The following is a 72089-nucleotide window of genomic DNA, read 5'->3' on the forward strand; positions in this document are numbered from 1 at the left end:
TGATGCTTTGGCACAAAATATTAGTGTGAAACTCCCTCTTTCCAGTCTGTTGAGCACTGGGGGTACTGTCTGTAAAGTGGGATTGTTTTGTTGTACTACTGAAGTAATAACATTTGAACAAAGAACAGTAACAGGATAGCTTAGCTTTCTCAAAGTTTCCCATATTGTGGAAGATTTCTCAAAGATCTGCTCTTCAAAAATCTCCGTAATTTTAAAAAAAATTAATTTGATGAGTTATTTTTTATAACTAAGTCTGTTGCTACTCAATTTGCAACATTATTTCACTGTCTGTTTATCCATCTATCCATCCATCCATCCATCCATCCATCCATCCATCCATCCATCCATCCATCCATCCATCCATCTCTTTGTATCTATATAAAGTAGCCATAGAATCTGGTGACTGTTGATAGATCATAAATCAATGTCAGCTCTCAGCAATTTGTGAATGCAAATGTGATTAAGCTTGATACTGTGCCCATTTCTCATTTATCAGATTTCCACATACAGTTTTTCAACTTCTGTTATTCTTTCACAATTAATACCTTAACTTCTTGTGAATCTGCTTTCTAAAAGTGAAAGAAAGAAAGAAAGAAAGAAAGAAAGAAAGAAAGAAAGAAAGAAAGAAAGAAAGAAAGAAAGAAAGAAAGAAAGAAAGAAAGAAAGAAAGAAAGAAAGAAAGAAAGAAAGAAAGAAAGAAAGAAAGAACTGTTAAAAATTCTGAAAAAAAAAATGAAAAAGAAAAATCTGAGGGAGAATAGAACATTTCAAATCTTGTTGAAATGCTTTCAGGCTATGAGCCTGTGTCTGTATCTGTAGATAAAACAGACAAAATAAGTATAATTCTCTTTCATTAATAGGGAATTGCCTTTGATAGTGCCATGGCAAGTTAGGCTGTGGATGTGGATATTCACCATCCACCTTGATTCACCTGAAACTGTATACATAACCTCCCTTATAGACTGAAAGTGGCACAAGGAAACTCACAGTGAAAAAATGGGGGAAAAAAAAAAAAAAATATTTTTTTAAAAATGCCCCAAATAATCTGTACATCTTTTTCCCCTTTGTGCATTGTCAGATCCAATCTTTAAATTCATGCTACTTTTTAAGATTTATGAACTTTTGCCTCATTTTAAAAACAGATTTCATCATTTATAATATGCCTCAGCTGTTAAAAGAAGAGTATTTGAACTACTCAACACTCTCCCTTCACTCATTTGCTGGTCATTGTTTAGCTTTCAAGAGAGAATTAAAAGTGGATAGCCTGGACTTTTTTTTTTAATCTTCCTTTGGTTCTCAATTCCTTTGTGCATTTATCATGTAGGTTTTTGTGTTAATATATTTTATTTTATTCATTTTTATGAGAAATAGAAAACAAGTGAGATCAAGAGGAAAATGGCATGGTTCTGAGCACCTGCAGAGGCAGAGGAGTGGAAATTTACTGGTTAAAGGTGCCCTGCCAAGAATCTGAATTCTAGAAACAGCAAGAGCTTTTATCCTGCTATCTATTTTGTTCCTCTGTTTAGGATTCTCCCTAGCTGGTACTTCAGAGGATTACAGAAAGGTAATACCTAAATATTTCACACATGCAAATGTATTTTATGCTTCCATAACCCTAGAGAAATAAGAAGACGCTTCTACCTTACACATGTGGGTAACTGGATGGTTACTAGATTATGGAATGGTGATAACTTGGGTGGCTATCAAAGACTGGGGCACAGGTCACTTATTGGCCCACAAATCCAAAGACAGAGTCTTCTGAAATATTGATATTAATATTTATTAATATTAACTGAGCCTGCTGAATAAAGCTTCCCTATTCCACTTAAATTTCCATCTTCATAGTCTTGCTTTCTAGACCAGAAAGAGAACAGAAGGCCTAGTACTCTCAAAGCACTCCTCACAGCTTTGGTTTTCCATTAAAACCATGACTCTAAGCAATCCTCCAGATTTAGATCCTAAGCCTGCCAAGAAGAGTGGCAGAGAAAGATTTCCATTCCTCTAAGTTCAACACCAGTGCGAGCTGGTCAAGCATGTTCGGAGTAGCTTGTTTGCTTCTTTCTTTGGAGAATTAAAGATTGGCCAAAGCATTTGGACAAGCTGCCCCATTGCTTTAGGAGCAGAAAATGGTTTAAAAGCCTGAGGACACTTCTTGCTTACAAACTCACAGTCATTTTCTCATGTTTGGGAACTGGCAGGGACACTGTGTGTCTGTGCCAGCCTGCACAACAAGCAATGCCTACCTCCAGCTGCGATGGAGGGCATGTCTCACCTGATCAGCATCCTGTAACATACCCACTGCTGTTGGCAGCACTGTTGCTCTTACTCTGCCAGAGGCTCAGAGTTTTAAAGACTGGTTTTATTTCTTGTAACTACAGTAACTGGGATGAGTGCAGAATCAGTGGGGTTGATCTGTGATGATCATGTATTGGAAAACAGAGTGGATGACCTGCTCAGCCTTTTCTTGTTAGATGTTAGGTGAGTTGGTCACCTGATCTTGAACCCAAATTCATTAAAGACATATTTTTGGGACACAGTCTCAAGGTGAGGCCCAAGATTTTGATAAGAATTAGAGAAAGAAGTTTAGTCTTGAGTTTGGCACATGCACCCTCCTAAATTTACCATGTCAGTGATTCAGACTCTACTAAGGATGTGTCTGATGGGCTTGAATCTGATTTTTTGTAACGGTAGAAGACTAAAATAATAAGACAAGACCTTGCTCTTGTCTGCAATACATTAACTTTTAGGATGCCTGATCTCATTCAGAGCTCACACTGTGAATAATAACAGACAAAACATACCAAAGCCCAGACAAACTAGAGCAGCAATGGGGACACTTCCAGGTAGCCACAGAGCATGTCAGCTTTAGTTCATTATTGGGGGCTGCTCCTCTGGGCCCCATCTTATTCACTTATACAGATCATGGTACATTTTAGAGAAATTAATCTCTGCCTCATGTATACAAAATGCTGGAGAATTTTTTCACTAGGTATGAAACTTCACTTAACTCATGTAGATGTAATAACATCTTTGTAGATGTAATAACATCTGTAATAACAACTTAGAACTTCATACTGCATTCATGTTTGAAATCTATAGAGTAAAATAAAAAACAGTCTGTTATTTTAAATCAGGAAAATGCACACACAACACAAGTTTACAAATTCTTGAAACTCACCCAGGTCAGAAGAGAATTTCAGCAATGCATCAACTGAAAGTCACAGCATTATCTTCAGACTGTCCAGTTTAGGTGCCAATGCAACTATTGCAATTATTTCTCCCAACTGATATTTATAGAACAGACATATATATGGTCTGGCTGTGCAGTACCGAAAGAGAAGAAGGAAAAATAACTTCTAAGACATCAGAGTCATACAGCTTAAGTTAGGCATCTACAGGGAGAACAGAGTGCATGTTGCATTATGTCATCAATGCAGTAGGTTATTTAGAGCAGTGTGTATGCATGTGTAGTTTGGGCATATATGTGAAACAACAACAGGATTTCAACACAGCTAAGTGGTTTTCTGAATATGTGTAGGATAAAATGTTTTGCTGAACTGGTGTTTATGCACTTGTCAGATTTCAAGTTTCCAAAGATTGCCTAAGAAATAATATTGTGTAAAGATAAATAAAGAAAAACTCACCAGCTGTAATGGAAAAAATGCTTTCTCAGCTACTTTCTTATTTTACCAGTGGCTGAAGTGTTTTCTTGATATTTCCCACAGTTATTCTTTTTCAGTTGTTTTGGTTTATTTTTTCCAGTTTACTTCAGATATGCCAAAATTCAAGCTGAAAGATGATCATTTGGGAAAAAGTAGAAACTGCTCAAAAGAACTCAAAGAATGAAAAGGAAATCTTAGCCTGTCTTTCTGTGCAGTTTAATCCCAGCATTTATTTGTAAGCACTCATTTTGCTGGCCATTTGTCTAACAGTTAACTGCTTCTGGCAAGGAGTTTTTAATGTCGTGTATACAAAGAGATGCAGGGGGTTAATAGCATGAATCCTAAATTACTATCCAAAGAAAGCTGTGATTATCCAAACAGCAATTTCAATTCCTAGCCAGCCTCCAAACACAAAAGACTTATAACCAAAGATATGCAACAAGAAGACATTTCTGTGCTTTTAAACATTAAATTTATAGTACAAGAATCTTTTAGCAGTGTATGGCCTTTTTCTTCCAAGAAGACAGCACCTGCTGGCAGGGATTTAACTTTGCTCTGTTATCTCAAGTGTGGCTGTATTTATGTGTTAAGGAAAACACACAAAGCTGCAAATTAGTTGCTTGGTCACTCACATAGACAATAAAATGTACACGTACTTGCATTAACAACCTACAGTTTTCTGCTCACTGCACACTGGCTCAAAAAAGCTTGTCCCCATATGTCACAATTATTGGTTTACTGTTAAGCTCCAGATGATCTGTTAAATCAGAAAAAATAGTGTGGGAGGACGTCTGATGGGCTAACATTTCTTGTTATCCTATACCTTTTGTTCCTTATAAATCTTTTGCCTTTGTTTGCAGTGGTTAATACGGAGAAATAATCCCAATCCCTGTTTTTGATGAGAAGAACCAAGTGGACATTTCCTCTGACTTGTAAATCACTTTCTAATTGCTTTCTTCCCCATAAAGTGAATACAGCTTGGGCTATTTGTGTCAGTCTAAGGATAAGAATTAAAATTCCCATCTTCTTTCTGTTTGTCTTACTCTGTTTTATACAAATGCACAAAAAGGCATAGATGTTCCTTGGTCTGACATTCCCATTCCCACAACATTTTGGGAAGGGATGGGTGTTGGGAACACAAAATACCCTGACCTGCCTTTTCTAGTAAAAGAACAAAACAAAAACCAAGCACAAAAGCACTGAACCAGTAGAGAGCAGGACATGGAGAAACCAGTGTGCAGGTTCTGTCTTTGTCTCACCTTCCCTCCCTTATCACAGCAAGCCCAACTTGTCCCTTGAGGTAAATAACTCTGCAGCTACAGGATTACATTCAGAAGGTATGGGAGATCTGGGAGGAGCAGCAGAGATGGCCAATGCCCTCATGAAACCCTGGATCCAGTGAGAAGTACAGACAGGCGATGAATTTGTTCAAAAACATGGAAGGAACATTCCACTAACACAGAAGATGCAGAAGTTTCACTTTGAGCCTAAACCTGTCTTCTTCCTTGACTGTGAAACCCCAACATGTTAGAATGTACTTTTGAACAGTGTGGGCATCTGAGCCTTTGGAGCAAGTCACAGCTAGCTAGGCCTGCAAGACCCATTTACATAATCTGCACCAGTAGGACAATTAGCTACTATGGGAAAAAGGACACTGGCTGAAATGCATCCTTGGATTTGACTGATGTAGCCATCTTTATGTTTTGACCTCACTAGAAGTAGGCGTATGGATCACTCCAACCTGGGAACACATTTTGCCAAGTCAGTTTCTGTAGTATACTTTTGTTATCTGTACAAGAATATTAATTATTGAAATTTGAGTATTAAAAAATACAGATTATTGAATTTAGTGAGAGGGGCAATATTTAATCATTATACAGAAAGACTTTAATATGGTATGAAGACCTGGTTTCTGGTCTTCTTTTTAAGAAATATTTTGTGTTTTTCTTAGGTCAATATTTGTTATAAATATGCTAGTCTATCTGTAATGAGAAATGTACTGAGTGTGATGTAGACATTCTTAACCTAATGCAGATCCAACCTCATAGCTTTCAGTGGTGGAGAAAAGAACCATTCAGATAAATCAGTTTGAACCCAGGATCAGGATAGCCTTGTGCTGTCAACTCTGCCAAAAGCAGATTAGCTTGGGCACTGCATCAACCTACACTGCTTCCTGGTTCAGGCTGGCTCACGCAGTATCAGCCGTAAGAGGGAAATGCTGAATTTCTGTTTATGGCATCAATATGGCTTAGTCTCATAATATCTGCCTTTTTAAACAACTTTTGCTTAATGTAGCTCTTTCCAAGTGCCAAGAGATTGCATTTTGCTCACAATACGAAATAAGCTGGCAAGGAAGCCTCAGGAAGTAATTTACAGCAGGGCTAACAAACTCTTTCTGCCATCAGCAGTTGTAGTAATTGCAGGTACTTTCATCAGCAGCAGTGTTAAATGTGAATGCCATCATCAGCACTGATGGGTAGCAGCAGTTAAGAATACCACCAGGCAGCACCCGGCACTGCTGGCTCGCTGCCACGCAGTTTCACATAACTGGGAGCACATTAATGATGCACACAGTAGTTTGGAAACCTTTGACTCGCAGTGCCATCATCAGAACTTAACTCCAGCTTCACAGCTTCTATAAAAACAGCTTTTTCATGCACAGTGGTTAACAGATCGAAGTCCAGTAAGGAGGAAAGATGAAAGTATACCTCATGTAGAGAATTCCACTCTTATAATCATTAACAGTTAAACCAACTAGGCATTATATTCTTCCTCAGTTTAGCAAAAATTAAGTATTTCATGTAAAGTCTGCATTCTTGCTAGGAAGGGTTTTTTGAATCGCTGTTGTTCAGTATCCAAATGTTCAGGGGGAAAAATTTATCATCGTATTGAAATATGAAAAATCAGCACTCTACCCTGAATTGTGAGGCTAAAACTCTAAGGCAGGCACATCAATCTGTCATAGACATCCACCTGTCACATTTCAGGAGGGAAAGAGCTGATACATGGCTAGTGATAGGGCCTCTGCCTGGCCCTCTGGCTCATGGTGTAGCACAGCTCTGCTCTGATTCCTAAAAGTAACACACAAACAAATTAACCTCAAGTGACCAGATCCCCAAATCTCCTAATAAGTTCCCAGCTGCATGTTCATGCACGACAGTGTGAAATAAAGGCTGTGCACTTTTTTACTGGATACTTGGTGCACTACTGATTTACTTTCAATTTTATACCAGAGCTGGGACTGGAAGGTCAGATTTTCAACCTTTCTAATGTAGAGAAGAGAGGTAAGGATAAAAAGCTGAATTCTGAGTGCTGCATCCCAACGTGAGTCTTTTTTTTTTTCTCTCAGAGGAAAAAAAAAATCTCTGCTTGGCCAAAATAAAAAAAAGGAACTGGGTGTGGGAGGTGGGGAATACATAGACAGCTGCCAAAAAAGTAGGGGAAACATTAGGATTCAATTAAAATAACATTGGTTCAAATAAAGAGGTCAGTCAGCTTCCAGCTGCTCCTCTTAAGTGCTCCAGAAGAATTGTGGAGAGGCAGCAGGAGCAAGATGAAGGCCTAGATCCATGTTAGGCCTGCCATAACAGTACTCTTGAGTCAATCCTTTAGGATCTGCAAAATGCTGTATAATAAGGCTATTCTTGTCACCTGGTAAGGTATAAGACTTGCAGCCTTCCATCCTTTTTTTTTTTTCTCTCTCTCCTTCACGCCTTTTTACCAACAGAGTACCTGGTAGAGTGAGGGAGCCCTGGTGCTCTGAATCCTGGCCCTTCTCTCTACAACCTGTCTCAGACTATTCTCTCTCATTTGTCCTCCACTTCTACAGAAATCATCCACGGAAGATATATTTACAACCTATTCAGATGAGAAAGTCTGTTGTCTCCACTTGTAAGCTGTTCCAGCATTTTATTATCCCTTTACAAAGGCAATTTAAAAACAAACAAACAAACAAACAAAAACACTCAAATTTGCATTGCTGCAGTTATATATTTTTTACCCATTAGCTGACATAATTATCTGACCAACATTTTAAGCATTACAAAATTGTAAACATGTTCTGCCATAGTCTTTTGCTTTATGTATTAAGTAAACCCAGTTCATTCAACATTTCTTTATAGGCCACGTTTTAAAATGTCCTACAGTGTTTGCTTTCTTTTGCTCATATCTCTTACATCACTTTTTCAATATGGTGGTTTAGCGCACTGGTGGACTCCAACAGACAACTGATCAGTGCTGAGCAGATGGCTGGTTGCCTCCTATATCTTGCATTTAATATTCCTGTTAATTTGCTCTGAGTGACATTTGCCTTTGTTGGTTTTGGAAGGATACCCCTCTGTCAAGTCAGAGTTCACCTTCTGATCCATCATGATCTCTTTCACAAGCCCTCTGCTTTCAACTTTAGCCTTGCAACACATTTCTGCACACCACAGAACGTCTCTCACTGCATGAATTCTCAGCCTTTGCACTGCTCCTTCTGCAGAAAATGGCAGTCTGGCACGGGTAGATGTAGCAACATTTCAACTCTTCACTCCAACTAGATCAAATTCAGACAATGGAATTTTTGAAAAGCCTGAAAGATTCATCTCCTAATAGACCAAAAATCTTCCACAATTTTTTTCCCAATCCTTGTAGGAGCAAAAGAGTTTGATTTTAGACCTGACACTTGGTTTGATTGGACTGATGTTTTCATTAGAAAATAACATTGTTATAATGAAAATACTCTAAAGTTGATCATAAAACAGAGTAGTTGTAGTAGTTGATCATAAAAAACAGAGATCACTTCAAGATCATCTTCATGTCAGTAACTGACAAAGTACAACATGAAGCTTGATTTAGGTCTTAGAAATTACTTTAGTTTTCACTCTTTCCAGTCCAACATTAAGACACAAAAGTGCACACTACTATACAGTGGAGAAAGCTGCATATGCACATTTCTGGATATCTCATAGCACACTGAAAAAAATCCAACAGCAAGTTTTACCTTGGACTTTGCTTTTTTTCAAAAAAGCAAAACTTTCTAGGAACAACTTCCTGTTTCAATGACTCTTGAGCCTTGTTTTCATGAGGCAGGTTTGAAAGTTTTGCAATTGACTTTTCAGATCCTTGATTATGCAGTGGAAGTTATGTATCTAAGCTGGGGCCCCAGGACACTCAAGACCCAGAGCTACTGTGAAAACCATCTGAGATGATTAATTCCAGCACCTCTTAGTGTCCAGGACAACCAGCTCTCCTGGTGGTGGGCCAGGCCTGGGGAGACCTGGTGGCCTCCATCCTGACATCCCAAAGGCTGAACAGCTTTGACATCATACATACAGCAGATCCTTCAAGTTAGGACAGTTTTTCCAATATTATTTAAAGGTATATAGCAGTGCAAGTTTCAGAAAATATGATCATTTCATCCAGAGATTGTTACTGGGAAGAACAGTTTGTATCAAGTCTGAAAACATCAAGTCAGACTTGGCTTTATAAACGCTCTGGGCACAGCTTTCCATCAGAACTATTAATATTTTTTTTCCCCTCTTCAATACTATACATATTACAGCAAAGCAGATTTCCTGTATGGCTCATCTGATTATAACAGTGAAAGTAATTTAGAGAGGAGCCACCAAAACTGTGCTGTACAAAACTGTACAAACTCCTCACTTCTGTGTCTTGGTCACTAGAGAATCACATCTGCAGAGAACTGGAGATGCTCTAGGTAAAGGAGTGAAAAATACTCTCTCTAGGAAATCAAATATCTCCTGCATCTCCCTGTATCTCAGCTTTGCCCATCCAAAGCTGCTCTTGGTCTGGGATCCCTGAAGATTTTTTGGTTCTCTGTATTCCTTTGGGTTTATTTCTAGTGCTGAAGTTGCTAAACAGAAAACATTCCTGCAGCAAAGACAGACTGAATGATGGGAGTTTATTATACAAATAAAAGAACTAAACATTTCTTACTCCTTGGCCAAAAAATGAAGAGGAGCAGTTATTGAAGAGGAATTATACAGAAGGGAGTCTGAGTAGAGGTAATGAGTCTTTTTATTGCCATTATTATGTTGGTAAAAATTGAGAAATATACGACAAATATTAGAAAGAAGAATTGAAGAAAAGGAGGAAAGAAACAACTATTGGGATACTGCAAATAAGCACAAAATATTCAAAAAAAATCAATCTTGTTGCAGAAAAACTCTTGACTAGAGAATCGACCACTGTGTGCATTGTAAACAGCTCTGAGCATCTGTGCTGTGTTTATTATAACAATGTCTTTATTGTTGGGCTGGGGCCTCTTGGGGCTGCTGGTTATGACTATGACTCTATGGCACAGAAGTAACACCAAGAAGTCAACTCAACTATAATATGCTTGTAATACTCTTTTTTTCGCAGACCCAGAAATTTCTATCAGCAAACTCCTAATAATGTTGCACAGGCTGAGTAACACATCACCCCTGACAATACCTGAGTGAGTTTGGCATACTCTGTAATGGGGAGAAGCATTTGTCCAACTAAGATTTCCATGTATTCCATAATTACTCATTTCCTAAAGATTCAGTTTCCCATTTGTAAATAAAATAATTTTTGCAGATGCCAGACTTCTGGGCAACCATCTGATACTTGCATCCCACCATACGGTTACCCATATGTAACCATGTTAATGGCAACAAAAATAAAGATGAAAACAAAAAAGTGAAACAGACATTTGAGCTGTTTGACACTAAGGTAATTCAGTTTCCTCTTCAAAGGCAAATGAAATAGAGAGCCATACACTTCCCATGAAAATCACAGGAAAAGCATAAACAACTCTTAAGCTAAAAAAATTGAACCTGTCACAGAGTCTCTAATGACTGCTTTCTATGAAAAGATCTTGTAGACTATTAACTCCACTTAAACAGGCAGTTTCCAGAACAAAGACAAACAGGGAAACAAACTCTCCCAACCTATCGTGCTTAAAATATTTCAGCATCTGGTGCAAAATTATTAAAAGCAGCTGAATAAGGTCACAGCAACTGCCACTTATGGAGACTTCCACAGCTCTCAGCCCCACTATTGTGTAAAAAGCACTTTGGGGTATTTGTTCTTACTCTCCTCTTTTTTCTTTTTTTTTTTTTTTTTTTTTAAATCCTGTGAAGATGTGCCAGGAAGACAGCAGTGACCTGGGGAGTCAGCAGGACTGTCCATCTGCAGCCATTCACCACTAATACAAAAATGTTGCTAGAAAAAGGAGTGTAACTTGATAGATGTGGAGAGTCTGTACCTCATACCCCAAACCATACCCATCCCAAAGGGTTCCAGGGGTGTGCTGCAAAAAGCTTGGACTGGTTATCTCAGCCCCAGCATTGATAAAAAGCAAATGCTCCTTCAGTTCAGTGGCCATAGCCATGAGGTGGGAATGAAAATGGTAACAACCCCAGGAAACTATCAGGCAATATCCAGTACAGCAAGGAGGTACAAGGTGGAAACAGAAGCACTTTGTACAGCTCAGGTCTTATTTTGTTCCTAGAGTAAAACTGCTTCAATAAGTCCTGCATAATGTGTTCCACCACACATGGATTTCAACTGCATCTCTACATCTAATGAAACTCAGCTTGCAATGCTAACATTTTGCCACTCCATTTGGTCACTCCTGGCAGTGTCGATATGAGTCTCCTTTACTCTCTGAGATTCTTCTGTTTCATACACATCTGTTGCATATGAATAAATAGCATCCTTCTGAAAGACTGTCCTCTAACATCCTGACTTCTGTAAAGGTCTGTTGGATTTTCCAGGGTTTATTGACCACGGAAAGACCTAGACACTGAGATTTGTGGATGAAGATAAGTGCTAGTGCTGTATATTTAAACTGTCTCTTGTAAATAAGTTACCAAAAGCAAATTGCTACAAATAAATAATATTACAACTAGAAATAACAGTAAAGAGGAATAATTTCAGTATGCACTACATGGTTGCATTTTCATATTGACTAGACTAGTTTATGAGCTACATGTCAATTGTTTACAAGTAGGGCTGCTTCTGTATTTAAGTGGTGTACACAACAAAATTCAAGGAATTAAAATGCTATCTGTGTTCTGTCTCATGTACAGGGTGATAGACACCCTTAATTTGTAAGCATTAGCAAAATGAGATGCAGTTGCAGAAAATGTAATGGGATCATTTTTGTATTTTATGTCAGCATGTCTAAGTGCTATTAAAAGATGCGCAATGCATACAACGCAATCTGACAACAAATAGAGTAGCTGTTGTAGGCATGACAAATAATAGTAGACATCACTTTTCATTGTCACTTGTATATAGGCAATAACCAATAAACAAGGAAGCTATAACACTGCCTAGAAATTATTGATTTTAAAACCTTTTCTATGTTATGTCCATAATCACAGCTCCATTTGGGAAACATGGAAGGCTGTGTCTGCTTCCAAGCAGAGAAATTCTATTTTAAACACCATCTCTTCACTTATAATTACCTTGAAACTTGGGAATGTGGATCGTGAAATGATGTGAAAGACTCAGAGTGTGTTATATTTTGGAACTCAATATTAGTGCATCAATAACACAAGCTAATCATTGCATGAGCTGCTATCTACATTTTTAAGGAGCTCATTAGTGTCATCTCTAGACACAGTTGTATAATTTGAAGATTACTTCAGTTTTTCTTCTGGCAACAGCATGAGATTTCATCCCTTCATTCATGTTGTCTGCTTGCTTCAAAATTATTGACTCGAGGCAAATCAGTCCTGGGAAGATATTCCGAAGGATCACGTTTCCAGATAAGCTGTTAAAGAATAGACTGACTCCTCAGGAGAATGATGAGTTTTGTGTCACAAGCTGCACAGGTGAGAAATCCTTCAAGGTCCAAGGATGAGGCTGCTTTGCAAAAATGTGAGGAGCTGCTACTGACTGTTGAGTGTGACAACCAAATTCCCAGACCACTCTCTCCTTTCATAGGAACAAGAAAAAGAAAAAATGAAGGTGTTCTAATTACACTGATGTATCTCATTACCTACTAGGACATACAAGTATCAGTGGAAGGCACTGAAAGAGATTATAGTGTTGGCAATGGTTGCATTAAGATGTAAAGAAGTGCCTTCAAGGAAACCTCTTTTATTAGAACTCTGTTCTAGCACATAGCTTCAAGTTTACCATTTCCAGTAGGTTCAATTGATTTTTGTTTTAATTTACTTTGTCCTTAATAAATATATTTTTAAAAGAAACAAAAGAAAATGTTGTCTACTCTTTTTTCTCAGCAAAAGGATGTAAAATTCACATGGACTAGGTTTGGGTGGACTTTGGGTTCCCTTTTCATGTCATTACAGTATTTCCTTCCTCTAAAATATGAAGCAAATTAAAGTCATTACTTTGTAGAGAATAAGGGCTGGGATTTAGAAAAAGAAGAGGGAACAAGAAATTAGTAAGTTAGAAAGAGAACAGACAGATGAAAACTGAAGTTAATTTTGTTATTTTAGCACCTGCTTTTTTAAATCAAGGATGGCCTCCCTCAAAGCGCACAACACAACTGAAGTCCTAAATTTTCCAGCTGATTCATGAATGCAAACGTGGCTTAAGACTTACGCAAGATATATATGACATTTGCAGGTCCAGTGGAAATACGTGCAAAACCATTCCTCCCGAGGTCACCAAAGACTAAGGATCCTATTTGCTGTGTGTAATGCGCACACAGATGTTTGTTGTTCCAAAGTAGCAAGGAACAGTCTCATAGCAGAGGATATCTGTGCAGAGAGCTGGCTGTAGAGCAACTATTAAAATATAAAAAAAAAATTTTAAAAGTGCTTAATTTATCGTATTTAGTTTATGAACCTACAAATCAGATGAACACTCAAAGCAATTTGGGAGTGTACTTCACTTTTGAGGAGGTACATGCAAATTACACTAATTAAAACACTTGTTCTACCATATTTCTATGAGATCTTTAATGAAAAACAGAAAAGCAAGCAGGTAAGGAAAAAAGACAAAGCATTTTATTGGTATACTTTTCAAGTGCACCATGCTTTTAGCAGGCAAATTTAATTTCTGGATGCCCTTGGGGATACAAAGACTTCTGAGCCTTGCAGAAGTGAGGCAGTGGTTATAAACTGGCTAGTGAAAGGCAGATCCTGAAACGCCAGGCAGCTGCTTTTTATTTCAGATGTCACCAAAACCCAGACCTTTTTCATTCTGTTGATAAGTAACTAAACATTTATATATAAGGACTTAGAGCAGGAATTTCAATCACCCAACGCAGTATATACAACTAGAGTATACAAGCCCTGAGCATAGCCTACTTACAACTGCCTACAAGAAAATACATTACATTCTGTGCATTAACCTTGTTCTGCCTGTTATGATTCACTGTTAGCTGCTGTGTCTGATGGCTATTGGGTTTGTATCTTTTATCTCAGAATCAATTAATTTTCCTCTGCTTGCAATATGTACTTATTATACAGAATCAGTGTGCCCCAAACAAAAAGGTAGAAACTTAACATAGATTTAAACATTGTCTATTGCATAAAAGTAAGAAATGCAGTCCTGAATTACCACTTTTTTTTTTTTTTTTTTTTTGGTGGTGGTGGTTGTTGTTGTTGTGGTTGTTGTTGTTGTTTTGGGTTTTGGTGGGTTTTTTTTGTTTGGTTGGGTTTTTTGTTTGGTTTTTTTGTTTGTTTTTTTTTTGTTAGACCACAGAGGGGCAGAGAAGGATCCTGCATTGGTTCCCAAAATTGGCAAAATTCAATTAAAATGAAGTCAAGACTTTTTCTGTGTATAAACTTACCTATTATTAAAGTTATAGAACAACTGAGCTACATTTCTTACCAAGTTTTGAAATTATGAAAGTTGGAACAGGAATTACAGCTTCTCCTCTCAAGAAGACATTAGGTACAATACAGCTCTTGGTAGAAGAGGTTTTTTATTTGATCAGCAAGTTGCATTTAGGCAGATTTCTAGAGAATTCCCATTGGTTCTTACATTTTCATTGGAGTATAATTTCAAAAAGTTAGGTTTAAGACTTTAAGGCCTTTCTTGAAATGACCAAGTGAAACTGTCAAGGGGCAAAAAAATCTATTCAAAACTATCCAAGAGTCTCTTCATAAAAAATCTGAAACTGTTTTAGTCAGTGTGTAAAGTGAAGGACAAAAGTATTAATAACTTAATTAATTTATTTCATGTACTTTTAACAACAGCAATGGCTTTTAAAATCCATAAATTAAAACAATGCAAAGTTGCTGTATTCATCAGCTGTATATAAAGATTCATTCTGTTAATCATCAGAAAGGAATGAATAAAGTTGGAAATGTAGCACGTTCACTATAAAGTCCTTTCTGAGCTTTATGGAAGCCTTGTAGAAGAATAGAATTTTGAGATAAAAAATAAGTCAGGAAGACATTCTGATGGACAGGCACTGGGACAGGAAAGCTCCACAGGAAGAGATAAAACACCAGAATAACACTGCAAAAAGTTCAAACCCACTGACTCATATGTGAAAGTAAGAATGATAATTCCTGACTTCTAACACTGGCAGAAAAGTCAAATATGCAAGTGTGGTTGCATTTACCTGTGCATCAAGGGATCAGCCAGTGAGTGACGAGGAGCAGAAAAACACCGGGAGCAAGGAAAACATTATGCCAAGAAACATGCAATATCCCATCCAGTAATCATATTCAGATGTATCCAGATGTTAATGCAGTTTGAAACTAAACACTGCATTTATTTTTGCATTGACTCTTCTATTTTTCAAAACTTTCTCAGGCACAGGAATGGCCAGGGGAAAGGGAGCTCAGCTGCCTGGGGGTGGAGGATCTGGCAGCCACCAGAGCAGACTTTCCCACCAGTGACTCTGCTCCCCTGGGAGTTTCGGGACCAAATCCCCTTTTGGATGAATCCCATGTCTGCTCCAAGAGAACAATCTGAGGAAAACTCTGCCCAGATACAACTACTACCACATCTGATCCAGTAATGAATTTTACAGGAATCAGTAGAAAATCTTTCTTTGCCTTGCTTTGCCTATATTTACATACAAAAATGTTCATGTCAATGTAAGCATTTCTTTCCTGACCAACAACAGAGAAAAGAAAAAAATAAAAAAGGAAAAAGAGAGAGTGAAGGTGACAGCACCTACTGTTTCTTTATAAATTTTTATTAGAATTCCTCTCCTCAAGGTAATTGGATAATTTCTCTTTTCCACAGAGCTGAGACAAAGAAATGACAGAGAAATATAAAAATATATCTGTGACAGAATGTAGAGATTTAACAGAAGTATTTGGAAGTACTCTGGAGAGCAAAGAAAAAGATGGATTTAGTTATTTTTACAGTTCAGTGCTGTTAAATTTTTATAATACTGAGAAATAAAGCAGAATTCATGCTTATGTTGGTTTGAAAATGCTGAGAAGGGATGCTTTTAAACTTAACATTAACAATACCTTCTTGAGGTCTTTCCTACAGCCAATTTATTTGCCTTAGAACTACACTGTACCTTTAGAGCTTCAGAGCTTTTCCTTCCTGGATCACCCTGACTTGCTTGAGTATCTTGAGATACAACACAATCCAGACTATTATGCTGTAGAGCCTTCACAGCCAAAGAGAGTCAGGGTCTCTGTGACAGGGATTGGAAAGGATCCCAAATGAAAAACAAAAACAAAAACAAAAACAAAAACAAAAACAAACAAACAAACAAAAAACCACCAAAAACAAACCCCAAACAAAATGAAAAGCAAAAGAAAACAAAAAACAAAACAACAAAAAAACAAAAACAAAAAAAACCAAAACCAAACCCCAAACAAAATTAAAAACAAAGGGAAACAAAAAACAAAAACAAAAGAAAACAAAAAAATGGGAGGAGCTGAGTGAACCATGAAACTGTCTAAGTGTATATATTAGATTATGTGAAACTCTTTTGGCCTTTAACTTGACAGCTTTAAGTCTGAGTCTTAAGCCTGATGCTGTTATTGTTTGGATATGAAAAATATCCATTGAGAAGAATGGATGCAGGCTTGGGGTTTTTTGTGGATTTTGTTGTTGTTGTTATTGTGGTTTGGTTTTTAATTCTGGAAGCTTCCACTGCAAGTCATTTGGCTGATTCTCAAGGACAAGGTAAAAAGGAGGGATCTCAACCAACTGCTAATTCCTGATTTCATTGCAAGTGGTAAGTATCCAATGCCTTGTGGGACCCTACCTTCTTGAAATTAGGTATGGAAAAACAAAAGCAAATATATTCAGGCTTCCATATGCTCAAAATAATAATAATAATAATAATAATAATAATAATAATAATAATAATAATAATAATTCCACCTATTTCTGATGAACAGGGAACATTGCAATAATTAGAAAATCCAATAGTAATACACACACATGCCTTTTACATCCAAACACTGCTTATGCTTCCAGGTTATTTTGAATGGTTAGGCACAGTGGGACTAAGGTAGCATTGTACTGATATGTAGATGAAGTAGGCAATTCTAAATAAAATATAAACAAAATATGTGGAGGTCAGTAGTCCAAAATTTTTTGCCCTAGTCCCTTGATATTAAAATTATCAATGGCTATGTTGTGTAACTGTAAAGGAAGTGTATTACCCTCTGATGATGACATGAAATAAAGGCCTTTCAATCTCTAAAAGAATATAAAATTACATAGATTTCTAATTATTAAGGAAATTAGTTATTGTCTCCACTCTCACACAGAGCTCACTGAGTATAAAATCAATGCCTTTGATAGCATTGTGACTGGCAAGGTATGCAGAAAACATCTTTTTCTTGTGTCTTTTCCTGGAAGGGGTAGGTGACATCTAGAAGGTAGATCCATTGTACTTGACAGTGAGGACATAGGTTTAGCTAGTCTTTCTGACTGGAAAGTGTAGTTAAAGAAATTATTTTTGAAATTCTTAAATGTTATCTTGTCTGGATACCATATGTAAAATAAACTTTTTTAAGCAAGAGAACATAATTAGGGTTAAAAGAGATGTAGAGTATGGATTTACAATAAAAGCAACAGCTTACTTATCACACCATCTCATTATTGTTATTTTTCTACATCGATTGAAAATGGCCAGAAAACTAAAGTCACTAGAATTTAATGCTGCTGTGTGAACATGTAGAAAGCTTAATAATCAATAAAAAGTTAAATAAAGTCCAGTTTCTAGACATACTGAGCAGGCAATTTCCTCTAACTTCAGTAGGCACTGCAGCTCTCAATACCTCCGTAAACACAGAAAAGATTGGTTGACTAACTAAAATATCCTAGTTAAATGCGTGAGCATATTTTAAAATTTTGCCCAAATTACTTACATGTAGTAGACAATGGACTGTTAGTTAGAAAATGTACATTTGGATAAAATTTGTATTTAATGGCTTTAGATTAATCACAGTGAAAAACAGTGGAATAGAGAAAAAAAAAATCTTAGAAAACCACCAAACAAACAAAAAGAAAAAACAACCCAACCAACAACAACAACAAACAATAGAAAAGCAAGTAATGCACGATGGAAAAATAGAAGCTGTTGTGTTCCAAGAGTCTTACCTAGATTTTCTCCCACCTCTATGCATAGACTGTCTGGGCAAAAAGTGACCCTTTCATTTGTCAAAGTATTAGCATAGTGCCTGCATGATACATTTGTCTATCTGGAATCACAGTGACAATAAAACTGATAGCAGTGTGGTTTATAATGTAAGAATCTGAAAACAGTACAAGATAGAGCTGTATAGCCAGTCACTAACTCTATTACATACTGGTTCCTTCTCAAACCCTTTTGGGACTTTCCTAATATATAACCTTACCAGTAAAGTATGCTATAATGTGATTTGGCCTTTCTCCAGCCTGAAACAAAGAAGCCATAGTTTTGCTTAGGTCTGTAGGTTAATCTTACTTCACTTTACTCCACAAAATTAATTCTGAAACATAAGAAATGAATTTTCCTGATCAGTTGTGCAAATATGATTAATAAAAGACATATTTTTCTGTTTAAACATCACAGTGCCTTAAATATCTCTCCTAGTAGCCTGGAGACAAACTTTCAGCAGCAGTGCACGATGTATATCTGAGTGGTTCTGAACCATTGCGGAGATCAAATTGTACTTGTATAATCCGAGTTCCCATGGAAAGCTGTGCAACATTATCTGTCAGCCTCTTGCTCTTTATGGTCAGTGTAGGATGGATGTGTCAGGAAAGTAACTAACATCATAGCCCTGAACTCTGCAAGAAAGAGAGCTCAGGAGAGGGGAAAAAAAAAAGAAAAAAAAAAGAAAAAAAAAAGAAAAAAAAAAAGCAAAAAAAAAAAAAAAAAGCTATTCAGTGGTAAAAGGAGTGCTGCAGAAAAGAGGAATTGAATTTCACTGAATACCTGGGTCTTGTTAGAACTGTCCATAGTATGTTTTTTCCTTCCATGTAATGTCTGTGTGCACACAAAAAATATGTTGCACGGCAGGAGGTCATTGCCACAACTTAAATGATGTGATTTCAGCCAGTAAAATGTCTCATTCTGTAGTATACACTCTAAATACTTACATATTGTACATTACACTCTGCCATTGAGTTCTCATAAATGTGTTTTGTTCAGGTCACATTTTAAAGGGCCATCTACCCTCTGTATCATTCAGAGCATCTGCAAAGCAGTATCTGGAAGTCGGAGTAGAGCCATGTAAGGACAAATTTTTCTAAAATGGGTTGCACTAGGATGGGGCTGCACACACAGGTGTCAAAGGTGAAGCAGAAATGCACATCATGAGTGAAAAAAAACCAAAAAACCAAGGTGAATAAGAAGCCTTTCTAACAAACTCAGGCTTCATTAGTATTCAGTATTAAATGACAGTGCTGTTGGGAAAAAAGCTTGGTCAACGGAACACAAAAGTGATTAGAATCATGGCTTCTTGTAGGTTGGATGCTTAATAATTTCTGAAAGGGTGGAAGGAATTCAAACCACAGTTTGCTCATGTTTCTGCATATGATGCATACAGTGTTTTCTGCCAGAGAGGACGACAAAGATGGAAAATGCATTTTTGTCTCAAAGATAAATGAGATGGGGAAGCTGTGTTTAGAAGAAAGGGTAAGAAATGTCCTGAAGGGGGGCATTTTTTCAAGGTAGCAGCAGAGATTACATATGCCTTATGTAAGGCATGATTGTTATTTTTCTTTTGGTGTAAAGCCTCAGTGTTGGCAGGTCTTCATCCCAGATGATCTAATCTCTTTCCAGTCCAGGTTTTCTCCCCTTAGCTCATTTGTCATGTACTGTAAATATGACAAATAATGATACAGTTGAAACACTGAGAGCCCACAGAGGGCCCACATCATTCCTTATAATGGGTTCATCACACTCCTCTGCAGAAAATTGTTCAAGATCTTGTTAACTTGTGTTCAGTAGGTCGTCTGAGTCTGACATTTTGCCCTGTGAGTCCTATTGCTTGGGAGAAGAAACTATTGCACTTTGTAAAGTACATAAATAGCTTCATTCTCCCTCAGGAAAAATTAATCCACGCCTGTATAAGAGCTGCTTTTGAATTAGGATGCAGCCCTTGGAGCCCAGTTCAGGCAGGAGTGTTTAGAAGATGGTCTGTACTGTTCATGTTCAAATATGGGTCATCAAGAATATCTGGTACAGATTAGATCTGCATATTCATCAATAAAGTTTAGGATCCTGGGTTCAAATTCTTGCTTCAATAAACTGCTTTGATTTCAGTGATTTGTCCCCCATTTTCCAGCAAGAAGCCCCCTGGTGTTGGTTGTTAAACTCTGTTCCTCAAAGCAATTCCTTCTTCCATTCCACATACTCTTCATCCTTTTCAGATTTAGATGGAGAAACATTTTCTTCCAGTTACCAAATCTCTGACAGCAAAGGAGAGAGTGCTTGATAATATACTTTTCCTTGGGGGTTGCAGACGTAAATAATAATTCTGTATTCAATCTCAGCAATGCCCAGGCACTTCCTTCAGTAACATGAGAGGTTTCTGTAACCAGTGATATCTAATGCAGCACAGAGGTCTGACAATTTGAATGGGAATAAACGGATGTTGTGAGGACCTCTTGCATAAAAATCAGATGATCTCAGTGACACCATCTTGACATGAAGCCAGACCAAAATAGTCACCCCAAATTCTGGCACTAGTTTACATGTCCAGGCTGTCACAGTATCTCATAAACAGCTTTGCGTTGTATCCACCTCTTCCCCTTCAAAGCCCAAGGACAGGACATTTTTTCTTCTACCAACTACATGTTAAACTCTTATAGTGATTTAAATTCTCACACCATTTAAAGAGTTTAATGCGACACACCAGTTCAAATTACTTTAAGGACTCAAAGCAGATTTCAGTTTTAAAGTAGCCCAGAAGTCATTCTTTAAAAGGTTCCAAACCTTCACCAGCTGCCTGTCTCATGTGCAAGGTTGTAATGGCATCCCAAACATCACCCAGTTTCACATGAATTTAGGAATCTGTGCCTCTCAGTCTCACAACCCTGGTCACAGTCATAATTTCAAATGTCTTCCATGCCAGAGCAGAAGACCATGCCAGCAGCAGCAGTTTTCTAAAGCTATCACATTGCTAATCCTCTCTCATTTGTAGAATCCTCTCCTCATTTGGAGCATGAGTTTGATATCAAGAATATCTATCTTTTCCATAATTAGCTTAAACTCAAATACAGTTTTCATATGAATAATACTTTGTCTGGTCAAAAAGTTTTCAATATGTATTTTTTTTTCCCCAGTAAAGTGGCTTTTTGACTGGTAAGAATTAAAGATCAAAAACTTAAAAAAAGAGCTTTTCCATTTTTGATTAAGAGGAATCAAAATGTTAGGGGTGAGATCTGTGTATATGCAGAAGTGGGTGGTTTGTCAAATATCCACGGAAAAAAAATCATAGCCAAACATATTCTTGCTAATGCTATCTGGTTGGTGGCTGAAATGTTATTAAAATATTCCTGATCCTCTTCTTTTCAGTAACATAGGCAATTTGCCTTTCCACCAAACTTCTAAAGTTTTTTGTGCCAATTTTGATAACATTTAGAAAAATATCTTTTGCATTTTCAGTGTTTTGAAAAATATACATTCATACAAAGATTATAGTAATAAATGATACGTAGTCATAAAATTCCATGTGGACTATTTTTTGAAAGATATGGAATTCTTAACTAATTTCAGCCCATTTACTAGTGATAACTAGACTCTAATATACATGAATGGTTGACATCCATCTGAAGTTTTGCCAAGCTATTTATTTATACAACCTCTTTCATTAATGCATGTTTTGGTATTAAAAAAAAAAAAAAAAAGGGGGGGGGGTAAATCTATGTGGTAACCTATTCTTTAGCTGAAGAAGATACTGAAACCCATTTCTTTTTCTGCCCACCTGTTTTCATAAAAAATTATATATGGGGACTGAATAATGTTTGAGATCTCATCCCTTTTGTCAGATACAGAAACCGGATGAGAGATTCAAAATTCATTGAGAAACTGAGAATTAGGAAGCACAGGCAAGCAGGCTGGTGCATACAGAGTGTGAGCATAAAGGTGTCTTTGCATAGGGAATGAATTTAAATGTAAGAGGAGGAATATCATATAGATGGAAGTGAGCTTGCACCCCAGCATATCATTACCAAGACTTTCTTTTGAGTTCTTGATCTGAATTCTGATCCGTGAGTCTTGATCTTGACTTCCTGTTCCATTCTTGGTCTGAATTAAAACCTTCTACCTTTAATAATTGTTATAATCTTGTAGTAAAGACAAGATTAAACAACTTGTGAAATATAGAGAATATGTGGACATATACAAAGAATGTGTACCCTTGCTTTGACACCAAGGAATCCAAGTTATATATTTTCCAAATTAGATGCCTCACTCTAAGTGTGTAACTTAGGTGGAACAAACACATTCTGGAATCCATGTGATAAGAATATACCACAGAATCATAGAATGGCCTGGGTTGGAAAAGAACTTAAAAATCATCTGGTTCCAACACTCCATGCTAGGGGCCAGGACACCTTGCACTAGACCAGGTTGCTTAGAGCCCCATCAAGACTGGGCTTGAACTCTTTCAGTGATAGAGCATCAACAGCTTCTCTGGGCAATCTGTGTCAGGTGCCTCACCACCCCCACGGTAAAGAAATTCTTCCTTGTATCCAATCTAAATATATCCTCTTTCAGTTTAAAGCCATTCTCCCTTGTCCTATCGCTACCTTGCAGAAATTCCCTCCCCAGCTTTTTTGTAGGACCTCTTTAGGTACATTAATGTACTCTAAGGTTTTCCTGAAGCCTTCTCTTCTCCAGGCTGAACAATCCCAACTCTCTCAGCACTTCACAACAATATGGGCATTTTGGCAGCATATTGCTGGATAGGTGTTTATGGAACACTGGTGCTCAGTTAACTGAAGAGAACTTGAGATGTTGATTGGACCATAGAATGTGGAGGAAAACACATCTGACAGTTTCTCATGGTGGTGTAATGATGGCTAAGGACTGGATCTTGAGTGAGATACATTTGTATTGAGCTGGATGATCAGGGTACCCCATCCTTTTCCCCTTCTCACAGGATGTACATATGCCCACTTATCCCTTTTTCCTTGGCCTTGGAAAGGATGGGTTTAGTGATATTTTGTCTGGTGTTCATAGCATGTACAAATGTCATCTTTCAAGCCTCAAAGAGTCACCTTAAACCGTTAGAAATATTTTTTCTGTGAGGATACAATTGTCTGTCTTGCATTCACTGTAATGTTTTCTACCTTTGTCTAAGAAATTCTCCCATTTGAAGAGGGGACATAGGACAGATTATATCCATAAAGATAAAGAAAAGAAAAAAAATCAATATAGAGAATTCTGCTTCTCGGATGTCCAGATGGTTGGTATATGCTTTGTTCTTGTGTCATGCTGATTTCAAGGGTCATGTTAATTTTGTTTCTGAAAATTTTGGAGGAAATTGTTTGCTAAATCCAAGATTTTCAAAGACAATGCTAGTTGTCTTCCTCTGTGGAGACAGTGTAGTTCGGCTCCTGGGGATTTCCTATGTCTGTTGTGGACATTCAGTTTCTTGCAAAAAGAACAGTTTGGACAAGAGTAGCATCATGTATTATCTTCGTCTGTGTCAGTAACATACAGTTTATTTTCCCCAACACAGAAATGCTTTAGCTTATATAAAATCAATACTTTTAGAAGAAGTAAAAATTAGTGCCATACAAGATCAGATGATCTTGTAGTCCTTTTAAATTAATACAATGAAAGTATATAGACAGCTTTACTAAGGACTCTAGCAGCAAGGTTAGGAGAACTGCTAAAGGTGATGAGCTAAATCTGAGATTGTGGAAATATAAACTATATCTCGAAACTTTGCCAAAAATTTAATCAGGGATCACAACACAAGGATTCCAGACAAAATTTCTCCTCTTACATAACCACTCAGAATCATGCCAAATATTTCATGTAACTTTTCCTTTGGGGATGGTTTTACACTTTTGTGAATAACCTATTTGGATCTTTCTGACTAGCTCCCGTCACCTTTGACATTACATGAGTGTTCAGTCTAGAGTCCAAAAAGTGAAGTGCCTGTACACATGGAATATTTCCATGGAAGAGACTGAGGAAGAGAAGCTTCAAGTTCCTAAGGTGTACTTTGAAAATTAGGGTTTCATTCCTTCAGAGCCAAGAAAATCCTTCTGTAACCTGACTATGCAGTCTATTTCTCAATAGTTTTGTAAAGACTATTAATTGAAAGGGGTTCAGTCTTTACTAAACTGCAGCTCAATTTTTACGCCAGGCTTGAGTTTCCCTTTTTCCTTGTGGAATATTCCTTTTTTTATTGCAAAATAAGGTCTCCTGCCAAATCCAGATACCAGGTCCCTCTGATTTCTTCATGATCAGCCTCTAAACCCTGTTTTCCTCCAGTCATGTCCTTTCTACACTTCCTGAGTCTATTGATCCTCACCTACACACAGTGGCACTGATATGCCCCTGGTGCTGCAGCTGACAGGAGTTAAACCTTCTGGGGTAAATTAGCTTTGGCTTCAAGCTGGCAGGTAGTAGATAGAAAATAAATGGGTTTGGAAGCTCTGGGGACATTACTGGTGCTGCTTTAAAGGAGCCTATGGAAAACAAATACAGCTAAATGAAAGAAAAGCTATTCACTTTCCTTCATCTAAGCTTTGCTTTCAGGCAGAAAAAGAAGTGGAATTGTAGTAGGGGAGGAATCCAGGTCAGGAAATGATGCCCCCAGAGTCACACAAGATATGAAGTTGAGCCTGAGCATAATTTGGCTCCTGCATTTAACTGCGTTAGGCCAATAAACCATTTTTATTACTACACACAAAGCAGAGTTGCTAGCCATCTCTACTTTTACCGAAGGTCATTAATTTCTTTTTAAAATATAATGCATTCCCCCCTGAAAAAAAACCTCGCATGAAACATAAATTTTAGATTTAGAGAGATGTAGTTGCAGATGAGTTTTTAAAAATAATATCCACTATTATTCACTTTTTGGCACTATTTCATACAGCACTTCAACATATATTTTAAATGTTTAAATAAAGCCAAGGAATTAGTTTAGAAAGCCTCTTTTTTTTTAAGGAGATGACTTTCCCTAAAGATTTCTAAGTCAGCATTTGGAAAAATGTGGGGTCATGTCAGCAAAATGTATGCTTTGTTTCAATAAATTCATTAGCAGGTGGGTCATTTACTCTGATTCAAAGTGCCAAGTTATAGAGGTCAACAGATTTATAAGGTTCAAAGAGGAGAATTTACAGCCCCAAAGAGAGATGGCTGGCATGAGGAATTGCTCCCACAATTGTGAGCTGTTAGAGCCAGAGCAGACTCCTGACCAACAAAAGCTAGTCTGGCACCAAGAAACTTTGTTCGTGAAAGGTTTACTCCATAGCTGTAGTTCACATAAATTGGACAAGAGACTATTATTACTAATATTATCTTTACTATTTATTTATATTGCAGAGGTACCCAGAAGCCCCACACAGGATCGTGTTCCAGCTGTGTTTCGGACTACATACACACAAAGATACAGTCTACCTTGAAGGCAACTTGAAGTCATCATACGTGAACTATAAAGAGATAAAGGTAAGGTATAAAACTTGAAACAACTTTATAGTGAGATTTATACACATTATATATATATTTAAAAATCTGTCCCCATAGTTTGTTCTATTTTATGGAGACTTTTCTGGGAAAAATATCTAATTGTGAAGGAGGTGGTTTTCTGCTCACTGTGGGAAGGGTTTTTCTTCACTTCAGAAGCAGCACAGGAGTCATGCACGGAAAAGCAAAGAATTGCCTTGAACACAACTGCAGGGCAACGGCAACTGTGTAAAAACCTTTGCAAGGAAAAGAAAATCAGTTTCTAAGGTTTGAGGTTTGGTCACAAGCCAAGAAACTAGATTCTGCTCAAGGTTTGCTGAGCTTTCCAAATCCTCTCACAATGCTAGGAGAGGTTTGCAGGGAAAGTAGGCTGACATATGGTTTACAATGGATTATACATAGTCTTGATTCAGTTCTTAAGGTTTGAGATGAAATTCCTATTGGACTTTGAGGTTTATTCAAATCAAAATGATGGGCTGTAAACCCACTCAGGCCTGTTAAAATTATTCACATGAATCTCTGCAAGATGAAATCAGATAGTTGCAAAATGGAGCCCTAAGAAATTTTTGAATCATTGAGAACAATAGGAGTTTTGATCCTGACTTGATTTAGAGCAGCAATAGAGGTATATTTGGCCTTTAAAATTTATGACAAGTAGAAAATGCAAGAATCACCCAAAGAGAAAGAATTATGCAAAGGCTGGGAAAACATCTATTGGCAGCTGTAGTCAGTTCTGGGCTTTCCACCAGCAGCACAGTGATTACCACTAAAACATCAAAAGATTAAAACTCCCTTCTATTGTCTTCAGACACTTGTTCCATTCAGAAATATGAGGTTTATACTTTTCAAAGCTAAACTTTACCATAACCATAGCAACTGAACTTTCACATGACGATTATTGGTCTACCATGATGAAAAATTCCAATCCTGAAAAAAGTCAACCATATACCCACTTAGAAAAAAAAAAAAAAATATATATATATATATGTGTGTGTGTATATATACAAATTGAAATTTTCAGTGTTTTCTTAAAATTCAGTTATCATCAATATAAATTAAATCTGTCACCACATATTAAATTATTGACTGCTTAGAAATAAGTAAAAGTAGAATTATGAACACTCTGCAAAGTGAAATATAGTCACAACAACCACTTCATTTTTTAATTGAAAGAAATTAAAGTTAAAATCTATTTTAAATCCTTTCCAGGTAATATATATATATATATATATATTATATATTCTGTTACATATTTGAAATGCCTATTGCACTTTTGTTAAGTAAATCTCTCATGGGTTTCTTATATGTACAAAAATGAGTAGGTTTCTGATTGCAAACAATATATGGCATTAAATTAAAAAAAAAAAAAAAAAAAAAAAGGGTTTTTTATATAGTAAGGAGGTAGTTTTGCCATTTCATTTTCTCCATGATTTATACAGCTATTATGTCACAATACAACTAAGAACTGCTCTTAGGGTCTGTTTTTTCTTAAAAACAATTGCTATTATTCTGAGGTAGGAGATTCTGTATTAGCTGAATGTTGGAATAGTCCCCTGCCTCCCACTCTATTGTGTCTGTTAAGAAAGCTCACACTTCATAAATAATGCAACTAATTAAAAAAAAAAATCTTTTTTTATAACTTATCAGAACCAGGCATATACAGAAAAGTTACATTTGCTATTAACACATGGGTTGTGAGGAAGTGTTTGACTAGAGCAGTGGTACAACAGCACAGAGAACTTTGAAGGCAAAACTTTGGTTGCACTGTGTAGCCTCTGCTGGGTACCCCTCTCCCCAGGCCAGCTGGCTACTTGCGGCCTCTCCCTCGGGATGCCCACTCTGGTTACTGACACATCTGGCTCCCTCTCATCCTGTTCTGTTGGCCCTCCTGCCTTTCTTTCAGTGACTCTTCCTATCTGGTTAATTATCTGTTTATCTGTTTCCAACCAGATAATCTCCTTTTTCCAGCCGCAGCATGAACATATTTGTCACAGTAAAATAAATCTCAGCATGCTTCTGAACTGTTTAAAATTTTAACCTATATTATTCCATATACTTTGTGTTTCCCGAGGTTTATTTTTTGCATGTAGCTGCCAATTTATCCAAAAGATAGGGCACAGTCAACTGGGTTTCTTTATTCTTTTGCCACAGCTTCTTGGTATATTACTGGTGCCCTCTACAGAATCTTTAACAAAAATTAATGTAGAATGAAAAAGATTTCTTCAACAACGATTGTGTTTCTATGTTACAGTTTTATCACAGGAGAAAACAGATTTCCTCATGAATTTTTGCAACAAAATTTTGAAGGTTTTATACTGGCTTTGCTTAGAGGTGGAAAAGCAGATTCCATCTTAGAAAAAGTTTCACCAGTAACAAGGGTAATGATGAAAAGAAACATGAAATAAGATGGAGAAAACTGCTCCAAAAGGAATGAGATGTAAAATTTAATTTTATATCAAATACAAGTCTTCAAGACAAAATTTGTCTTTGTCCACTAGGAAATAACATAGAAGCAGGAGCATTTCAAATAAACTGTATTTAATTAAAAAACATTTTAAAGACAACAATTTTCATTTCCAGAAAATAGAAGGGGTGATGGGCCTGTTACCCCATACCATTAGGCCACTGGGAGTGTCTGGTAGTGCTGACCAGTTTGCAAAACCCCAATTCACAAGTGTGTATTGCCACACGCCTTCTTCTTCACAGCCCCAGTCCAAGCCAGAGTAACGGCAGCATGTGTGAGCAGAGTGTAACCAGAGCCAATGCTTCCTACACAGAGCAGGGGCGGGGGCCTAAGACAATGTAATATTAGGGGCAATAAGGTGTTTAACAACTGTTTATGATACAGCTGTGAGAACATAGTAGCACCTGAAGTTTTTCCAAATGTCTTAGGCTGTTTCAAAGTGTGTGTGTGGGATGTGTAAGGCTCCATTTCTGAACATATTTCCCCTGTAACCTGAAACCACGTTCCTCCCCCACCTCACTCCTCTTTTTTTTTTACATCCTCTGAGTATAATTCAATTAAGAATAAGACATGTTTTCCTACTTGCTAAAGTGAAGCATGTGTTATTCGTTAAAAAATTGGCTGGCACAAATGGGCGGCCTGTAGATAACATACTAGTTTATACTGCATTCTTTTTTTTTTAAATTAGACTTCCCCTCTTGTCCAAGTTTCTCTCCTACCCCGCTGTTTATCAGTTTATGCTCTATAGCTGTCTTTCCACATTCACATTGAAGTGGGATGTGAACCCAGAGCAGTAAGTGTTCCACATTGTTCAAGCTAGGTTCAGAAATGGACAACCGCTTTGCCCACAAGCTTCTAGTTTATTTGTCAAGAAAGACTTTCACTGTCAGAGCAAAGCCAAGGCAATGTGGAAGGAATCTGAGGAATACAATGCTTATTTCCTCTGGCATTTCCTGCTCCAGCAGGTCCTAGGAGACCATGATTGGAATTCCTACCACCTGCTTTGCTTTGTTTTCTGTCACTATCACATCTAATTTCTTTTGGGTGGCATAAGTACACAGCAGTGAGAACAGGGCCCATGTCTGGTCCTCATGTTTTGCTGAAAAGAACAGTCAAGAATCTTTATTCAGCTCCTTCATCACATTAAAAAAAGCTTTGTGATAAACATGTATCTTTTGATATCCCTCTGGTGGGTTGACCCTGACTGAATGCCCGGTGCTCACCAAAGCTGCTCTATCACTGGCCTCTTCAGCTGGGCAGGGCAGAGAAAATAGAACAAGGACCTGTGGGTCAAGTTGATGACCCACTCCCCATTTCTGTAGCTTCTTTCCCCAAGCAGTGCAGGGGATGGGGAACAGGGCCTGCTGTCAGTCCATCATACGTGGTCTCTACCGCTCCTTCCTTCTCAGGAGCCAAATCCTTCACACTCTTTCCCTTTTCCAGTGTGGGTCCCTCGCAAGTTCACAAGTCCTGTCAGCAAACCTGTGTTCCCCTCTCCAGGAGGCCACAGGTGGTGCCAGGATCCTCCTGCAAGGTCTCATGTTCTCCTTTGGGCATCACCCTGCTCCAGTGAGGAGTCGTCCACAGGCTCCAGGTGGATCTCTGCTCCCCCATGGACCTCCAGGGGCTGCAGGGACACAGCTGCCTCACCATGGGCTGCACCACAGCCTGCAGAGAATCCCTGCTTCAATAAATACCTGGAACACCTCCCCCCACCTCCTTCTGCACTCACCTCACTGTCTGCAGGGTTGCCCCTCTCAATATTTTCTTATCTCTTCCACTGCTACTGTGCCAGATTTAGTACCACTTCATAACTATCCAAGAGGTGCTACCACCCCTTCTGATGGACTCACCCTTGGCCAGTGGAGAGTCCATCTTGGAGGTGGCTGGCATTGGCTCTGTTGGACATGGGGAAGCTTCTGGAAGTTTCTCAAAAAGCCATCCCTGTTGCCACCCTGATACCAAAACCTTGCCATGCAAAGCCAATACAGTCTCATAGGAAATTCCTTGTCCCTTACGCACAGGCCCCCCCCAGTCTAGAGTTTCAAACCATGCTAAAGACAAGAAACACCACTGCTACCATTACCCTGGTAAAAGTTTCTGTTCACACAGACGGAAACTTTAGATCTCACGTGTAGTGAGTATGGTAAAACACATTTCAGAGTTAAAGAATTTTAATCCATGAGAAGCTGAAGATTTCCTTACTTAAAATGATATTAAAAGGAAGAAGAGGAAATTCCAGACTGTCTTAACTAGAGTTGGTCAGGACCTCATTAAATGAGTGGCTCTCCTTAGCCTCACAGATAAAAGAAATGGAAACTTTCCTAAGACAGCTGTGATGCTTGTTTGCAAGTAACAGAGCACTCCCTCACACCCAGTGCCTTGCAGCAGGGCATTCCCTAAATCTGGCCATGCTCCTTCACAGCAGGGTAAGCCTCCCCCGAGAGAAGACTTTTGTTATCCTTTTCACTTGCCAATGCTAGTTTAAAAAAAAGAAAAAAAAAAAAAAAAAAAAAAAAAAAAAAAAAAAAAAAAAAAAAAAAAAAAAAAAAAAAAAAAAAAAAAAAAAAAAAAAAAAAAAAAAAAAAAAAAAAAAAAAGAAAAAAAAAAGTAAGAAGAAAGAGCAGGTCTTTGGTAATGGTAATGAAAAATTTGCAGCAGACAAAGTATTGTTTTCAGCTCTCTCTATTTAAGATATTTGAAACCTGTATAGCTTATTCAATGTATTGATTTTTAACAAACAAGTCTATTAATGGTATTGGCTTCATGTTAAGCTGGTCAACTTTTCCAAGGCTATCAGTGCTACTAAAAAGAGATGGAACAAAATTATAAATGCTCATATTACAAAATATTTTAGCACTTTAATTTCTAATTTAGAACATATGATTTTTATAAAAATATTTTATTTCTAATGAACTGTAAGTAGTAAATTATTTTAATATGTGCTTAGTAGCAAAAATAAAGACTATTGTTGGATTCAAGGTAATTCTCTTGATGTTTTTCTGACTGTTACTTTTTTGTATTTCATGACAGTTAATAGTGCTCACTGTGGTGTTATACAAAGTATTACAGTGTCTCTGGTCTCAGAGTAAGGTTAACTGTTTATAAAATGTTCAATCAAAACCAGAAAAGAGCTATTTTAGCTACTTCTCTGCTAAATGCAATTTTATGTACAAGTGACAAAATAATAAAATAATATAAAAATAATGGCTAGAAAATGAAAAGTACTATTTCAAGCATGAGTTTCAAATAGTTTTAAAAACATTTTTTAAATCACTTGTCATAAGAAATACTGGGAAACACAGTTCTTCATGCATGAAATGCCAAAAAAAATCATATTGTTAGGGAACAAAAACAAATCAAATACTTCAAGCACTGATTTCCCAAGAACACTTCTTCCACTGAGGAACTCCCAGTCAGGCATACATTGACTCACTTACCAGGCGTACTTCTTCCTCTAGCATACATAAACCCAGCCAGCCTACCTTTCAGACAATGAAATGACCAGTTAGAGGAGACAATCCTTATGAAGAAATTCAGAGCAGTTGAAAGCATGCAGCTGAGATACAGAGGAGCACCTTTCCTAAAACAGAGATAAGTGCACAAACAGGAGAGGGCCATTTGTCAGCAAACTAAAAATCTTAAAAATATAGCTAAATATGCATATACATGTTGTCCTGAAGAAGAAATTGTGTGCCTGAAACCTCTACTTTTCTCCAGGTGGATGAGAAAAGATAATAAAATACTTTGTTTCTTCCCACAGTCCTTGACTGAGTAAAAGCAGGCTTTTCACAATTAGCAGATTCAGGAAACAAATAAATATATTGCTAATTTTTAGAAAACACTTAGTAAATAGAAATTGTTATGCCAAAATCTTGCTCTAAAACAACACAAAAACTTTGAAGAGCGATCCTCTGCATGCACTTTTTAGTTAAACCTGTGAATTGCCAAAGGAACAGCAAGTATAATTCAACTGCATAAATATTAAGCAGTCTAACCCAGCAGGTTATTGGATTTCATACAGGACATGACTGACTGGTGAGCCCTTCTGCTGCGTGTCAGTGCCAGCAGCACAGCTCTCTCTCATCCCCTGTTTGGCTTTCCTGCTCCACCAGCAGCTTTCAGAGATTCTCATTTTGCTGAGCTTCCACCTTTCTCTTTATGCTTTCAAGGCATTCCAAACCACATCAAAGCACAAGAACTTGCTTTCGGATAGTATTTTGAAAATTCCTATTCCAGTCAATTTTTTCCTGATTTTCTAAGAGTGAGATTTCATTAATGATCTGAACCAGAGAGACTCTTGCAGGTGACTAAATCACACGAGATAGGAGAGATGGTTGCTCTCACTCTTTCCACAGTGTTTAAAATAACATATTTAGAGCAGGAGGGTGTCATTACATTACAGATATGCAACGGGAAGAAAAGATAACTAGAGAAGTAGGATCTAAACAGGCTTGCATTATTGTACAAATTATTCTCATTATGTCTGTTTCAGTATCTATAATACTTCCGTGTAGAACATGTGAAAGGACTTTGAAACTGGGATGTGATACAGCTCATTGCTTTCTAAATCTTCAGCTCCTGCTCATCTGTAACAAAAGTTATTATTTGATCAGCTTAGAAGGGATTCACCTCTTTTTTCACACTTAAAATGTCCCGTTACATGAAAATCCAATGTTTTAATTCTAATTTAATCCTATAACAAAAAAGCAGTGCATCTGAAATGAGCCAAAAATGGTACAAGCAATGCTAAACACTCACCTAACACTTTTGCACAACACCTTCCATCCCCAAGAAATAACCACTGATATACTCACACAGGTTAATAATGTTTAAAGGAATGTAACTCATAATATTTCTCACTGTAGTCAAAACTTTTAGAATAAGAAGACAAATATATACTCTGTGTAAATTGTCTTAGTTACACACAGTCTTTGCTCAGTCCTGTTTCTCTGAATATAAAAAGAAGAACAAGAAGGAAAAAAAAAAAAGAAAAAAAAAAAAAGGAAAAAAAAGCAACAGCTTCTTTGTTCAGAAATCCCCACTGTAGAGGATCCAGCCAGCTTGCTCTGGGCTCCAAAAAGTTCTTGCTTCTCTTTTCTCTGAGGGCTGCATTCATACTCCTTCAACCTCTCTGCATCCAAAACAGATGGTTTGCTAAAAATTTCATAATCCCTCTGCATGTCTCCCCTACAGGTGGGGAATCCCTGGTTAGGCCCACTTATGTCAATCTTTGCATGCCAAACAGCTTGTTTTTTTCCAAACCCTTTAGGAAAATCAAATTATTTTTACTATAAAGTCTTAAGCTCTCCAGAGTCCTGGAAACTGCAGAAAGGAGTCCTCTGAGAGGGCACATTTTTGGAGGCCAAATCACACGTACAGATATAGACAAGGGAAATGACAGGCCCACAGTACATGGAGTCCGTGTTTCAACCTGCTTTGGGAAGGTAAGGGAAGGTGAGGTGCTCAGAGGCACAGGACAGAGATTCAGAGAGACTTCCAGGGGAGCTGAAATTCTACACAAGGCATCAACAGCTGAGGGATGGTCACCAGTACCCTTTCAGGCTGCAGTTTTTCAGTTCAGGGGTCAGCTGGTGCTTTACATAAGAGCCACACACATTTAGCAAGAGATGGAGTGCTGCAGAGATCCCAGTGCTGGGAAACTCAGAAACAACCTTCCCATGGTCCAGGCTGCAGACAGGGCTCTACCATTCAGTAACCCTGAAACAGGTGAGTGGTGGGCAATGACTGATGTCAGCATCCTGGAGTCAAAACTACTCAATTTCCCCCTCAAAAATGCATCAGCACTGTAATAGGAAGCAGAGATTTCCCAAACTCTCCACGCCTTGGGCATGAGAGAACAGTTTGCTTAGCACACCCCCTCCACACCACAAGGACAATTAATTCAGGTTATAATTGTCTAGCAGAACATAGCAGCTTCCTCTAGTGAACCTGCACTGCTAACAGTGCATCCTAAGCAGTCGTGCCTCATCTACAATTCCTAAAGCTAACATTTTACTGCTTTCAGCCCAATAAAATTAATCCTTGATTTAATCCTGCTGTTTAAAGCCTTTGTCTGAAATTGCAAATGTACTGCTAATGCACCATGATTCAGGCAATGTAAAAGTTTGCCAAGGCTGGAGGTGGATGCTAAAACTGGTGTCAACTAAAATTTTAGAATGAATTTAGTCTTTCTACTGGACTTGCGGCAGACCCAGAAATTGAATCCAGTTACCTCTGTTGCCTAACACTGGCTGACAAAATAGTTATATAGATGAGAGAGATATGAGGGTTAATAATAACACAGTTACAGTTGCTTAGTACATATGAGCAGCCCACTGTAAAAGTAAAGCACTATATTAATGTTTTGTGGTGGACCAATTACTTCAACCTTGATATATTTAATTGTGTTCCAAGCCAGGCTCTCAAATGATTTAACAGTAGTGTAGCTCAATTATATTTATATTCAGTGAGTTATAATAGTATGTAACAGCTGAGGATCTGGTACAGTCTCCATGTCTCACAAATACAGTCACTGAAGGCTGTTTTTAGTCTTTTTTCTACTCCTATTTCCCTTATGAGTAACAGCAGAATTTTTGTCAATCACTTGAGAGACACTGCTTTTGGATGTGCTAATTTAATTCAGTGGGACAGACAGATCTATAGCAGCTGGCAGCAGACAAAGGATGGGCTGAAGGAGGTTTTCTAAAGTTAATACTATTCTTGGTGGAGATAATTACAGACTTTTACAAGCCAACCAATGAGCTCAGAGAGCGGCAGTAAACTCCATGCATCCGAGGGAGCAGGGGAGAGCAGCATTGTCTTTGCCACAGCTCTGCATGCAGAGGTATGTGACTCATGGGAAACAGGCCTGAGAAGCTTCAGTGGAGCCATCAGTTCCCTGCCAGAACTGAAATGCTCCACAAGATCAAATATTCCTACTAGTGCTTCACTTCTGAAGAAAACTGTGGTAAAATACTGAATTAAAACTTCTAACCCAGCACCAGTACTAAGCTGCATATGACACAAGATTCGATGGATTCTGAATACTTCAGAGAAGACAAAAATGAGAAATGTTTGAGCAGTATGCAATAAATGAAATTAAATAAAGTATGAAATGTTTTCTTAGGAGAGAGAAATGCCTAAATAGTAAGTGAAAAATGGCAGAGTAGACAGGAGACTACAAACAAGTATTAACAGGTTACAACCTTATTACTAAGTCAAGCAGCCGGTGCTGTTAACAATAATCAAGTTATTCTTGGTTGTATTGACTGGCATGTGGTGTTAATAAACAGAAGATGTAAACTGCTCATTTGTGGAGCGGAGCCACATCAGGAGGACTGTGTCATCATTTGAACTTCCCACATGATGAAAGTTTTAAAAAGTTATATCTAGAGAAAAGAATGAGGAAAGCCTGAAAAATCCAAATTAGTGCAGAAAATAAAATGTGCACTCTTTTTTTCTCTGCCTTTTCTTGGCAGAATCACTAGCTTTCCCAGGCTGAAGCCTTTGTTTCCTCACATCTGTACCTTCACTATTGATTTAATTTTTCATGACAGGTTTTGGGTTTGGGTTTTTTTCATACAAACAGTATGTCAGCATTGAGCAGAAAGTAGAAATGGCTAGTCACAGGTAAAAATTGAAGTAGGAATTTTTGCTGAAATTATGTGGTCCTCCAAGACTGCACAGAGTGTAAATTTTACAATATACATAAGGTTGTTTTAAAGATAATCAACTATTGACATTCCCACCAGACTTGGGTATTATCCAAATGGGTTAAGATTTAGTAAGTAAGATACAGGATGTAAGATAAACTTCTGGCCTTAATGACAGATTAGCACAGGAACATGTATAGAACGGGCATGAAACCCTTGTTCTCGAAGGCTGGTTAAGCAATGTGAATTTGTAGTACATGTACATGAAATTTCATTTAGATTATGCAGGTGACTGATGCATGAGTCAGCCCCAGGGCAGAATGTGATATAAGTGACATGTAAAGGCAGTTTAATTCATGTCATACAGGGGCCAGAGTCAGGCATCACAACGCAATACAGTATAAATTAAAACTTCTGAATATCATAAAGTACTATATAGTAATGTAGCTCATCTCCTCTTATTTTAGAGTAGTCTGTACCTCAGGATTTCCCAGGTTTGAGGTTTTTTGGTGTTTTTGTTTGTTGGTTGTTGTTTGTTTGTTGTTGTTTTGTTTTGTTTGTTTGTTTTTTGTTTTTTAGTTTAGTTTTTTGTTGTTGTTGTTTTGTTTGTTTTGTTTTTTGTTTTGTTTTGTTTTGGTTGTTGTTTTGTTTTGCTTTCATGAATAAAAGCAGTGCTAGCAATGGCAACTGGTTTCCACTACCAGTGGTGGCAGCAGCACTCACTGACAGCCTGGGCCATCCTAACTTGAAATGGCTCATAAATCACTAATGGTTCATATAACAAAGTACCCCTTTATCTGGCCAGACAGATCTGAGTTAGCACTGTTTGAGCCTCGAAAGATGGCCAGGAACATTTAGAAGCAATAAGAATTGCTGCCCATGTAAGGCATTCTTTCTTCAGGCAAAAAAACGGTCAATCCCTCTTTCAAGGTAGTCAGAGCTCTGTGCTACCGACTGTACTGTAATCTGGGTAAAGTACAAAACTGTACTACAGTCCTGTCCATTTGTCATTTTAAACTTAACTTTCCTAGAGGAGCTACAAAGCCAGTGCATAAAAACCCCCAGAAACATAACAGATCATCCTCACAACCTGTTGTGGTTAGTGGCTTTTTTCCCAACCAGTTGTCAAAATGACTATCCAGCCACATATGTTATTCCTGTTAATTTTCATCTCACACTACTCTCACTTCAGTGAAACTAATCCAGAATGCGGCACAATTACCATGGCTCAAAATACTAACAATTTAATTCAAATACTCTACAGAAAAAAATCCCAAACCATTGTTAGAAGGTATAGCAGTATTGAGGATGAAACCATAACCCCCTGAGCTGCAGCCTTGGAAGCTGAGGAAGTTCATTTTGTCACAATTTTAGAACTTGGAACAGGAGATTCAGATTTCACTTCAGAGTTATTCTCGTGCTGGGAAGACCCCTAACTAACAGTATGTGAATAATTTCTATTAATTGACAAGCTTTATAACAATAGCCCTGCTTTCTGAAAGTTTCCAGTGTAGCTTTCTTTTACTTATTTTTAAATGGGAAATATTTCAAAGACTACAAACTTTTGAGGTCGACTTTTTTGAGATACTGATGAGGTTTATGATATCATTGTGACTGTATCATTGTAATTTAAAATCAGCTATGCTCCCAGTTTCCGAGAATCTAGCAGTCCTACTGGTAGGAATAGCCAAAGTGGAATGGAATGGATGCCATCTCTCCACATGGGAGGTGGTTTCACCAGAGCAAATAGTGCTTGTGGACAGGACTGTTCTACTTCAGTCTTACGCACCTGCAGAGTAAGCCAAATGTAACCAGCTGACCCACCTGAAGGGGCTACAATTCTTCCATTGTAGACATTAAGCACCCTGGATAACCCGGATCATTTTCCAGAGTATCATTTACTGTTTAGTCAACCTGATAACAACTTAAAACTTTGCAAAGCAATCTCCTGTTGGAATTTTCAGTAGCCTATTTGCTCAAAGGCAAATAATAAAAAATCTCAAGCTATTTTATGTTAAAAGAAGAAAATTATTTTAAGCATGGCACATTTATTGGCATACTATTACATCCAGCTTGTCTGTAGTTGAATAAGTACCTTCTGCATCCACAGAAGGCTGGAAAAAAAAGTTTGTAACCTCAGGCCATACTTTTAAAAACATTCTAATAAGGCCTCCATATGCTGGAAGTTCACTTGGTCAGTTTTCCAACTGATTAGATTGCCATCTGGGGCAACAAATTACTTTTCTATAGTCTGTGATTTGACTCATTAATCTCAGATATGTATTGATGGCATAAACCATATCATATCACAGCTAGAGGAGGTGATGCACCTACTTTGTAAATTAATTGTGATCAAATATTATTTTGAACTTGCATGTGACATAATTTGCTGATAAATTTATGCTTTAAATTGAGATTGCAAACAGACCTGGTGTAAGTATGATCATGCTGAGTATGGATGAAAGTTTGAACAATCAAAAATGAATACGTATACGAGAAGGTTCATTTGTTTGCTGCACTCTTTCAGACACAGCAAGTATCTGAAACACAGGAAAAAACTGGCCCACAGGCACTCCTTACTGCCATGCTCAGACTTCCAATGACTGTCTGAAAACAAGCTCAGCTATTTCTACATTTTACTTCTCAGTCTGAACTGACTAGAAGGGATCTGTCTCAAGGCACAGACAAATTAATCAGCTAAGAAGAAACTGTCTAGTGAAAGAAAGAAAGACAGGATGTTCTAGCCTTCTTCCTCCCTGATGCTCTCCATTCTTGATGTTATTGCAGCAGGATGGGTCAGAGTAACCAGGCGATGACAGTAGGGTTGTGAACTGCAATAGGGAGCATCAGCAACCAACCCCCCCATATTCTGCCCTCTAAAAGCCCAAGAAACACTGAAGGTGGATAAGAGTGGCTGAATGGGAGCGAAAAAATAAGAAAATTATTGCTGGTTCCAGGGAGAGTATGGATGAAGCTGGGCAATTCACAGGAGAAGGATTACTACAAGATCTGCAGCCTGTACTTTCCTATGGAAGTCCTTTCCAACCACACTTCAGCTGGGTCTCTAGGCTTTGCCTGTCTTCTAACCCAAGCTGTAAAACTAAGCCATGGCTTTTGCTACAGGTTCCTGTCAGTGGCCCAGAGAGCAACCTTCTCCAGGGAGAGGGCTTTTTTCAACCTAGTCCTTTCTTTAAGGATCCTTGCTGCTCCCACTGAGCAGGGCCTTTTTTTCAGTCATAACCATAACACCAAACTTACCCCTACATTTCGACAGCCCTCAGCTCTATGAATCCATGTCTCCATCCATTGTCCTCCTATACACTTCCTCCAAAATTTCAGCAATGCCCCCATAAATGTATTCTTCCCTAGAAAACTACTCCATCATCCTCGACATCAGAGCTGAATCTTGCCTGAACAACTGAGAAACCTTGAGGCATTTCATGGCTACCTTTGATCTGTCGCTGAAAAATGCACCTATCAGGATGTAAATGTGTACCTAGACATTTTGGAAGCTTGTTCCTATCTGCCTTGTAGTGGATGGAGAGTATCAGTAATCATACTCATTGCAAATGAGCTTTTCTTCAATTTATGGACAATTATTACTTATTTGTAGTCACATTTCTCATACTTTGTAAATTATAGGTTTACCTGTAAACTCCAAGGTGACACTCAGCTGACTTTGCACAGCCTCTTCAAATCAAATCAAATCACTGTATTTTTGTGAGGAGGAATATTCCCCTGAGAGGAGGTAAAGCCAGGAGAGAATCCCCATCTCCTGCCAAGAGCAAATTCTCACCTGCCAAAGGTAACATGCTGTGTATCTAAGTCTCATTGAATCCCAGAACCTGACTTCCATGCCTTGCTTCTACACAAAAGGTGTATGCATCTTAGATATGTGCAGTGTAGCAACCAGGCATCTCCCTGACTGCATGGTTCTCTGCCCCCACCACTGCTCTGCCCTCATGATTCCCACCTCAAGTGCTGCAGCTGTCCCTGTCCATGGCAGCGGGGCTGGAACTGGATCATCTTTAAGGTCCCTTACAACCCAAACCATTTTGTGATTCTGTGACCAGCACCATGAATGCCATATACTTCCAGTTTGCTTTATATAACTGATCACCGATCTCTCATCACAATTTGATATGTTTTGGGATCTCTGAAGCCAAGTTCCCTGAGTGTACATATAGTGGTCTGACACCCTAAGTATTGGTACTAGCACTAAACCTGGAGTAGTCTCCTAGGTAAACTGCTCCCTGCGACCCTACTCTTTTGACAAAATAAATCCTTAAAAATAATCCTCTTTCCCCTTTTCACCCTATATACAAGGCGTCACAATCTCAGGTAACAGAAAGGGACAATACTGTACATCCAACACTACTCATTCCCTTAACAATTCTATATATATATCTTTATAATACACTTATAATTGAATTGCTATGATAATTTATATGATCCTCCTCATCAGAGGTGTTCTGTGAAACACTCTGCTGGATTCCTGCCTAATCTACAGGCTCCCAAAATCTAGGAGTTGTCTGTCTGCAGTCAAATGTTTGTATAATTAAAACAATTAATTACTTCTATTGAGATAATTTGAATTCATCAAGAAGCTTACCTAAACTGAGTTGTGGGGCAAGGATTTTCCCTACTCACCCAGTTCTCAGTCTACAAACCTGACCAGTCTACCACCAGCCTACAGCATCTTTTTGGTTTTCTAAACTGTCCTAAAATAAAACCAATTTATAGAATCTCAAGCTTACTATATAGCACAAAACCCTGCCAGGATCTCTCTAGCCCTGTGTCTATCTCTTCTAATAAGCCATTCCTAAATGTTCTCTCCTGAAACAGAAGGATCATTAGTTTTCAGGTACTTATCATAAGGTTCAAAGGGGTACCTAAAATAGGTCAGACAAATGAGTTTCGTTTGACAAATGTCAGGTTCTTCTAATACTTCCCCTTTGTAAGACAAAGGGCAAGCCAAACATTTTCACAGCTGTCAAGTAACTCTCTGCACTGTAACACAGTAGAATAAAACCTGACAGTGAACCATTGCTGCATCTGAGTCCTGGTACATAAGGGTAGTATAGGAAAATGAGTGTTTTTCAGATTAACTTTAATGTCAAGGCTGGGTAGCATGAATGTAATTATGGCTGATATTTTATGCTGCAGTCTGACAGATAGTTAGCAATAAATACATCACCTCATGCAGAAAATGAGCAGACTTTCAGTAATGGAAAAGGAGGGTGTCAAGTACTTGCACAACTTCTGTGCATTTGCTTCCTCCTGGGTTTTATTATTGCCTTGGAAATGCTTCAGATCACTGTTTTGGTTCTCAGCCTTTTCACCTCACCTTTCAGAGAGGCTTTTGAGAGCAGTTCTGATTGCCATTACCTAGCAATGCTTGTGGCATCCATCTTTCAAACAAGAAAGTGAGACCTGTTATCTTCAGGACAAAAAGCACTAATGAATCAAGGAAAAGGAGGTGAACTTTAGGTGGTGTGACTCCCTGCCTACACTGCTGAACAGTGAAGCCAGCATGGCCATGGAACTGGCACAACAGTAGGGAACTCCAGGCTGTGGGTTCTGGCTGCACAGATGGAGGATGGCAGAGGAGTACAAGTCAGAAGGAAACAGAGAGTGCAAGTGCTATAGGTGGGGTGTGAAAAAAGCCCTTGGAGAGATTAAGAATGTCTTGTCTTCTCTGCCAAAGAAACACAAGTCACACTGATGGAGGAGAAATCTGCAGGGGCTTATGACACTAAGACATTCTTGCCTTTTTTTTTTTTTTTTTTTTTCCCCTATCTAATGACATTTACAGAAGATTGAAATGTATTTAAAATTTAGAGAACTACTCTTTCCCCTGTAATTGTCCCTCATTGGTTTTTCACCATGGTATGCTGAGATTTTATACCAGAGCAAAATCATTTCAGGGCAGCAAGACAAGAGGATCCAACACCATTACCCTCCTCAACATTTCCTATCTTTATATTATGCACTTTATTTACCCATCTCTCACAGAATGAGCATTTATATTTTTAAAAGTGCTCCCTATCACCATCAGTATTTAATTCAAGGACTCTTTTAGTCAAATGGCCAGTGGAAAAGACAGGATTTAAATCTTATGTTCATCAAACTTCAGAGGTTGTTTTAATCAAGCCATTTTACATGAATGCACTGCATCTATCATTAGAGGTGTTCAATGTGGTGATTTTATAATTTCTTCATTTAGTGATTGTGTAAACGTCTTCCTTCATACCCTCAGGAAATTAACTTTTAATATCATATTAAAGAATCGGCTTTCATTCTAGTGTTCAATAGCAACTTTTTCTAGATTATTACTTATCAATAATATTGCTGAAGAAAATTTTAATTTCCAAAGAAGCCTTTGGCCATTTTTCTGCAGAAAAATGTCATCCAGCTAAAAGAAGCTGTAGTCATTTTCAGATTGACCTGGCCAGTGAAAAAATTATTAATCCGTGTCATAAGAACATTTGTATAAAATTTATTTAAAAGAGCTACTATCTCACAAGTATTTATAGCTGCTCAGTTTCAACAGGCAGCAAAAATCATCATGCCAGACCTTCACAGGTTTCAGAATTGATGACACTACCTTTCAGGACTGCATCTGCTAAAAGCAGAGAATAGGGGTATTCAGTTCTGTATGAACAGTGGCTTAGAAATGAGAAATAATAGGATATTCTTGTGGTTTCATAACAGCAGTGATTGCTATAAGGTAGAAGAAATGGAACATTTTAAGCATCTAGTCTGCAGTGCCATCTTCTGTGCTTTAATGCAACATAACTATTGATTTCCATTTCCCCTTTTTAATAAATTATTACTGTCTGTGGCAAGTCACCTTCTCTCAGTGTTAATACTGGTTTGGGGTTCTTCATTTCAGATAATATCTTCAGATTTCTGTGTCATTAGTAGCAACAAGTGTGCTGCAAGTTTACTCCTGTGTGATCCAACGTAGGACAAGCTATACTATTTCAAGAAAGTCGTGTTGATGATTTGATCTCTGATTTGAAATCTTCAATGCTGTTCAACACACTCCTCTTGAAATCAACCAATTATTTCACCAGATTTGGTCTATTGCAGTAGTTAATGGCATATAAGTATCCCACCCCACGTGGGCAGTTCATCCTATCAGAAGTCATGTATGGAGGCCTCTCTGCTGAAGTGTTAATTATCCATTAGGGTGCTAACATTACCCTAGAATTGTAGATTCACAGTGTTTCACAGAAGTATTCAGGAACAAGGAGAGTCAGATGCTATATATAGGCTAGAATGGTAATTGTGCCTTTCAAAACCATTTTCACAGCCTCAAGTTTGTACCTAAGCTACTCCACTAACAGGGAAAATTCACTGAGAAGTATGGATGCTCAGCCATAAAACAGAACCTAATTTTGAAATAGAAAAGGAACCTCAGAAAGGAAATGGAAAATCCAGGCCCATGAAATGGATCCTGGGTTTTGAAAGCAAAGTAGCTGCCATCTTGGCAGCAGGAAAAATATGAGACTCATATTTAGACTTGACTAAATATATTTGAAGATGCACATGATGAGGAAATTCTTTCCATGATCTGGTTTTAGACATTTTCAGCACTAAGGCAAGCTGGATGGGCGAAATGGAGAATAAAGTACGTGACCCAGATGCCTATTTTTCAGCTCTGTGCAACATATATGGAAGCAAATTTGTTTGTTTCCAAATTTTGATGACTGCGTTTGGAAGTGATTATTACAGAATCCACATAAGAATGGATGCACTGTAAGGGAATTATAAGCACTTGGTGATGAAGAAGAAATTTGATATTGATACTGACATTGTCACAATTTGTTGAGATGCATCACATAAATGGCACATGAAACATGCTACTTTTTCTAATGGTATAATGGAAAACAGGAGTATAGAAGCTGAACTCTCCATTAAAAGTACTTTTATGTGTTTAAGTTTTATTGGTGATTCAAAACCCAGGGATCATGTGGGCACATGGATCAATGTTCTACTTAACGTATCTTACAAAGAGAACCTGCCACTGACTTAACTGGCCTCTGAATTATGAGAATGTGTTTCTTCCTAAGTATCTGCTTATTATGTGCAAGAAAAATCAAGCTGTTACAGGCATTTGAAATTGAGAAATGCAGGCTGATGATTTAATATAGCTGGTGGTAAAACTTCTAAACAATCCCTAGGAATACGCATGATGATTTTATAATGTACAAGGAATTACAGAAAAAGAAAAGAATGTTAATTTTGGACTTAATTCTGCCAGATGAAGCAGAAAAACTGGTATTGGTAGTTACCAGTTGCCTAGAAACTGCAGATCATGACCTCATATTCAATAAGACCAAACACTGTCCCAAACATAGATATATAAAGAAAATGCATAATACACCAAACAGTTTATATTCAAAATCTGAATAAAATAATGAAAATACTGATTATAAGAAAAAATGCTGACAGGCAAAGAAATTAATAAAAACTCCTGGAGTTTCCAAGTGTCACTGTTAAGAATGGTAATGACCTTAGCTAGAATCTTGTCTTCATTCACTGGCAAGGACAAAAGCACAACATTTTAAGGAAAATATGTGGAAAAATGTGAAATCATGAACAAAATAGGACTTATGAATTGCCAAAAGTAGCTTAGACCAGAAGTTATACAGACTATCAGAATTAAAGACATTCTAAAAAAATATTGAAAGTGTATTGGGAACAAAATAATTTATAGAAAGTTCTATTAACAAATGCAGATTGTAAAATTGTCAATGATGACATGGAAAGAACAGAAGTTTTTAATAAATACTGTGTCTCTGTATTTGGAAAGAAGCAAAGTGTTGCATTCATACCATATGAGGACAAACAGGCAATTTCTAGGCTATTAATAGGCCTTAGGAAGAAGTTAGATAACATCTACTTAGAATAAACATTTTTGAATCAGGAGGTCTAAAACATTTGCATCAAAAGGTTATAAAAATGTTGGTTAAGACAGTTTGTGGCTCACTGATATTAAATTATAATAAAGATTGCATATATATGTATTCATACCTACATTCATAAAATGCTAGGAAGCCTCAAAATAGCTAAGACAATTAAAGCAAATAATAAAGAAGAGTGATATAACTAAAACCCAATTAATTGGCTGGTCTTAAGTCTCAGCAGAAATCCTAAAACATCTGAGGATTTAACAAATTAAACATGAAAACAAAAAACAAAACTGTTTCTGATTTATCCAACTTTGATGATATTAAAACTTTGGTTGACAAAGGCCACTTGTGGTGGTCCAAAAGTTATTCTATTAGGTTTACAGTGTTTTATGTAATTAATTTACAGTTTTTATAAGAAGTTTTGTAAAATGGTTCGTTCCTTGTACCCCCGTTTTTCCCAATGTTTTTCCCCCCTTATGTTTGTTATATAACCTTCAGTTAAGGGTCAATCACCCTGTCCCTCACCTGTTGCTGTCAATCCTCTCTCTCTCCCCTCAGACACCCTGTCTGTCACTCCAGGGCCCTTCCCTGGATTCTGCAAAGTTCCAGGGAGGGCGTCGAGTGATAGGCTGGTGCCCGGGAAATCCCCTTTTCCCCATTATCGACTGGTTCCCCTGTTGAATAGTTACACCCCCAGTTCCACCCTGAGTTAGCCTGGTTGGTTAATATGTTGTTACTACGCCTTGGGGTACTCCCCTGTTTAAAAGTTACTGCGCAACCCTTGTTTGGGGCTCTCCGGAGCAGCAGTGGTCAGGTGCGGAGCTCCCGTTTGGTCTCCCCCTCAATAAAACCCTGTTAACACTGCTCGGAGAGTCGCCTTTCTATCCGCTGCCGTCGTCGCGTCTACCTCCAAGTCCAATGCTGGGCGTGGGGAACCAAGATCCCACAGGAAGGAGGGAGCTAGTCAAGCTAGCGACCCCGACCTTAAGCACGTGAGCCGTGGTGAAGGACTGAGCTAGCCCATGGGCCAGCGCTTCCAGGCGCACAGTGGACACCGCGACATCCACATGCAGAGATTTCATCTTAACTTATCCCTAATTGCCAGTGAGTCAATAATGCCCCACCTTAATGTGCTCAAGTACCGGAGCTGCACAAATGTACCTGTACAACTCCACAGCCATGCTGATAAGCTTCCCTCTCAGAAGGACTAACTAGCCAAGGTACAGCACCATTCTGCCTTTTTTCCCTGAAGCCAGCTCTTGTTCAGTACTGGATTAAGGAGGTCCTTACCACATCACACCACATTAGCGCTCAGTCAGATTTTGTAGACATTTTGCGGTGTACCTCATTCAGTCAAAATATTAACGAGATGCAGAACAACACCACTAACACCTGCTAAATTAATTAATATTTCATTCATTTAGCATTACTTGCTGGCAAGTGTCAGCGCACAGTTGCTGGCAAGAAATAGCCATCAAAGGCTTTTTTTTTTTTTTTTCACCAAGGCTCCACCTGGAGTGTGGAGAACATTAAAGATCCTCCTCAGTAAAGGTCTAAAAGACACTGAAATAGTTGATTATAAAAATATGTTGAAAATTTCCTTATATTTTTTTCAAATTTTAGTAACTTACATGGGCAAGATGCTAAAGTTAGAGCTGACTGAATTTCTTGGGGAATTCCTTTTATATCTATATTTATATAGATAGATATGTTGTAGGGCATTTATTTGGTTTATATTGTGTTTCATTTTTATATTGGGTTTTGTAATGGTTTCTTCTGTACTACCCTGTTCCCTTGGAAAATGTATCACGTGGTTTGTCCCTGCTTCTCCCCACCCATCCTCCCACACTGGAATGTAACCTAACTTTGTTCCACTCCCACCTTATCCCTGATTGGGTAGTGGCTTGTCCCTGCCTCTAGCCCCTTCCCCCTGAGTAAAAGCCCTGGGGCCAGGTGGGGATCCCTCTCTGGCTCTGGGGACCGGGACAGGGACCAGGGACGGGGACTGGACTGAGCTCTGAGCTCTGCAGGGGCAGGACCCCAGAATAAAGCCGTGATCCCCTCCGGACCAAGGGGAGACTCTTTCCTTTTGCCATCAACAGATGCCTGCTCTCTCTAAAGGAAAAAGTTTGCCGCTCCTAGGATTTTAAGGCCCTGAAAGGAAAATTCCTTCTGGCATGGCTTCTCTCTCAAGCTAGCCGAGGCAAAAATGGAGCACAGGCTCCGAGGGGGAGAGAGAGCCACTTTATATATATATATATATTAAAGATCAAAGCCATAAAGCAACAGGGAGAAGAAATCACAGAATAAGGGGCTCTAACCGGGTATCTCATGAGACAGAAAATATTTGAGATTAACAATCCAATTCAAATTCTCCTTAAAAAGCTATCATAAATGGATGACATGACTCATGAGAAATGGAAATTATGAACACTTTATTTCTGTGAGTGAGATATTTAAACTCTGCAAACACAGCGTGTGGAGTAAAACTGGTAGTAGATACAATCAGTAGATGAAATAATCTCATATTCATAATCACAGGATTTTTAAAGTTGAAGTGTTCAAAAAAGCTATGAATATTTTTGAGAACAGTAGAAACAGTCACCTATTGGAAGATTCAAGGGAAGAAGATTGAGAAAATATTTGAGGAAGCAACTTTAGAAGGCAATTATGAAAGTTACCAGGCTCTTAAATGTAACAAAGAAAGATGTAAAAGAATTGCTGTTGTAAAGTTAAGTTAGGCAAATCAAAATTTGAGATTGATGAGTGGATGATGAAAATTAGGATGGATAACAGGCCTACCATTGTGATGGATTTTTTAATACTTTTCCTAATATTTTCAATTAAATATATGACATCATTAAAAAAAAAAAAAAAAAAAAAAAAAAAGGAAAAAAAAAAAAGAAAGCAGACTAAAAAACCCCAAACAAATTATGTGAGAAAAACTGCCAGTAGCAGTTCAAAATACTTGATCTGATGGCTCACTCTGGCCTTAAATCTTTGCAAGTGCATGAAAATATTCACTGATTCTCAGGGCTTACATAACAGCAACCATCAAGTAAAAAGCTTTCTTTCCAGCTGGCTAAAAGAGTACTTCCTGGAAGGCAGTGACCTGGCCTCAGTTACTCATGCTTTTGTCATTTCTCATTTAGACTGCAGTGATTCAGCGTTCAATATAAATGGTCATACTGTTTCAGTGCTTACAGAAATTCAGCTCTTAAAGAGATCTCATTTCAACAGTGCAGTCCCCTGGCCAAATATCAGATATATCTGCCAGGCTTTTTCTTACCTTTCCACAGACTAGCTAAAGAAGTTCAAGGTCCTGATGTCTTTCCTTAGGAAACACCACAGCTGAAGCTTAGAAATGAAAAGATCATCATGGAGTTTTATGATGAGAACCAGTTTTCTCTAATATAATGGACTCCCTACTTCTTGTCCATAAATGTATCTAATTGACATTTTATGGGCCAGACCAAGCTGCTTCTGTACATGCTCCTATTCTGTAAAGACCGTAGCCCATTGTGATTCACCTTATTATTATGTTTGGATATTGTTGCATCTACATTTGTAGAATGGTTTTAAGCTGGAAGATACCTGAGAAGGTCATCTCGTGTGACTTGAAGTCAAAGTTTATCCAGGTTCAATTTATGTCTATGGGAACAACCTCTTGTCCAGCCAAATTTTTTGTCTCTCCAAGGACAAATACTGCAAAACCCTTCTGTGCTACCTAGTTGAGTCTTTGATCACTCATGGTGATTTTTTTCTTACCACTAGATAGTACTTAACTTTTGAAATTTTTAACTGCTGTCTCATCCTTTCATTGTATAAGCCTCTGAGAAATTTGACTCCACCTTCTCTGTACCCACTCAATTAGTTTAGCTAAACACTGCACAGTTACATTTTCCCTATAGTCTTTTCTAAGTGGGTCAAACCCAGCCTCCTCACCCTCTTGCTCCTTCAGCACTTTGTGATAAGCAGCCCCAAACAAGACAAAGTAATTCAGGTGCAACCTCATAAATACTGGATAGATAACAGAGAATAATCACCTTCCTGGACTGGCTGCATGTGTTCTCTCTAGTGTAGCCCATGCACTGCCTGCCTTAAGTTCTACAGTGCTCACCCTTGACTTACATTCTACTTCTTGCCCACAGCTCCTTTTCTACAAAATTTCTTCATCTAATGTATCCCATCTGATCTTGGATATCCCACTCATACCTGATCTCAATTTATAATGCAGGCAATTCTGTGTCAGAGCCAAATTTTCTTGGGAAGGGAGTAATCAGAGATGATGGAATTTAGGGCCAAAGTCTGGGCTTTTATAAACCTAACTGCTTTATTCAGCATGTGAAGCATAAGCCTCAAACTATTCATTTACATCTGTGTTAAGAAACATGAATGCTAAGAGAGAATCAAAAGCCCGCAAAACACCTCCTCACTAAGAAACAATTACTTTCTCCCCCCTTCCACTAAAAAAATTACTTAACCAACCACAACTCTGAACACACTTTCCCTGGTGCAGAGAGAATATAAATATAAACTGCTCCGAACAGATGTTCAAAGGCTGACAGCCATGATTTTTCACTGCATTGGAAAACATATGAATACTTTAGTGCTGAGCCCAGAGTAACAAAGAAATCGAGAAGAAAAGAGTATTCTTGCTACTTACCCCCTTTTTTTTTTTTTTTTTTTTTTTTTTTTTTCCTGTTTGGCAAATTACCTTATTACAAAGCTATAAAAGTATGATGATCGTTATGACAAATGATCTAAATATGACTAATGTTATCAGCCAGATTATGAGAAAAGCTTATTCTCAGAGTGTTACAGTTAAGGTCAAAAAGCACAACAGGATCTGTCATTCTGAGTAAAACAATCCATAAAACCTCATTCAGTAATTTCCATGTTCAGTGCCAGCTATATGCAGCTTGAATTAGCATGTGTGTTTGGACATGTGCCACCTTACTTGACAACATGAAGAAAGAAAATATCTACATGTCCATTGGCAAGCTGCCCTGATAGTTAAGCACATTCTTGATTTAAAAATATGCACATTATTTTCAGCCTAAATTACTTTACCTTTAATTTTCATCTGTTTAGAGTACATTTTACTGTCTGTGACTGCAAGGTCAAACAGCCTCCTACAAACTGATACCCTATCCTCTTGCAAGAACTTTGTATTTGTAATTAATTGCCTCTTAAATACCTCTTGTGCAAGCTAAATAAATGGAGGGACTTTTACCATAAAATATTTTTGTAAGTCTTTTATTGAGAACATTAATTGCCTTTTAAAAAATATATTTTCTTTACAGCAATGAATTGAAAACAGAGTATAACAGCAATGTATTACAGTCATCAATATTTTGCTTGGCTCCTGTTATTTTATCACCTCAGGACCCTTAGTTAAAACTTTCCCATTATGCATCCAAGGATGATACTAGCAAAAACAATAAAATTAACAAAAAATAACACCTCCCCCCACCCCCTCAAAACCAAAACAAAAATCCCAACCAACCAACCAACCAACCAACCAACCAACCAACCAACCAACCAAAAAAAATTACTCAGTTCTCACTGTGCTGCTAGAGTTCTCAAGTTCGCCAGACCCACTGAAAAAAACACGCATGTACACCACCCCTTTAGGGTGTTACAGCATAACTTCATTCACATGCTCCAGATGAATTTCACAGTGCTGTGGAAATCACCAATACTTTTAATTTTGGGGGAGATTAAGAACTTAAGATATTCTCCATACCCTTGTTACATTGTCCCCAGCATCTGGAGTTGAGAGGCTTCTGACAGTGACCAAAGGGATGAACATAATTGTTCACATTGTTAAAGCTTTGACAGTCACAGAATCACAGAATGGCTTGCCTGGAAGGGACCTCAAAGATGATTTAGTTCCATCTCTTTGCTGTGGGCAGGGACATCTTCCACTATCCCAGGTTACTCAGAGCCCCATCCAACACAACCTTGAACACCTCCAGGGATGAGGCATCCCTAACTTCTCTGGGCAACTTGTGCCATTGCCTCACCACTCTCACAGTAAAGAATTTCTTCCTAATATCTAATCTAAACCTAGTCTCTTTCAGTTTGAAGCCATTCCCCTTTGTCCTGGCGCAACATGTCCTTGTAAATAGCGTCTCTCCCTCTGTTGTAGACTTCTTTCAGGAACAGCCTAAGTATGAGGCAGGCCTAGGGATGCTGCCACAGACCATGTCACATACAAGCTGCTAAAGACATCGTGGAGTTAAATAGTAACACAGCAGGCATAAAAACAACCATGGAGCCACAGTCAGATAGATCTTGTATTTCTTGACATTAGTGGGAACATTTCCACTGGCTACAGTGAGTACAGAATTGCCAAAAACCAATAGATTTTTGTGGTTGTTTTTGCATTTCAACAAGCTGGATTTAAATTCATTAACATTCCAAATGAGATCGATAATGAATAGTTCAGTAATAATTACCAGGACTCCACAGAAAACTCTATAAATTATGTCATGAGCTGTACACTGCATGTGCCAATTTTCCATAAACAAGGGATTATTGCACTCTCTGTTTTCTAACAATAAGCACGTTTGGTAATTGTGACTAGAACTATACATTATTCATCTGAATTTAAAGCTGTGTTCATTTATCCCTTTGCCCAATTTGCCTTCCATTCCAATAACAGGTCCGTAATAAACAGATTCAACTGAGGTTTCCTCAAAGGCAAAGATGTTCTCCTGATCATCTGAATTAGAGCTGATAAGTCATGTTCTAATAAATTTGCTGGGGCTAAATGTGATCTACCAATACCTAAACCAAGTTACTGCAAGACAATTGGGCTGCAGTCTAGAACAATTTTGTTGCAGATCTCATAGTGCTGTAGTGCTTATCCTAAGGTTTAAGCTCCTAGAGTAAATTGACTGTCTAAAAATCTCCTTTAAATAAATAAAAATAAATAAATTATTGGACTTTCTGGTCATGGACAGTGCTTCAAATCTGAGGGTAGAGAAGGCTGTAGCAAAGACTTATTTTAAAAATTACTTTTCATCACATTTCATTAATGCATAATCCCTGGTTACAATATTTATCTGCATTGTAAATCAAAATCAATGGTTAAGTCAGAAATCAGAACTGAAAAGGAAGAGATTTTTAGAAAGATACTTCTAAACTGTGTCGAGAAATTTACAGTGGTGAATTTATTGGTGTGTTTTACTTGGTGAACACTGAATTCTCAGCAGTTAGTAAAACAAGGAAAGAATTTATTGTTAAACTGAATTAAAAAATTATGTTTACAGAAGTAGTAACTGCATTTCAAAAATAATTACATGGAGCTATAAACATAACTGCAGTCAAAATTTAAACAGGTGGTTTGAATCTCAATGTGGAAGATTATTCAACATATTTCCTTACAACCTAGCCTTAAAATTCATATGCTAACCAATTGTTTTAATATCCAATACCATGGAGCTGAAAACTGAAAGAACTCATTCAGTCAACTTAATCCAGACAAGTTTTGCAAGTACCAAGATTAACTGTGTAATCCTAGCCATGATTTTACCATTTTGAACCCAATGCTTACCTTCTGTCCACTACTCCAAATGGCAATCTGCTTCAAATGAGCATTCATTCTGGCAGAGAGTAGAAAAAAAAACCTTCTTATAATTTTCACCTTTTGTGAAAATTATGTTCATGACCACTATCTGAACTTACTTGGTCTTATACCAATAATAATACCAATACTGAAAATACATCTGTAATGGTTTTAATTTAATAAAACCAGGCAGAAACACCAATTAATGTTAAGGGTTTAGTATTAATTTTCTTTTTGTGGGAGGGAGAGATTAGGAGAAAAACAAACAAAGCAGGCTTAAGCTTAAAAAAATGAAAAAAAATAGTTTTATTAACATATATTAAAAGACTGAGAAAAGAAAAAAAAAAGTTGAGAAACAAGAAAAACTTAAACTAAAACAAAATCATACTTTAAAACACGCTTCTTTCCTCTTACAAACTATTAACTTTCTTATTGAACAACATAGAAAGATGCAACTTAGGATTTTCAGTCAGTTTCACTATTTAGACATAACCACTCGTTACTTTAGGAGAAGAGTCTTTCTAAGATCTTTTATGAAGACATTTGCCACAAGTCAAAATAGTCCAGTGCTCCCAATGTCACACATCTGCTGCCGCCTGGAGTTTTCGCAGACTGTGATGTTCTATCAGCAAAGCTTCTCAGTGTATCTGGGGTATTATTTACGAATACTTCTTCTAGCCTAAAATCATCTTTGTCTCAAAGGCTGAGACCTCTTTTTAACCCAAGAGTGGGGGCTTCAAAGTTCCCAAATAAATCTCAATTACATCAGTCCTTAATTTTGATTAGAATAGCATTCTACCCAGATAATACTAAGATGCTGCAAAGAACAGTTCATTTCTTCATAATTTACCTTAGAAAAGTCCAGCCAAAAATGTCCACTTCTTCAATTCTACCCCAATATTATCAGTTCTTTCACTTCTCATCTAACTGATTTCATGCAGTGTCTGTTCCAAGTACCCTCTGTTTTTTCTTTCTTCTTTCTTTTAAGGAAGAATTGTGCTTTAAAAGTTTCATGTTGCTAGTAAAGGGTTAAATCTGCCCGGGCTTGCAAAGGCCATGTGCACGCACTGGGCTGCAGAGCTGAAGAAAAAATGCAAGGCCGTGCTGATGGAGGAAGCTCGTAGATGTCCTTTTTTTCCACCCCTCAGTCTCATCCAGCGTGGCTCAGCTCAAAGTTGTTATGGAGCTGCAGGCTTGCTCTCTCCGCTGCCAGCGGTGATTAAGCTGGGCCACGTTTTGGCCCCTTCTGCCGTGGTCTGAGCACATGGCCCCGCACTGCCGAGCTGCAGCTGCCTCTCTTCCCTGCCAGCAGCTGGGGAAAGGGGCTCAGCCGGCCCAGGCTCTCCCTGTGCTGGCAGCAGCCCTCAGACACCCGGCCAGGCCCGACCCGGCCGCCCAAAAGGGCAGCAAAGCCTGACCTGACGCCGCCCGCCACCAACGATGTTACCTCATGGCTGATCCTAAAGCGAGAGAGAGAGACTGATTTCCTGCAGTTAGTTTTTAAATGTCCCCTCCAAAGTCGCATTGACACTTTTCATTGGTCAACTTAGCTGCTAATATCTCAGCTAGTTTTTTGATAGGTCCTTGTCCTCCCCGCCAACCCACGCTACGGTCAGGACAGGGAAAAACATTTTACATTTCTCTATATCTAGAAAACAAAATTGTGCCAACCTATGACAACATCTTTTACTTCTATGTATTATTTTTTGGCAAACGTCTTATGAACTTAAACCACCCAAGCTCCTTTAATCTTTTTTTTTAAACTAAATTCTGAAATTCCTTGATCATTCCAGTATCTCTTATCTGTAGGGTCTCTGAATGTGACTTTCCTGACTGTATCAGTCAGAAGCATTTAATTTAAATTAACAAATGCATTTCCCTGATGTGGCCACACCTGTATTGGTAAATAACCTGTATGTGAGGGACATTAGTTGGTGCGGCATGGCTCATTTCTGCACAGGTAAGCACTCCCCTGGCTTCCAGCACTTAGACTCGTTCCCAGGCCAAGTCCTCCCCTGCGCTGTGCTCAGGCACTGCCTGCTAAGTCCTAATTGGCCCGAACCAAAACCAGGCAAGGGTTGTACTGGCAGTTTGAGCACGCACCACTGATTGGCCCATGTCTAGGTCCTGTTTAATTTACTTGCATAATTACAGTACATGATGAATACTACACTGGTAAAAATGCTTCTCAGTTTTTCCTGGAATTACTTTTCCCAACATATCCTAGATCTCATGCCTGACCCTCATAGGTCACATCAGCTGCTGTACTTGCATTTTTCTCCATCTAACTACAGTAGTCTTCCAGGATTTTATCAAGGCAAAACATTTGGGGTTGTCTAACTCTGACATTTACAATTTTGTTCAGTTCTCCAAGGGATTTTCAAGATTTTCAAGACAGAAAATATTACATGTCTACACTGTAAGTTAGTAAATCAGACAAATTGTAATAGACGCGTGTCACAGTGTCCCAAGAACGCCTGTGAGGCGCAGACCACAGGCTAGCTCAGTTGTTCCACTGTGGCTGACGCGTATAAAGTCGGTGCTGCAGCACCGGGCAAGCAACCTCCTCCCTGTGGGGCCTTGGATCCCCACACCAGCAACGGGACTAGGTGGGATTCCAGACGACCGCGGCAACCAGTGAAGAGTCAACTCTCCTGAGGGGATAAACTGTTGGTTTATTGAGGGGGAGTCCAGCAGGGAGCTCCACACCTTTCCACAGCTGCTCAGGAGAGCCCCAATCAGAGCTCGGACCCAAGCTTATAACCGAGGGAGGACCAAGGGGTGGCGACAACAGGTCAGCCAATGGGGGTGTCAGAGGGGTGTAGCAGGGGAGTTAACCTCATAACTGGGGACAAATCACAAGATGTCAGTGGGGGGTCTCCCGGGCCCCAGCCTATCACTCGACACCCTCCCTGGAACTTTCCAGAACTCAGGGAAGGGCCCCAGAGTGACAGACAGGATGCCCAAGAGGGGAGAGAGAGGATTGACAGGGGCAGGTGCGGGTAGGAATGATTGACAAGTAACAGCCAGTTATATAACAAACAACAGGTGGGGAAGAAACCATTGGAGAAACCCAGGGGGTACATTGGAACAGTCCATTATAAAAGTTCATACAAAACATGGTAAACATAAAAACAAAACTTGCACCACCACAGACATGGAACAAAGAAATTAACAACATGATATAGTGAAAAAGAGGTTTTTTGCATACAAATGATCACAGTATTTACTTGCTAAGAGAGTGCACATGAGTTACCAAAATAAACACAAACACTGGGTTTTTCTCAGGTGCTGCTAGTCACTGATAGTCATATGACAATAAATTCCCCTGTTTCCTAAATGTCATTCCAAGGTTGCATCTGTTTATAGAACACCCTAAGACATTTCATGTGGATCTGTTAAAACAATACTCAGAGAAATTTCATGTGCATTATATGACATTAAAATCTCAGTCTATGCATGTTTATCTAGCTTTCATTCAGAGAGTACTTGTGAAAACTCATATTCCTCATCCCCAGGAAGTATATAACCAAATCAGCTTTAGTACTCCCTTCACTCAAATCTTTGATAAAAACCCCAAAGCATTCTGGTCAAATTCAAATGCAATACAAATAAAAGCAGCACAGACTTTGACTTTTTATTTCTTAAATGTCTTATCTCTTAGCCACCAGAGGCAGCTTGTTGAGGCTATGAAGAGTTGAAATAAGTGATTGATAATGAAGAGGGGGAAAAGTTAATTAAAGATTTAAAATGAGAATTTTGATACCCTATGTGTTCAAACAAAGTGCCTTTCTTAGATCCTACAAAGCCTTACCCATATGCTAATTTCATGGAAATTAGGTTTATTATACTCTGTGGATTTTTCATTAAACAAGCAGAGACATAACCATATATACTCTTCACTCCCTACCCCAAGCTCTCACACATTCTGTGGAAGGTGTGATAGCTGCTTTCTTTTTATCAGTTTTTATCCCTTGTCAACTTGTCTTTGTTGAATCAACATAAAAGAGACCATTCCACAAACCGTGTAAGATGGATCCCCAGCCTGCCTGAACTCCACATTTCTTATGATCTACCCCAGCTCTGCTCATTTTCGCTGGTCTGTAAATTGCAAACTTTCCACACGCAAACTGCTTGTTTGGAATGGTGTCCAGCTCAGACTAACTATTAAACCGTGCCAGGCACTGAGCTAAGATCTTAATATTGAGTTCAAAACAATCCAATTCCCAATGCATCTATTTTGCACGTATCTTCAGCCTGTATCCACACTTAAGATTGAGAAGATTTGTCAGACCTTTCTCTGGGCTCTTTTCCTGAAAAAATTGCCTCCTGTTTCCTCATTCAGAGGCTTCCACCAGGCCCAGAGTGCATCCATCAGGACAGGAATACGCAGATAGTTTTTTCCCCTCTTAACCACAGCCCTTTTAACAGTGTATATCACATACTGTATTTATGCATGTAGTCCTTTTGCTAAAGGGGAAGAAGAGCCAGCTCACGTTTTAGTTGTCAGGAATAAACACCATCTCATGCATATTCACAGACCTCAGAAAGTTAAATTAAACTACCTGGAAAATTCTTTCAGACTGAATGGTGATTACAATTGCTTGGCCAACACCTTCATACTATTTTCTAAATCAGCGTTCTATTCAGCATGTCTCTGAACACACTTTACAGCTGAAAGAAAAGAAACGCTGCTTAAATTCTCCAGTCTTCTCTGCTGTATTTATTCTCTCCAATCCTTGCCCAAAAGATTAATAGCTTAGCTGACTTTTCTACATGTGCTTGGTCATCCAACACTTAGATCTCACCAACATCACAGGGAAGGTTAAATTCTGAATATCCAACATCAATATCATGCAATAAAATTACATTGCTAAAAGCATATATTGTTAGCTAAATAAAATCATGGTAATTTATTATTATTATTATTTTAAACAGAGGTAAGTGTGGAAAACCAGTACTGATGTGGATATTCTGCATGGTTAAAGAAAGCTAGAGAACCACTTTAGCTACTTATTATTTGTTCAACCATGTTAGAGGCTAAGTTTCTTTTGAAATCTGAGGAAGTCATTCCACTTGTTCAAGCCACAGGTCTATAAAGATATATATTTCTTTCACATCTGTATATTTTTTGTTTTCCTCATTTTACCAACAGGTATAGCAGATCACAAAGGATTCAATTACATTTTTCAGTTATACTTAGTATCATGTGTATTGATAGATAGATAGAATATAATTACCCGAAATGTAACTCAATATCTATTCTATATCATTTTTAGTGTCCTACATATCCTCCAGCTGCTGGTTGAGAAGCATTTCCTGGTTTCATCTATGTGCCTGCCATATGTTCAGAGCCCATATAAATTTTCTATATCCCAAGGCGTCTGAAGAAACCCAGGCATTTATGTTTAGGCACCTTAATCAAGCTCAAAGTGTTGTAACATAGTCATATAACTCTTTTGGAGAATGCTTTGGCTAAAAATTCTCAATAAACAACATGACTATTTTTCATGCTACTTCTTTCCACCAGACTCAGCACTCTAAAAACTATATAAAGAATGCAAATTAGAGGAATTCATTAATTCCTTGATATTAGGGATTTTCCTCCTCTTTTTTTGTACTCTTTGTCAGATATTTTATAATTAATGGGTTTATTTTTTCTGTTCAGGTAATGCATTGAATTTCAGAGAAGTTTTTTGGTCTAGACAGCTCATAGATAACCTGTAGTGATGTCCTAGTAGACTGGAGATTGGAGATTTTTCTAATCTAGACACTTAGTATGTTGCTATATGTGAACTGGAGAAGTGTGTGGTTCCTTCCAGTGCTAGTCTTATTAAAAAAAAAAAACTCCTGTGGGGTTTTTTTTTATTATTTTCCTAAGAAATAAAGATTTTAAAACAAATGTTGTTCAGTTTTGTTTGCTCTGAAACTGAAAAGATTTTCCCTACATGCATCTTGAGGCATGGAAGGAGTAAGCTGTAGCACTGTAAGCAAAGATAAATTATCAACAGTAAGAATGAAACGTGGGACCTCTGGATCCAAACATACATATTTCTACTGACAGTGCAAAGGGGCTCTATTCCATAGCAGGGGCCTGTGGCAAGGTCACCAACTTCTCTGCACAAAAGAAGGATACAATGCTGCCTTCAAATTCTTAAAAAAAAAAAAAAAAAAAAAAAAAAAAAAAAAAAAAAAAAAAAAAGGCCGCTTCATTTTTACTGCTGAAGTGTGCTTATTTTGATCTCAGAATCAAAAAAAAAAAAAAAAGGTGACTACTTTTAGTAGCATTGCAATGAAAGCTTTACATAGTCTACCGAGTTCAGGAACTTCCTTTCTAACTATATTGATTTAAATTACAGTGTGATGCATAGAAAACTAACTAAGAAGCAACACTTGGCTTACCAGAACAAATAATTATGCCATCTCTTCAAAATTAATGGGCAAAATTATCAACCTCAAGTACATGGCACTACTAATAAGATACATATTTATTTTTCCAAGTTTAGAACTTGAAAGCATAAAGGCTAGTGAACAGTTAAAGGACTCCTGAGAAGAAAAGATAGGATCCTCCTCAGAACAGGACTGAAGGTTAAGAAGAGGAAGAAAGAAACAGATTCTATAGAAAAAGTTTAAGATGTTGTTGCCTTTCCAGAACAAGGGCATAGCAAGCTGTAGGGTGTCACTGTGAAGGTAACTATGACAAGCCTTTAGGTCTCCTGACTTCAGGGCAGACGGTGGCAAGAAAATAAATAGGAGTGGGGACGATGGTTGGTACTAGAAAAAGAACAATTTAATAACAGATAAAAGAAAATAGGGACAGTGCCCCAAAACTGCACATAGTATCCAGGAGAACTCTGTGGGATAACCAAGCAAAAGCCCTGAGCTGAGGAAAACATGACAATATATAGGGTGGGTCTGAGGGTAAAGGTCCAATCAGAAACTTGAACTGGGAACATAACCATATTTGTACAACATAACAGACCAATCATAAGAACATAACCTTGTACGGAACAACTTCATTAACATGCAAACTCCCATGAGCTTTTACTGCTCACCACAACTACGAAGAATTTCCCTTGGCTTTAGGTTTGGAGATGCTTCAGTTTAGCCAACTCCCATGTCAGGGAAAACCTTCATATGAATATATGCTACATTTACTGGTTTAAATGTTTAATGTTTTCTTTAATGCTTTATTTCTAAATAAATTACACTTCTAGAAGGCTTTCAGTCAGCTTTTTGTGTGAACAGCACTTTGAGGGGACTTGTTCTGCCTCTCTATTCTGCTCTAGTGAGATCCTATCTGGAATTCTGAGTGCAGCTCTGGAGTTCCCAGTACAGGAAGGACCTTGACATGTCAGAGTGAGTCCAGAGGAGGGTCATCAAGTTAATTAGAGGGATGCAGCACTTCTCCAATGAGGAAAGGCTGAGAGAATTGGGATTGTTGAGCCCAGAGAGGAAAAGACTTTGGGGTGACTTAATTGTAGCCTTCCAGTTCCTGGATAGAGCCTACAAGAAAAATGGAACAGGACATTTTACAAGGGCACATAGTTACAGGAAAGGGGAGAGTAGCTTCAAACTGAAAGAGAATAAGTTTAGTTAAGATATAAGGAAAAAAATATTTACTGTGAGGGTGGTGAGGCACTGTCAGAGTTGCCTAGAGAAGCTGTGGATGGTCCATCCCTGAAGGTGTATCCTGGGTTGGCACAGTTTTATTTTCTAGTTACAGAGAAATGTGGAATGTGTTTCCCTGCCAGGACCTTAGAGTTGCTTTGTGGGGGGAGGACAGGGACCTATCAGAAAGCTAGCTAAGATATTGGCAGCTAATTTAACCAATGAAGATGCCAATGCAACTTTGGATAGGACATTTAAAACTCTCATCTCGAGCAGACTGCTCCTTTTCTGTGGAGTTGGCTATGATGTAATATCGTGGGCAGCCGGGGGGCCCGGGTCGGGCCTCGCTGCCCTCTGGGTGGCTGGGCCGGGCCCGGCCGGGCCTCTGGGAGCTGCTGCCCACATGGGAGCGGCCTGAGTTGAGCCCTTTTCTCCTGGCTGCCGGTGGGAAGAGAAAAAAGAACAGCTCAGCAATGCCACGTGTTTACAGCTTTGTGGCAGCTCTGAGCCGGGCTGCCCCGGATGAGACCAAGGGGTGGAAGAGAGGACTTCCACTGGTTTCTCCTGTTGGCACAGCTTTGCATTTCTACAGCCCTGCAGCCTGGAGCAGAGCACATGGCCCCCACAGGCATGGGCGGATTTAACCCTTTCCTAGCAACATGGAGCTCCTAAAGCACAACCCTTCCTTGAGAGAGAAAAGAAAGAAAACAGAGGGTACATAGAACAAACACCGAATGAAGTCAGTGGAATAAAAGTGAAAGAACTGATAATAATATTGGAATATGATTGAAGAAGTGGACATTTTTAACCAGACTTCTCTAGGGTAAACTATGGAGTAATGGACTGTTCTTTGTAGCATCTTAGTGTCATTGGGTAGAATGCTATTTCTAATCGAAATTGAGGACTGATGTAATTGAGATTTATTTGGGAACTGTAAAGCCCCCGCTCCTGGGTCAGAAGGAGGTCTCAACCTTTGAGACAAAGATGATTTTAGACTAGAAGAAGTATTTGTAAACAGTACCCCAAATCCACTGAGAGGCTTATAGGTGGCCAAAGAAGAAGGCTGCTGATAGAACATCACAGTCTGCAAAAACTCTGGGCGGTTGCATATGTGTGACATTAAGAGCTACTGGACTATTTTGTCTTGTGACAAATGTCTCCATAAAATTCTAGAGAGACTTTTTTCCTAAAGTAATGAATGATTATGTTTAAATAGTGAAGCTGACTGAAAATCACAAGTTGTATCTTTCTATGTTGTTTTATAAGAAAGTTAATAGTTTTTAGAGGGAGGGAAGAGTGTTTTGAAGCGTTGGGGGCTTTCCCTGAGATTTAGGTGGTTTTAGAGTCTTTTGCCTTCTGCAAAGCTTTGAGCTAAATGCAAAAAGAAGAGACGGAGTCTTCAGGTCCTGATTTTTCAAGGTTGCATGCTTCGCTTATTTTTTCTTATCTTACAATTTTCTCAGTGCCTCACAAAGGTCTGTGCAGCTGTCTGGGCATCTGGTGACGCCTCCTGCGCAGGGCTGTCTCTATCTTTTATACTAATTGCTACGTATTCTTTATTTATCATTACTTGCCAATACCTATCACTAATACTAAACGGGTCATCTCTACTTTGACCCAATCTCTTTAAACTACTTTGTGCCACCGTCACTGCTGAAAATGGAGTGAGGGAAGAAGAAAGAAGAAGCAGGAGACAACGCCCCAAATCCTCCATCTTGCCCCCATTCACTTCAGTGCTAAAAACTTAAATCTACTGTTTTATCACCCTGTGATGAGCTAGACCACAATCTTTCACACTTTTGTGGCTTGCAATCCTTCCTGCAGTGCAGGAAGCCTTTCCCATGGACTGAGATCAAAGCCAATGTCCCTCTGGGCTCTGGGCCAGTGTCCCAGACCCTCCTGTCCAGGTCTCTGACCCTCCAGGGCAGCCAAAGGAACGCCCTGGACTCCAACATTGAAGTTTCATTCTGTTTTGGTTTAGTTTTTCCTTTTTCTCAACTTTATTTTTTTTTTTCATTCTTTCAATGTATGTTAATAAAACTATATTGTTAATTTTTAGGATTAAGCCTGCTTTGCTTTTCTCCTAATCTCTCTCCCACATACAAAGAATAAACACATAAAACCACTACATTAATTGCTGTTTCCGCCCAGTTTCCTTAAACTGAAACCATTACAAGGAGTTCAAGGCCACACTGGATGGGGCCCTGAGCAACCTGGTCTACTGAAAGAGCATTTGGAATGATATTCCAGACCAGGCCATTCTACGATTCTATCATATATTACTTCGGCATGCTGCAGGCAAAAAGGAACATCAGGGTCCAATCCTATTTGATATCCAGTGTCTGCCTGGGAAAAATGTAAGCCAGGCTACAGTGAATGACCCAAAAAGGACTACATTCATTCAGACTACAGGTTCCACAGGATTCTAGGATACGACTGCTTTGACAAAATAAGGAAAAATCCCTAAGCTCTGTGTTTTGTTTTACCTAATATTTTACATTCTAACTGTCCTCATCTTTATTTTTCCTAACATACCTCTTTCAGGAATAATTCTCAAGAAAAAAAATTTCTTTTTCCTGTTAAGAGGGGAATGGTAACTCTTTCTTCCTTGTATCATCCAGCTCTTCCTCTCCTTGTGGATCACCTTTAGCTGTGTTTTGACCCATTTTGGTCTGAGTGGAACTGTGCTACTGTTCTAAGACAATGCATGAAGAGGATGTGACAGCTTTATGACTTGGGTGATAGCACAGTGAACAGACACATTACAAAAAGGGCAATTACTGTAGTCTTTGTGATGGTATTTACCCTACTTACTTTGCTAACATGCAACATTGTAAAAATGTTAGTCGTTAACATTACTAAAACATAATGCCAGAGTTTCCTGCAGCACAGGAGGCTGGTATGCTGATAAATGACATTGCATGAAATGGTGGCCATGAAAAGCAAATTCACAGTGAATCACCTTCACCACCAGATTGGAGCAAGAGCATTGCAAAGCTGATTTGTGGGTTGATGCTGCCATGTAATGTGGTTTCCATCAAACTGTTCATAAAATTCATGGCTGCGGCTAACCTCCGTTACTGTGTCCTTGCACATTCTTCTTGAAAATACCTTGTTTATGAAGTTTCAGCAATGCAGAAGGATGTTGTATGAGCTGAAGGAAATGGAAGAGTTTCAGGTGAACACCATCCCAAAGCAATGGCCAGAAGACACACTCCTTTTATGGGCTTCAGATTCTTACTTGCATGTTATGATTCTGCCCATAGTCTTTGCAATTATCTCTCCCATGCGTGTTGAGGCCAGTCTACACCCAGATTCAAGTCCACAGGCCATAGATACCTTTGCAGACATCTAATTTATGACTCTGAATCTGGAGCTGAACTCCACCCACCATCAGTTCAGCAATTCTCCATTATCCTCACAGACCAATGGCATGATCCTGAAGAAACATGAGCACTGTTCAAGAACCACAGAGGTGTCCAGAATTTTATTGCCTTCAGCTTCCTGGAGAATTCCTGATATAGATACCAAATAGAACTAGAACCTAATCAGTGCTCCATTAACATCAAAACAATTTTGATGAAAACAGTCTATTCTTTTTTTTTTAATTGATGATTTCATGCGCTGTCTTCCCATGTTGATAAATTTCACCAATTTCATGATCAGCTTTGTGTGATTAAATGTTCCATTTCTCCAGCCTTCCTGCATGATTTAGATTCATGATAAGAAAATGTCAATGTCATAAGTATAGAAAATATGACAATAAAATAGAAAATCAACCTGTCTGTTGAAAATCTGAGAGGTAATTTTTCTTTTGCCTGTTTACAATAATCTCTCTTTTTTTTTTTTTTTTTTTTTTTTTCCTACTATGTTTTTGTTGTTTTGTGGAAGGGATTTTTTTTTTTGTTTATTTGGGGTTTTTTTAACTGTGGAGTATATATAATTTATATAGAAAATATTGTGATTTTTAAGCTAGGGGGAAAAGAAAGAAGATTCAAATTTATTTTTAAAATATCACTATAGCAAAGATAAGGCTTATATCCTTTGATGCCAGAATCAGGAAAATATTTGTAAAAGGAATATATATTGTTGAGGTGTATAGTTCAGTAGGTTTTGATTCATATTTCAAGTACAGATTTACACCATAGATTTGGTATCTAGAGGAGAGATTTTCACAGCCCAAGAGCAACTTAACCCTTCCTCTGATTTTCCATAGAAAAGAACTTGAAGTCCTTTTCAAATCAGATCATATGACATGCCTAAAGGAAAATCAAACTGGAAAGTGTAGTTGCCTTAAAGCTGAATAAGATATTAACAAAGCAAGCCCTGGAATGTCTGTGTCCATTATGACACTTTTGACAGTAGATCATGCAGTTAGTAGCTCCCTAGTATGTGAATTCTGAAAATCTCAGTATTTTTTTCCATGTTGGGTAAAAGCAAAAATTAAATATTACTTATAATGTTAGTGTTCAATGAGAATAGATTATAATGCTGAAATTATAATATATGTTCATAAATATTCTAGGCTTAGTCAGACAGTAAAGTATTTGGAATGTTTCAATGAGATCCAAGCTTGCACTTCCCTGGCTAAACTGCTCAGCCTATTAGTTTGAAAAAGCAAAATACAAAGGGCAAGATTTTCATGATTGATTAGGGAACTGAGAGAGTCATTTTGCATTTCCTTAAAAGGGACCTGATTTTCATAAAATACAGAGAAGCCTTGAACCACCTAAATATGGGCACCCCAAGCTAAACCAGATAAATTTACAAGTCATTTTTGCCTGTCTCCGGCAAGTGGTATTTTTAAATTCAGTTTCATGAAAAGAAAATATCAAAGAGACAAATTCAATTTGATCATGAGAATCAAGTCCTATTAACTTTAATTATTGATAATATAGATCAAACCCAGAAAGAATGCAAATGCTGCTGACGTATCTCACTTGCATTCCTTGTTTAGGCTACCAGGGAAGCAGTCTGAACTAGCTTGCAACATTGTGTTGCACTCTGAAACTGAAAACAAACAACAGCCTCCTCTCTGCCAAGTCCTCACCCGAAGTCAGAATGACAACAGCTAATTGGATTAAGAAATGGATTATGACACCCAGCATAGTTTGAATTAGTTAATTGGATTAAAATAGATTGAACTGGCCATTTGGATTAAGGCATAATCAAACTTCTCCACAGACAAAAGATCTGAGCAGCATGTTAAGGGAAAAAAAGAAAAGAAGAAGAAGAAAAAAAAAAAAAAAAGAAAAAAAAGATAAGGGATAAGAAATGCTTGTTAAAGGGGGGTATGCTACTCTTCCTAGCTATTTTTAATGAAGGGCACATTATCTTCTTGCCTAGCAGCTGAAATAACATTGTGTAATGGAAATGAGCTCAGCAAAAGGGCTGTACTCATTATAAAAGATAAAAATCCCTAGAAGTCAGTTTAAATGTTAATAAATATAAAAGGATAAAAGAAGAAATTAAACATTTTAATACAATGTTACCCCCTATGCAAAACTTCCCTGTGTTCGCTCCCCACCACATTATTGATTTTTAAATTACATTGTCTTTTTATTTCTTTTCTCTAAATCTGTCCCTGTAAGAACTGAAACAAAATCTAATCAAACCATAAGGAAGCCATCAATTTTATCTAGTTATTCAGCTGGTTGGTGAATAACATCACAGCCTCTGGTCCTGCTCATAGTAATGAAATCAAGTCCTGACCTGTGCTTTCTTATTTTAAAGGTTTTGCTTTGGAAGAACTACACAGCTGAAAGGAACACCCCTTTGGGAATGTAATGGCACAGCGTAAGCATACAAACTGTCACAAGCCATTGGCCAAAATATTTCTGTATCTCTCACTGATAGATCTACATAGAGATCTACATGCTTTTTAATACTTTCTCATTTATGTGCAAGCTTCGCAATTTTTTTTTTTCTTCTGAAGTTTATAGAGCAAAAGACACCATTCTATCAGTGCCATCCCACTGAACATCACAGGGACACACAAGAAAATTAGCTGCTGCAAAGGCCCTTAAACCATTGCCACTGAAAATGGGCTTCAAATCAAGAGTTGCAATTCATTCCTATTCAGGGGCTGCAGAAAGCCCATGGTGCTGGCAACATCTGCTTAACTTCTCAGCCCTTCAGGAGAGCCACGGACTTGCAGAGGCTCCAGCGGGGCTGAGGCTCTGCTTTATCATCCAGCTCTCCATTTCAAAGCCAGTGCTAGCCTACACTGGTGGGAGGAAGGGATAGGGAGACCCATGAGGGAAAAAAAAAAGTGAGGGAGACAATCAGCTAGACCACAGCAGTCACTGGGCTTTTCGTTAGTTTTCCTCTATAGTCCCTCTGATGCCTTAAGTTTTAGATTTCAAATTTTCCAAATTCTGTACTACATTAGTATATAACTCTGAACTTCATATAAAGTGTTGGCAAGTTCTCATCACAGGGTAGTTGGACAAAAGAATCCTTTTCCGGCCTGAGAACCAAGGACACCATTGCAGCTTCAGGCCCAAAAAGTACAAACAACAGGGAATTGAGAAGAGCAAACTGGGAACATGGGACTTCATAACCTGAAGCTTTATTTGGATAATTAACCCCAATATGTAAATGGACCAAAACTTATAAAAGTATGAAAATTCATGACCCATCATCTATGCTGGGTGTGGCCTTGGCCAGGCTCTTGTGCTGTCCAAGGTGTGTTCTTTGGAGGCCTTTAAATAAATACCTACTTTATTCCTTTAACACTGTCTAGGCTTTGTTCTAGCTAGCCTCTCAAGGCATCACTTGTGACCCATGCAAGCAGCAGGGAAATGAGTCTTTGCACTTTCAGCTCACGCTGTACTCTCTGCCAAGCAAGAGAGGACAGTTGTTTCTTTTCAGGTCTTCTTGCCCAGAGCTCAATCACTCTGACATTGCTCAAGTGCACCAAGTGCACCCTTTAGTAAACAACAGTAGCGAAAGGGTCTGTGAAAACAGACAATGCTTGAGATCAGAGACGGAGTTAAGTGTCATAGAAGTCCAGGACTATGTGAGAAATTTTCCCAGCTGCAATTTGCCAAAAAAAGAATCTATATTCAGCAGCAATGTGATATATACTAAATTAGTGTGAAAATCCTACCTTCAATCTGAACCTTTGCAGGCCCATCAAAACCCAAGTAACATTGCTGAATAGTACATTAAATTAGCAGATTACTGGAGACAAGAAATAGCCATAAACTGTAGTCATAATTCAGTGTGCATTAAACTTTCCAATCACTATCTCTAAATCACCTTGGTTCTACCCACATTTTCTTTTTCATCTTCTTTCTCTAGAAATGAACAGGAAATAATAAAATCGTGATAATTTATTAACATAAGAAAAAAATCTGAGGATGGGATGATGTACATTCATTGAAAGTCTCATTTCCTTCCATCATTCAGAAAATAAATTTCCTGGGTTTGGTTTGCTTTGGTTTGGTTTCAATTAGAGAGTGTGCTAGGGATATTTGCAAAATTATAGCAGGACTTTAATATCAAATAGAAGATACCTGTACTACTCTGTAAAAAACTCTAAAACAAAACTTTTTTCAGGTATCACAGAATTATATGCACAATGCTGCTTCATGATCTGGAGTAGGTCAGATCATGCTTTGAATGCTGTTTTAGCATATAACCATCTTTGTCATATTTGTTGAACATCCAGGACTTCTTTTCTGTATCAACATGATCATCACATGGAGGAGCAACGACCCTTTATAGACAACTGTGTAAGGCTTGTACCTTCACCAAAAAACAGAATCAGCGTGCTTGGGGGTATGGGGTTCAACCATTATAATTATCTGCTGCTTGCCGTGGTGGTAATCTAGATGATCTAGAGCATACTTCACTTCAGGACAGAGTCCCACTGAGTCATCTATATTAACAAATTTCTTAACGAGCTCAGGAGGTTGAAAGTTTTGCTGGGGGGTCTGTGGCCAGGAAGTTCTGTGGGCCAGAAGCTCTGACCCAGCTGCACTCAGCTGTGCTCATCTAGCTGGGCACATCACAGCTATGCCATTACCAGACTAAATGAGATAAGGTTCATCTATCAGCAGAGTGATTGCCAAGCCAGCACCCCAAGAAGTAATTCATAAAGCAATATCAGCTTTGATACACCCTCTCTTGCCTCCCCTCCTCATCAGTAAACCTGTCTGTCAATCTGCAGCTTCAAGGTGTCAGAAATATGCTTCTTCATGCTGAAGTAACCAATTAAGTTTTATTGCTTTATTGATGCCACAGATATAAAATGACTGTGTAGAGCATCTGTCATAAAATGCTTGCTTAAGAATCTGTTGCTGGAGACATCAGTACCGCAGTACAAAGATGAAAGGAAGATTTAAAACGCATGATGTGGATATGTGTTAGAAGCTAATTACATGCAGTGGGAACAGATACAAGGATGGCTTGCCATCAGCTGTGGATTGCATTGAAGATGTGGTTATCAGTGCTAAAATGTTTTCATAAAACAATCTTATGTGCTGTCAAGCTAGTCATTTTTCTATCATGAATTGTTCCTTCTAGTGATTTTTTTTTTTTTTTAAGAAGACAAAAACTCAGTATTGGTTTTCTCTTCTACTGTACAGAGTGGAGTTCTTTCATGGGGAGCTCACAAGCACACACAAAACATTAAATGCTGATCCTGAACAGGGAAGTCTATTGTCAGAAGCTGTCTCTTATAGAAATGGCATTAATTTATAGAAATATAAAGAATAAATTCAGCATGAAGAATCTATGACCATATAAATCTATCGTGCATCAGTTCAAATGAAAGCTGCTGAAAATAACTGGACTGCCAGTGTATTCATGTAACTGCCTGTGACAGAGGAAGTTTACAAAAGAAAAAAATAAATGCGAGCAATAAAAATAGAAAGGTGTCTTTCTTCTACCATATCCTTTTATCCTTGATATATGCCCTGCTTCTGCATTTTTCATAGAAAAGCTTAAGAGAGTATTGAAATTCTTTTTAAAAAGAAAGGAGAAAGAGAAGCAGTGCCTGTTGCTTATCAGATATAGTCATGGACGCAGTTGACTCAGATATACAGATTAGGGAATCTTTTATGCTTTAGCAGCATTGGCCCCTGCTTTGTTCTATGTAGCCCACAGCAAAATTATCTTTTTAATTTGTTATTTTATAAATATTTTGAGCACTGAAACCTTTAAAAAGCCCCAGAACAAAATAGAAAAGAAAAAGAAAAAGAAAAAGAAAAAAAAAAAAAAAAAAAAAAAAAAAAAAAAAAAAAAAAAAAAAAAAAAAAAAGCCAAACACCGTCACTATTGTCAGTTTTAAAATGGCAAACTCAAATTCCTAGTGGGTTCCTTTGAAAAGGGAAATTGTGTATGAGGATCATGTGCATAGGGACATGTTATCAATTCTGAATGATTTTCAAGATGTAGTCTTGCCTGCTAATGCATTATACAGTGCTACAAATCACATGTACCCTTAAGAAAGGTCAAAAGAAAGAGATTTTAAATACCACGGGATTCTTTCTCTTTTTATACAAAAGGCCATGCTTTATTGAAGAGGTTAGGAAATCTGGTATTGTAAAATCCACAGTGGAGATCAATTTTGCAGCACCAAAATTGGAGCCTAGTTATTTACTACATATGTAAATATTAAAGAATTGAAAACCTGTTCTAACTTAACATTAAAACACATTTTTCAGAGACATGGACATGTATCTAATAAATTCACCATCTTATTCAGGAAAACAAGGAGATAGAAGCAAGTATTAAACCCCCATACGAAACCTGTCCAAAGAAGTATTCACCGATTGTTTTCATTCCTTATTCCGTTTCCACCCTAATTTCCTTTCTGCCTTCTCTTCCTTTTCTTGGCTATATAAAGAGTTATTTTTTCAGGTTCAGGAAGGATGTTTTGTGGCAAGAGGAGGAAAGCCTCCCTTAAAAAAAAAAAAAAAAAAAATCTCCTGTTTCTTTCATTCATATATCGACAGAAATAGTTTTAAAATAACTTCGAAATATTGAAATTCAAAAGAATGAGAAAATTTAATATTTTTGACCTGACTTGATAAACTGTCATGGCAGCACCACCCAAGCATTCAACATTTCATTCAGTCAAGCTCTATGGCTAAAAGATTGATGAAGACATATTTGTTTTGCTACTTAACCCTGTCCTAAAATCATTGCAAGATTAGTAATTTCTTTGTGTTTATTTATTGGTCCTGACACAAATCCCATCTGTAATTGATGCAATGAGCTTTGTGACCATTACACATCTTCAGAAGTGAGAAGGAGGAAACCAAAGCATTGCTTCTTTACAGAATGTGTTTCCTGCCTTGGCATTTCAAGAGTCAAATGCAGATAATATATGTCTGTATGTGGTTTAACCCCATCCTGTCAAATAAGATCAGGTAAATCAAGATGTACAAGTCTCTGTAGCAGTAACAGGAAAAAATAACTAATGGGGAAGTACACAAAAATGCTGCAATATCACCGTCCCTCAACTCTTCTGTCCAAGACCACATCAGTCAGCATTACCAGATAGGTACTCTCTCTTTACTTACACTAACTTAGAGAGCAAAACCCAATTATATATGAACCTCTGCTTGAAAAATTGCCCCTGCTGAAATATCTGATTTTCTCAAAAGTTATTAAATAATTTTCAATAATTTATTTGTGCATAGTTGCTGCTATAGTATTATTTTTGTATTTCAGATATTATTTAAATTAACATTATCCATAAAAATGGACAGTCTTCTCTCATTTTACAGTGTTTTACAGTGTTTTACACTCTATAAATCATAAAATTCAAGTCACAGCAGAGCAATAGAGTGTCCATTATAGATATTTCAGGTACAAGATTTCTGGTCCCGGGATAGCTTCCATCCAGGATCTGTGTCATCATTATTTGAGTGTGTTAGTCAGCTTGCATACATGGAGGCAGAATTCCTGGGCCAATAAAAGGAGACATTGGAAAGATAAGCTAATCCACCCTGTTCCATAGTTCCTTATCTCGAAAATGTGAAAAATTATTTTCTCTCCCAAGGGAGTAGAGTCAGTACAACTCTATTGATGGTTGTGTAAGCTTGGATACTACAGTGTTGAGGACATAGCAAGAAATATTTGTAACTATATTTTCTTCCAACTTTTTAATGTTCCTTAGTTCCCATCCTCTGGGAATTCCTACAAACATTCCTCCATCTCATCTTGCCCCTTTGTTGGTATAGCATATACTGGTTCTCAACCATGGAATCAAGGTCAGGCTGTCAAGCTATGAAACTTGGAGCATAATCACATGGTTTTAATGCGGATTAACCACCTCCTGAACCCTTCCTGTAATGATAGTCTACCTTAAGATATGCATTAGTGAAGAAAATCAATTAAATTACCACCACTTAATGAACTATTGCTTGTTGGCCAGTCAGGGTACTTGACTGTGTTACCACAATTGAAAAAAATAGTCCATAAAGGGCATAAAGTAGATGCATTTCTTATCTGAGTGAAGCACATATTCAGATAGCAATGAAAAGTATTGATTCATTTTGTCTGTATTGTCATTTGTCAAACAACAAGTCACAAACTACAATTGATAGCAAATTCCCTTCTTTGGCATCTCCCTGCAGCAGCAAGACCTAATCTCCCATTGCTCTTCCCACCCCGGAATTATATGTCTTACTTTGGACTACAACTTTGTAGGTATTCTTGGCAGAATGTTTAAGACAAGGAACTGAATCACTGCATGAATACAGGCACAGTCAAGTGTTAATTCAGTTCAGGTTAAGCTACAAAGTGTATTTCTCAGACCATTGAAGATGACAGTATTTTTACTGGTGCAAGGGTTAGCATTTAGTTTGAAAACTTCTGGGCTTTTAACTTTACAGTTTCTAGTACATGTAAGGTTTCAAGCCCTAAGAAATTTGCAATCGTACCGTTGCTTGTAGCTAGCATTTCAATGTCAGCAGTGAATGTCTTGCACAGCTTTACACAGGAAATGGCCATAAATGATCTGGACCAAATTTCCCCTTTTCCCTCAAGAGGACTTCTAGGGTCAGAGTTAAGGTCATTAACAGGATGGTGTGGGGAAACTCACACTGCAGCTATCTCTCGTGTTTGCAGCTCATAGATAAACAACGGACCTCTCGCTAAAATATTTCAGTCCATTAATCTTCAAAAATACAAATATTTATAATTCAGTAAGAATGTATTCA

This window comes from Hirundo rustica, chromosome 3 (assembly GCF_015227805.2).
Source record: "Hirundo rustica isolate bHirRus1 chromosome 3, bHirRus1.pri.v3, whole genome shotgun sequence".
NCBI lineage: Eukaryota > Metazoa > Chordata > Aves > Passeriformes > Hirundinidae > Hirundo > Hirundo rustica.